This window comes from Camellia sinensis, chromosome 8 (assembly GCF_055761805.1).
Source record: "Camellia sinensis isolate YWXY chromosome 8, ASM5576180v1, whole genome shotgun sequence".
NCBI lineage: Eukaryota > Viridiplantae > Streptophyta > Magnoliopsida > Ericales > Theaceae > Camellia > Camellia sinensis.
The window spans coordinates 139,514,568-139,586,656 of NC_138968.1; the positions used below are offsets into that span (position 1 = coordinate 139,514,568).

Below are 72,089 nucleotides of genomic sequence, written 5' to 3' on the forward strand. Positions count from 1 at the left end.
CTTATACCTCTTGAAGAGAGCAAGCTTTGGTTGTAATCCAAACTTGATCCTAGCACACTCTCAAGATTGAATTATGATTCTCAAGGTTCAACCAAGGCTTCAAGGTTCAGCTCTAAGGGTGTACATGATGTATAGATATGATCCAAGGATGATATAATATCTCAAAGATAGCTTGCAAAGGAAGAAGGAGCTCTCAAAGGTGTTTTGTCTCCTTTTAAATTTTTCTAATCCCCAACACTAAGGCATCAGTTCGTATTTATAGAATTTGAGCCAAATAGGTCATAAATATCTTAAAAAATAGACAGCTGGTTGATTGCCACCCAAAACAGTGTTTCTCACCCAAAAGGCATGGCCAGCCCTAAATGGCCACAGCTGGGTCCAAATGCGGTTCCCCTGTTCCTCTATTTTAGGCTCAATGTATGTTGGCATGGAGATAAAAAATGGATTTTTGTGGTATATAGGTATAGAAACAGCTTAGGTATGGAAGGTTGAGATTTTTTAGAGCTAAAAATTAGATTCCTTCGTTGAGAATTCGAACTATCGACAACGGAACTTCATCATCGAGTGCTCAGGACAAAGCGCCCAAGTCTTGTTTGCAATCAAAAATGGTGTGTCTACACATATCCGTCAAAAAATACTTATAATCAAATATAGCTTTATAAAGTTATTACTCACCAATAGCTCCAGAACCATATCAGACAGATTAGATAGACGATAGTGCGCGACCTACACAAACAAGTAATATGTACACATTGAAACACAATATCACTTGTTTGATAAAACTTGACTTCTTTTGTCTTTTCTGTTTAAGAAATCAGAAGTTCTACTATGCTTATTCTTGCTTTATTCAAATAAATCGGGTTCTCATTTCACATATTCTTTCATTACTAAATTCTTCTTTTCTAAATAGACTGATTTCTTCCCTGGCTTCTTAATCAATTACTACTAAGTCAATGACTTATTCTTTAACCAACTAAATTTATGTTAATTGCTAGCTTATTAATCTTCATTGAGTCATAAATCATGTCTAGAATGCTTTGAAAGAAATGAGAATAAAAATATGACGAAGATGTAATTTTTCAAAACATGTTGAAAATAGTCTGACCGTTCGAGCCACCACTTGGTCGCTCAAGCGGACTAGATCGTCTGCAAAAATACTGGATGAGTCAAAACTGCGCTCGAGCCAACACTTGGTCGCTCGAGTGATCAGTCAATTTTTTGGATTTTCAAAACTGAAGATTTAGTTTCCAAATTTCATTTTCAAAACTTGGGGTCTTGCATGGCATACTTAAAAATGTAAAAATATCTTGGAAAACACAAATACATGACCATTTAGAAATTATTTACTCAAAACCTCACCAATTATCCAAACTTAAATTAAAATCTGATGCATATAATATTTTTCAAATTATTTTTCTTACTTTTCAAAAACATGAGATTAAAGCTATGAAACTCTTAGAAAAATATTTGCATGTATGAAATTTAATTCAAAATCAAACCAATATTTGATTCTCAATTTCTAAATTTGCCCAAATTTAAATTTAATTCATTTTCTTCCTATCAAACCCAATTTTAAACCCATATATTCTAAAACATGAATTAAACTTTCAAAGCCCAATTTCATACCTCAAAACTCATGCAAAACTTCATCAAAACATGAAAATAAATATGAGTCATGATCAATCTTCAACTCAATTAAATCAAAACTTTTTTAAAATTTAAAGATGAAACTCTCAAATTTCATGGACTCATAATTTTTTAAAACTTTTCTTCAAATTCATTTATATACTCCACTGCATGGATCAAATCTTCAAACAATTTTTATTGCATGTAATTTATAGAGCTTAATTCAAGAATAATTCTCAAAATTGAGGCCAAACTTAACAAATTTAAAGAATCATAACTCATATTCTTCAACCTAACTTAATTTAACATCCAAAACCCAATTTCTATCAATTTATAAAATTAATCTTCAAATTACTTCATCCTTTCATTATTTCTTTCCAATTACATGAAATTGAGCCCAATTATTTCTTAATTTCAGCTTTGAGCTGAATTATTTATAAAATCTAAGCTTCAATTTCTTACCTTCAGTCTTCAATTGTTGAGTTTCTTGAGTCTCTTCTCTTCTCTTCATTTTTCCTAGCTTTTCCTTAGCTCTACTACTCCATTTCCAGCAAATAGGTGCTGACTCTCTCTCTCTCTCTCTCTCTCTCTCTCTCTCTCTCTCTCTCTCTCTCTCTCTCTCTCTCTCTATTTTCTTCTCTTTCTCTTTAGAGTTCTTGAACTCACTGATACACTACCCCTTCAATTCATCACATTATACATATTACTGTCATCCCATTTTTTACTTCATTACACGTGCACATGCACACACTCTTGTAGGACTTCCAGCACAACACTAAACATGCACACACCCATAGAATTGCTCAATACACCCACACCTACATACACCCTTAATTCTGGATTCCTTCATAATTCAATTTATGTTTAGGATTAATTTAATTAAGCAACACTTGATCTTAATAAATATTGATTAACACATAATTAAATTAATCATAACTAATCACAAATTCCACATAATTTAACTAGCCTACTTGACTTCTAATAAAAGCCCAATTAATTATATTTAAATTTATCAATCTAAATCAGATTTTTACTCAAACTCTCAAAAGGCTCCAAATATTAAAGTAAACTTATTACCATCATCAATTTTGGTTTCCCAAATCTTTAAGGCCTTCAATTTCATATCAAACTCAAAATCTCCATCAATAAATTACATATTCAACTAAACACCTTGAATGTAAATTTAATTCATAATAATTATAATTCTCAATCCTCATAATCACCTCATAACTTAATCCCAACTCGGACCCAATTAATCAAATATTAATTTTACTAAACTGAATCAAATATTTAATTAAACTCTCATATGGTCTAATACTCGAAATTGAACCAATTCAACTCATTAATTTCACCTTCTTAAGCCATTTAGGCTTTCAATTTCTAATTCCAACATAAATCTTTAATCAAATCGTATACGATTCAGACTAAATAATTCCCATAAATCTCAAATTGAACCAAAATAATGAACAATTAGAATTTAAATCTTCTTAATTAATTAAATGGTAATTATTATATGTGATGGGGTCGTCACATGAACCTACCCCGGAAAGATTGTTGGAGTTGGTGGAAACTCTTGATGGAAGTCGGTTCAAGTTTGTAATACCATCTAACAGTCAAATGGCCTAAACTGTTAGGAAAAATACGACACATAAGTGCTTCATTGTTTGCATTATGTGCCATGGCTTGTTTGTAATAACGAACATAGTCATTAGGGTCTGACTTGCCATCATAAAGAGTAAATGACGGAGCCTTAAACTTCTTGTATAATGATTATGGTTTAGACGCGACCTGTTTATGGTTTTGAATCTGGGTTTCCTTGTCCTTAATAACTGTCCATGTTTTTGTTCATCTTATTTCTTGTTGAAATGGGGTTGTGTGAGCATTGTGGTTGTGTTTCAAATAGGTTGGGACTTCGTTTTTCAAAGGATTCTTTGCCTAGATTTTTGGTCAGTTCGCTCAAGCGGTACTTTGGTCACTCAAGCAGTCTTTGGGGACTTCTAGTGTATTTGCAGGTCTACAAATGTACTAGGAGGGTAGTGTTTTTTGCTGGGGCGGTATTTCTTCCAGTAACCGTGGTACGGGAATTGTTTGGATTAATCATGTTAAGTAGGGTTGGGTTGTGGCTTTGGCATCAAGGTTGTGGTTTTTAATTAAATGAAAAGAATGAATTTTTAGAAAATGATTAGAGTAGTGTGGATTGGAAATTAAGGAAAATTGGTTTTTGGAAAGAAAATGAAATCATAACCCTTTGTAAATTAATAATGAACTTGAGGTCAGATTTTGAAACATTTACATGTTATTATTGTTATTGGACGTAAGGTTTTGTGAGAATTTGATTGTTGTCTTACATGTATTTAATACATATGCTTAGAGGTTTTGTCCTTGGTCATCGGTGGAGGATAGCATTGTTGTGTTGAATAATATCGTGTATGTGGTACACTTGTGTTATTATGCATTCTAGTATGTTGAGATGGTTGGAAATGTTAGAGGTTTTGTCCTTGGTCATCGGTGGAGGATGGCATTGTTGTGTTGAATAATATCGTGTACGTGGTACACTTGTGTTATTATGCATTCTAGTATGTTGAGATGATTGGAAATGTTCACGCACTGACAATGAGAGGTAACATTACCTTCCAGCTAGCGCTTGAAGAATTGGTCGTGCTGAGAATGAGAGGTACCAGTATCTTCCAGCTAGCGTCTGGAGAACTTGGCAAAGGTACCATTACCTTCCAGCCAGTGTCTGGTAAATTAGCAGAGGTACCAATACCTTCCAGCTTGTGTCTAGTAAATTGGCATTTCGATATGGAAAGGTGTATCCTTGGCTTACCGTGCTTAAGGTAGGTAAAGCATTGTTTCATTTCTCATTTTGCCTCGGTGTATCCTTGGCTTACCATGCTTAAGGCAGGTAGAGCGTTGTTTCGTTTCTCATTTTGGCTCGGTGTATCTTTGTATGTCATGAGTAGGTGATGGTTATGGTTGGGTGAGGCCATGCTTTCTTTTTTTTTTTTTTTGGTGAGATAGCGTAGTAATCATTGTACATGTATTGATTTTGTATTCGTGTTAGGACATATATGTATGTTCACAGGCATATTGGATGAGTTGTTGAAAGTGTTTCTTGACTATCGACTTAGGGTCACGGGAATGTGATGAATGTATCAGAAGTTGTTACCCAAAAGACAACCTAAGAGGGGGGTGAATTAGGTTTTTACAATTAAAAATTAATAATACCCTAATAAAAATTATGCCTAGCACAATAGATAAATATAATTAATGAAATAAAAATAATTAAAAACCAGTGTTCTAACAACTATGTTAGTTAATGATTTTAGCATAGTGAAAATGTGAAATATAGCTACAGCAATTTAAATAAAATAAAGAGATAAGAGAGAGAGAGGCAAACAAATTTATAGTGGTTCGACTTCAACGCGGCCTACGTCCACTCCTCAAGCTTCACTTTGAGATTTTCCACTATGCTCTAGCATCACAGGGGTGCTAGCAACCTCTTTACAAATGGAGCAATCCTCCACGGATTTTACACAGATTTTACACAGACTTTCTAAGTCAAGAACACTGAGTGTACTACACTCTTACAAGGTTGAAAAGAAGGTGCTTTTGCTTTCACAGAAAGCTACAACAATTATGTCACGCCCTCAAAAAAATAACATTAAACCCATCAATATAAACATACATTTATATACAAAAGATCCACATTCCCTCAATTAATCAGAGTACTTCATTACAAAAGTATTACACGTTAACAACAAAAGTAAATGCCCTACGGGCTTACAGCTTTCCAAGTTATCACTTGGTTACAAAAGAGAGTATTAACTCGGTTACACATTAAGCCCTTGGCTTGAATTTACATGTAATACATCATAAGGAAAAATAAGGCAACAAAAGTATGTCTTGCCCCTAGCCTCCCAAGCTATGTCCTTAGAGGCGGCATGCTACCTGTACCTAAAAATGATGTTCCCATATAGGGTGAGCCACAGCCCAGCAGAGATATACTAAACCAACTATGAACAATGATTAAAAGATTAGCAACTGATAGATGGTCGATACTTACACTTCCATTTACATCTTATTTCAATTCCATGACAACCAAACCTATGCTACAATTCACTTTTCATTTCTTATTCAACTTTGAGTTTGAAAATAGGGTTCAGTACTCTGGCCAAAACATTTTGATGAGATTATAGTTCATCATTAGAACATTTTCAAAATTCACGGTGGATACACATTTTGGTGTTGTATCAATAACACATAAACTACATCCATACTTTACAAACGATGATGATATACATTTTAGTGCTATATCAATCAAACAAACTTTTCAATAGATAAGCATATGAGCTATAACACTATTACAACAGATAAGCATATGAGCTATAACAACATTCCAATAGATAAGCACGTTACACATCAACAGATAAGCATATTAGTTGTATCCACACTTCACTAGACAAGCCTATGAGCTATATCTACACTTCACTAGACAAGCATATGAGCTGTATCTACACTTCACAAAGATAAGCATATGAGCTGTATCTTCACTTCTCTAGACAAGCGTATGAGCTGTATCTACGGAGTTCATCCCCCATCTCCTCCCAATCCTATCCGGTTTAGAGGTACATCCCCCATCTTCCCCTAAACCGCGGAGTACATCCCTCATCTCCTCCTCTATACACAATGCATATAAACACAAGGGTTCTATACACAATCAATCAATACATAAAATTAATGTATTCTACCAACCGTCTACACATAATGCATATAAACACATTGGTCATATACACAATCACTCAATACATAAAATTAATGTATTCTATCAACCGTCATACTCTATGACACATCCGATTGATTAGTTTTAGTTTGTCTAATCATCATGCATTGTCTACAACAATCATCACTACCCTCCACCGGTAGCCCAAAGCAATTATTTCTAAGCAGGAAATAAATGCACAAATGGATAACATATCAACATTACAACTAGATGAGCAATAAAAGATTCGTCTACACTCTTTAATCCCATACATCCCCAATTTCAACATTCTCAATTCAATTCCTCGCTTTCTTCAATTAATTATACGCATTAATTCATTAAACCAATTAGGGCAAATTACCATAATTCACAAAACAACCCTAAGGTTCCATTTCCATCAATGTCCCAACATTAATCTCATTTCTCTATGCCTAACATGCATATAGGTCTATATATTTAAAACTCCAACTCTTGTAAAATTACACAAAGGCCCAAACTTTCTCAAAGTTACCCAACAACCCCCAACATATCAAAATGCTAAAATTCAAAGACAAAGCTCATAAAGAGGAGTAGGATATCCCTACCTCGAATGATGGGGCTCAACGAAGGAGACGAAGAAACGAAAATGCTCCAAATCCCAAAATTTTCAGATTAGAGAATAGCCCTCGACGATCAACACAACTTTTGTGAAGGCCCAAGGTGAGAAAACAACTCCTACTAGATCAATCCTAAGAGAGAAGTTAGGGTTTTAGAGTGAGGTGCTCTCCAATGGAGGTTTTGAAAAAGTAAGAGAGAGAAAGGAAATCAAAAAGTGATCAAAAAGGTGATTTTACGGACTGATATAAAAACAGGCCCGCTCGAGCGTACAACACCCCGCTCGAGCGTCAGACACAAGTTCACGCTCGAGCGTCCCAAGATCCGCTCGAGCGCCGGATGCACTCTCCCAGAATTTTCTGCAGATGTCCAAAATGCTGAGAGAAGGAGATTCACGCTCGAGCGTCCAAACTGCCGCTCGAGCGGAGAGGCAACAACAAAATCCCGCTCGAGCGTCAAATCGCCGCTCGAGCGGAGAGACCAAAACCTGGGCAAAATTTCTAAGTTTTAAAACACGACCCACTTATTCCCAACTTGCCCAACACAACCCAAAACTCTAATTAAAAGAGTAAGGGATAGAAATGACGATAAGATAACAACGAATCTACGGAACCGAGTCCGGATTATAGTTAAACAACAACAGGAAATACCGGGACCGCTATAACCTCCCCCCCTAAAGAATTTCGTCCCCGAAATTAAGGGTACGCCAAAACACAAGGCTAACTGATAACAGAGCATTCAACAATCGAGCCCTAAGGAAAGAAATTACTTTCACAACAAACCTCCGACTTACTCTTAGCAAGGAAGATACTAACCAAGGAAACACATTCTAAACGACCACACCTTAGGTACGCAAGCCTCAACAAACCAAACCTCCCCCGAAACAATTCACCAACAACCGACTAGCATTCCAAGCTAAGTCACTACTCAACAACACGACCAAAGCAAATCTTTAGAGTAGATAATAAGAAAACATTTTCTTGTTCAAGAGGCATTTCCCAAAGATGTTTAAATTTTCAACGTTAACGTTCCGGAATAAATCTTGCATGTTCCATACGAAAACTCAAAAGCTTTGCAAACATTTTTCACAAATACGGTGTTACCCAAAACGCAGAGTCATCCACAGTTTATTTGCCAAAAGATTAATCTGGAATTCTTTAAAATTCTTGAATTAAATCAACTTTTCAACAACGCATTTATATGGTCCAAACACTGGAAAAATTTTGTTTTCCATTTCTTTCCAAAACAGCACTATCCACAACCATCACTCATACAATGATGCCACAACCGACATAGAACATAACATTTCTATAATGATAGTTAATAGAAATAACAACAGTACTAACAACACATAAGGCATAAGAAAATCATGGTTTTGCAATTTTATCCCGCCTCCCTTTACAAAAAAAAAAAAAAAAGTCATAAATACGGCTCAGGACCTGGCCAACAACCAAATGGGATCACATCTCATCCCCACAATACCCCCCCTTTAACACACAAATGATACACATCTTAGTGCTATATCAATATCAAACCAAACATCATACATACATAATGTATAAAAGCCAATCATTCACAATGATCAATCAATACATATATTAGATGTATTATTCCAACCGTCAGATTCTACGCCAAAACATGTTTGATTAGTTTCAGTTTTCCCTAATCAACATACAAAATTTACAACCAACGAGACTAAACTCAAGGTGACCAATGCCAACCCGAAACCCGTTACCGACAAGCTGACTAATCAACTCAATAAACTATACACTCAGTAACCCACACACTGATGTGCCACTAAAGCCACTAACCCCAACCACGAAGGACCACTTTGATCAACGCTATACTCATTACTTTAGCACAGGAACTGCTCTTCCTTCAAAGATTGCTGCCAGCATCCACTCACAATCCAAACCCAACGATTGATAACCAACCACAACACGAACGCTACCCCTTTACAACCAATGGGGTCACCACGGACTCGCTGACTAGCAAGACCCAAAACACGAACCAACATACAGGTACCATTCCTACAAAGTTTACACGAACCAACTCTTGAAACCATCACATCTAACACATTCAACTGTACTAGGCAAAACCTCCTTATTTTGCAAGCCCTCTCACTCCCACACTGAATCCCCCAATAACTCATAGGGTCCACTCGTTACTCTACATCTTACTCGTCACTCATCTCGAGAGTACCATCAAGACTCCCAGTCTCTGTGCCACACCACTAGCCAATGTTACCGCTGACAACCACCATGAACCAAACCCCGACACCACTACAAGTCGCCGACAAGGCTTTCAAGGATTCACTCTTCTAACTATCCAGTAGAGTAAAGGTTCTCACTCTTCTTGCCATTAACCCACATCTCTATCCGCAAACACCATACCACTGTGGCTCCATCCACGGATCACACCCCAACTACGGACTGTACACCCAATCAACCCTTACGATGGCATCTCCCGACCTAACCAGTGTTAAGGTACAAACCCATCACATTCGATCAAAATAAAGGAGCCCCAAAGCTTAGGAAATACCCATATACTACTGTCCGAGATATAGCACCAACTGCTTACAATACAACACTCCCCGACACAACAATCACGACCTTATATAGGGACTAACATCCCCTCACTTAAAACGGTCAATCAGTACACCTGTAATCTCGGCAACGCTACTTACCACGAAGGTACAAGTCCAACCTTAACAAAATTATACGCTATGCCCCCGTAGGACACCATATCAAATACATGCTACATCTAGTACTAATCGCACACTTCACATCCTCTCCAACATTGCCTTGGCTAGGACACGCACCCCTCGGTGGTTCTTTCAAATTTGAAAACATGGCTCCTCAGCCCTCATCTTTCCCAATCAAGTCACACGCCTAATACCAAAAAAAAAAAATTTTTTATGGTTTTACAGCAACTTTACACATTAATAAAACTTCAGAGCTACAACATGCTCCGATTCACCCATTCCAGGGAAATTAACAAACAAAGCACATATGTATACATATAGATAAACAAACAGTTTAGATGTTTCAACATTCCCAAAACACATTGGTTACACAACGGAACCCAATGATCACAAACGATAATTCACTGATTACAAAACGGATTAGCCAAAACGAAACCAACCCCTCGGTATTACCACCACTGTCGTCCCTCGCTGGACTGCCAAAATTGGTCATCTCCAAACACAAGACAACCTACGAGTTTACTAACCACGGACAAGAACTACCGATGTGCCCCCTCTGTCCACACCTGGAACAACTATGAACTTCCCCAACTGGGGCTTGGAAACTCGACTCTACTGAGGCCCTCGCAATATGGCCTGCTAGTCCCCCAAAACGATACTGTTCCTGCTCAGTCGAATGAAACTGAGCCTGGCTAGGTTGCAAAACCCCTAAAGAAGCCCCCGGCTGAGTACAGAAACGCCGAATATGACCCGGCTGATTACACATCCAACAAGTAGGCGGTGCCTGAGCACGAGACTGGTTCAGAATCTGGGCTGATGAAGACCCCAACAACTGCCTCCCCACTGAGCATTTGATCGGTCCAAAACCCGGCTGGTTAGATGATCCTGGTGGCACAACTACTGGTTGAATTGATAACCCTGCCCCCTTCCTCTGTAGGCAACCCGAAGCCTTGTGGCCCAGCTGGCCACACTTGAAACAAGTAACAACCTTTCATTCACCCTTTCCCAAATCTAGACTTGGCACTAGAAAAGTAGAGCCAGACTGAGCTCTCTGAGATTGTAGTGGGTTAAAACCCTTCTGCCTCTTACTGGGCTTAGAGTACCTATAAACCGTAGGAGTCCCCACAATGGCTTCCTTCCTAACCTGGCTAACACCCATCACCATGGGCTCTTCTCTATCTTGTCCCATAGCTAACACCGCTGCCTCAACATGAGCAGCCACCTCAACAAGCACACTATATCTTTTAAGCCAAGACCCCGCTATCCTTACACGAATGTCGTCACGCAGCTTACTCTCAAACTCGAAACAACGCGAGTCCTCCGTCTCCACCAATTCTGGAGCAAACCTCGACAGATTAGCAAACCACTTTTCGAACCGCACCAAAGGTGTAGTACCTTGGCGTAACTCCACAAACAGTTTCCGCAACTCTTCCCGAGCAGAAGGAGGGAAATCACAACTTCATCGCCTAGGCATCCTAGTAAAAGTAACAGAGACACGTTAGTACACTCATACATGTGCCGAAGCTAAACACTCACGTCCTAATACATTGGCAACTGTAATTCACTCCACGTAATCACATAAACACATAAGCACTTACGAATTTCATTTTCGGATAATGATAGTCCCGAGGCGTTACTAGAGTTCCGGTTAGAAACAGCATTGATCAAGTGCTTTTCCAACAAGATTCCCAGAAACCCAAGGATCCAATCAACATCCTAGAAATTAAATCCCATACCCACATAGTCACAAAAGCATGTTATCAATTAAGCACATAGCATATGACACTACATCTAAGTCTTTATCAAGCGAGACAAACCCATTGTGATCCTAATCACTTCCCACGTACCCAAAGTATTCGAACCCGGTACGCTCTGATACCAAGTTGTCACGCCCTCAAAAAAATAACATTAAACCCATCAATATAAACATACATTTATATACAAAAGATCCACATTCCCTCAATTAATCAGAGTACTTCATTACAAAAGTATTACACGTTAACAACAAAAGTAAATGCCCTACGGGCTTACAGCTTTCCAAGTTATCACTTGGTTACAAAAGAGAGTATTAACTCGGTTACACATTAAGCCCTTGGCTTGAATTTACATGTAATACATCATAAGGAAAAATAAGGCAACAAAAGTATGTCTTGCCCCTAGCCTCCCAAGCTATGTCCTTAGAGGCGGCATGCTACCTGTACCTGAAAATGATGTTCCCATATAGGGTGAGCCACAGCCCAGCAGAGATATACTAAACCAACTATGAACAATGATTAAAAGATTAGCAACTGATAGATGGTCGATACTTACACTTCCATTTACATCTTATTTCAATTCCATGACAACCAAACCTATGTTACAATTCACTTTTCATTTCTTATTCAACTTTGAGTTTGAAAACAGGGTTCAGTACTCTGGCCAAAACATTTTGATGAGATTATAGTTCATCATTAGAACATTTTCAAAATTCACGGTGGATACACATTTTGGTGTTGTATCAATAACACATAAACTACATCCATACTTTACAAACGATGATGACATACATTTTAGTGCTATATCAATCAAACAAACTTTTCAATAAATAAGCATATGAGCTATAACACTATTACAACAGATAAGCATATGAGCTATAACAACATTCCAATAGATAAGCACGTTACACATCAACAGATAAGCATATTACCTGTATCCACACTTCACTAGACAAGCCTATGAGCTATATCTACACTTCACTAGACAAGCATATGAGCTGTATCTACACTTCACAAAGATAAGCATATGAGCTGTATCTTCACTTCTCTAGACAAGCGTATGAGCTGTATCTACGGAGTTCATCCCCCATCTCCTCCCAATCCTATCCGGTTTAGAGGTACATCCCCCATCTTCTCCTAAACCGCGGAGTACATCCCCCATCTCCTCCTCTATACACAATGCATATAAACACAAGGGTTCTATACACAATCAATCAATACATAAAATTAATGTATTCTACCAACCGTCTACACATAATGCATATAAACACATTGGTCATATACACAATCACTCAATACATAAAATTAATGTATTCTATCAACCGTCATACTCTATGACACATCCGATTGATTAGTTTTAGTTTGTCTAATCATCATGCATTGTCTACAACAATCATCACTACCCTCCACCGGTAGCCCAAAGCAATTATTTCTAAGCAGGAAATAAATGCACAAATGGATAACATATCAACATTACAACTAGATGAGCAATAAAAGATTCGTCTACACTCTCTAATCCCATACATCCCCAATTTCAACATTCTCAATTCAATTCCTCGCTTTCTTCAATTAATTATACGCATTAATTCATTAAACCAATTAGGGCAAATTACCATAATTCACAAAACAACCCTAAGGTTCCATTTCCATCAATGTCCCAACATTAATCTCATTTCTCTATGCCTAACATGCATATAGGTCTATATATTTAAAACTCCAACTCTTGTAAAATTACACAAAGGCCCAAACTTTCTCAAAGTTACCCAACAACCCCCAACATATCAAAATGCTAAAATTCAAAGACAAAGCTCATAAAGTGGAGTAGGATATCCCTACCTCGAATGATGGGGCTCAACGAAGGAGACGAAGAAACGAAAATGCTCCAAATCCCGAAATTTTCAGATTAGAGAATAGCCCTCGACGATCAACACAACTTTTGTGAAGGCCCAAGGTGAGAAAACAACTCCTACTAGATCAATCCTAAGAGAGAAGTTAGGGTTTTAGAGTGAGGTGCTCTCCAATGGAGGTTTTGAAAAAGTAAGAGAGAGAAAGGAAATCAAAAAGTGATCAAAAAGGTGATTTTACGGACTGATATAAAAACAGGCCCGCTCGAGCGTACAACACCCCGCTCGAGCGTCAGACACAAGTTCACGCTCGAGCGTCCCAAGATCCGCTCGAGCGCCGGATGCACTCTCCCAGAATTTTCTGCAGATGTCCAAAATGCTGAGAGAAGGAGATTCACGCTCGAGCGTCCAAACTGCCGCTCGAGCGGAGAGGCAACAACAAAATCCCGCTCGAGCGTCAAATCGCCGCTCGAGCGGAGAGACCAAAACCTGGGCAAAATTTCTAAGTTTTAAAACTCGACCCACTTATTCCCAACTTGCCCAACACAACCCAAAACTCTAATTAAAAGAGTAAGGGATAGAAATGAGGATAAGATAACAACGAATCTACGGAACCGAGTCCAGATTATAGTTAAACAACAACAGGAAATACCGGGACCGCTATAAATTATCTCTCAAAGACAGATATAAAAATAAAGCTCTGATTTTTCTGTAAACCTCACACAGGAAAGATAGACTTAAAACTATACGTCTCAGTGTATAATTTTTGAAAGATGATGTAAACAAAAATTGAAGAACCCTTCTCAGAGAATTTTTCAGAGAATATATGTGAGTGATTATAGATCAAAGAATATTTTCTGGTTTTTTTTTTTTTTTGGTATTAGAGGCTTTAGTATATATAATGAAACTTATAGTCGTTTATAGCCCTTGTATTCCTTTGAATTTATAGTCGTTTATAGCCATTGTATTCATTTGAATATCTTCCACTCCATCATTACTAATTTGAATATCTTCCACTCCATCATTACTAATTTGAATATCTTTTACTCCATCATTACAAATTTGAATATTTTTCGTTTGAACCTTTTGAACTACCGTTATGCTGGGCTGTTTGAACCTCTATTTTTCGGCTGTTTGAACCTCTATTTTAATCAAATATTAAATACATTCTAACAACATTGAGGATAAAGGTTTAGGTGATAAATAATATGTCAAAATAAATTTTGATTCTATTTTTCTCTTTCAAATAAATTAAAACATAATTAAATAAATCATCAAAATAAATTTTGGATTAAAAACATAATTAAATAAATCATCAAAATAGATTTTGGATTCTATTTTTCTTTTTCAAATAAATTAAAATAGAATTAAATAAGTCATCAAAATAAATTTTGGATTCTATTTTTCTCTTTCAAATAAATTAAAATATAATTAAATAAATCATCAAAATAAATTTTGGATTCTATTTTTCTCTTTCAAGTAAATTAAAACATAATTAAATAAATCGTCAAAATAAATAAGCCTAACAGAAGTGAACCTATGTTTTCTATTGGGCGTAAATTGTGAAAAGCAATCGGGTTTTGTGAAAGTATTTTTTTTAAAACAACCAGTCGTGACGTGTTATTTATAAATGGGAAAATGAGAAAGAAAAATGAATTGTTTGTGTTGTTTGGTAAATTGAATGATTTTGAGGAAAGTACCTCTATCAGCATATTTTCAGTATAAACCGTCACATTATGTATATGATATGATATAAAGCATTCATGATCATAGCTATCTGTATGTTATTATTCTTTAGGATCATGTTGGGATCCCTACTGGACTTTATGTTCATCCCCATGTTGCTAATTCTTGTCAGGTGATGCTAAGAGGTGTTCAAGATCGAGGATCATCCTTAGTTTTTGGTGACAGGGCCTTTTTATTTGTGGGTGGAATGCCATTGATGTAAAAGAGTTAAACCCTTTCTTTTAATGTAAAAGATGTAAGCCTACGAGCAATTTATTTAATTATAACTCCAGTTGCATTCATATTATATTCAGATGAGAGAATCTTTATTCATGTGTTCTTGTTAATGTAAAGAGTTTCCGTATTTTATCTCTGAAATTGAATCTAAAATAACGGTTGGGTAATAGAATCCATGTAATAAAAAGGCAGGGTGTGACAACTTAGTATCAGAGCGAGCTGGGTTTGAATACCTTAGGCTCGTGGGAGTGGTTTTTACCACAACGGGTTTACTATGCTTGGCGAGGATGTTTGCATATAGTTAGGATAAGCTCTAAGACTTGTATGTTGGATTTATGTGAGCATGGGATTAAGTTTCCTGGATAATACTTGTAGCCGGTGAACTTGCTTTGAGGTCTTATCGGAAACATGCCTGATTAACGTGGTTTCTAATAGGAATTCCTTGAGAGTTTCGAGATGAGTGACTATCTTTGAGGACTTGATTCGATTATGTATTTAGGTGTTTAATTGTTTATACGCAATAGAAATTGTATGTTTTGGGGGCAAAGTGTGTCTGGTAGCTTAGCGGTGCTGAGTGTGTATCTCGAGATAGGTCGTTGTGTTGAGCACTAAGTTTGGTTTTGTTTTTGGATTTTACAGGATGTCTACATGAGGGAATAAAGGACGAATGGGGAGTAGGAGTGTCGATAGAGGCACAACTATTCCTTTAGCACTTGTCGTTGCAGCATCGACTGTTAGCGAGCAAGTTGCTCGCGAGATTGTGAAAGCGATGCAAGATGCTCTAGCGATGCAAGATGCTCTAGCTCGCAATAAGGGTGACAACAGGTGTACCCTCAAGCTTGCAAACTAGTTTCTTCACTCTAATCCACTGGAGTTTTGGGGGGAGGCTAAACTGTTCATGAATGGTTAGAACAGATTACCAAGACTCTTGATATGCTTAGAGTCGATGATGAGGGGTTGAGGATTTCTTTGGCAACTTTCCAATTGAAAGGGGACACTGGGTATTGGTGGAAGTATGCTAAGAACACAGTAGGTAACATGTGGGTAGCTTTTACAGAGGCCTTTGGGCCAAGTACTTCCCTCCTTCCGCTTGGGAAAGGTTAAGAGAACAGTTTGTTGAGTTCCGCCAGGATGCTACACCTTTGGCACAGTTTGAGATGCAGTTCACTAGTCTGTCGAGGTTTGCTCCAGAGTTAGTGGCAATGGAGGAGTGTCATTGTTATGAGTTTGAGAGGTGGTTGCATGATGATATTTGGGAGAAGGTAGCTGGATCTATGTGGAAGAATTACTATGCCCTAGTTGAGGCGGCGGCCTATGTGGTGGCCGTGATTGTGTATGTTGGTCGAGTTAGGGAGGAGACCATCTCGGTAACTCCTACGGTTGATAAGCACACTAGACTCAATAAGAGGTGGAGGCGAGTGCATGCTCACTCCCAGGCTCAGTCCTTGTCTTCGTCGGGGGTTTCGGACTCTTCCATTGGGAGGTCCAGGGAGGTTCAGGCTTTAGGCCAGTCTCAAAGTACGGAGTCTACTGTTTGTTTTGATTGTGGTCAGCAGGGCCATGTTAGACGTTTATGCCCTTTGCGTGTGAATTCTTCGAGTGTTTTAGAACCTAGTCAGACTCAGTCTCATCAGTCCAGTCAAGGGTGGTATCGGTACTAGAAACGGGCAGGCCAAGCTTCGAGAGCCTCGCGAGGGTCGACTTTTCAACTAACACAGTAGTATTAACCTGGAGAGGGGCTTTTGTACTGGAGACCGGTGATTTAGTATGTGAATCTTTTTGTTGTTGACCAGTGTACTATTGGATGTTGAGACACCCTGATTATGTGTTGCATATGTATATATATTTATGGTGTTTGGGAAGTTTAAGACTTGGGTTTTTTTTTTGTTTTTTTCACAAAAAGACAAACTTTTTGCAAAACCAAAAAAAAACACATCCAAACAAAATATCACATCCAACCCCATAAATCATTTCACTTTTTCTCTCACAAACATCACATCCAACTACAAAAAAGTCCAACTATCTTCCCAAACGCCAAAAAAAATTTCTGCAATAATATCCTACAACTAAAAAAACCTACATAAAAACTCACTTTCCAAACACCCACATTGTTGTTGTTTGGTTATCCTCCTATGCTAGGGGTACACAGTGAATCTCAATCTCTTATATATATATATATATATATGTAGTGAAAAGTTGTTAATAGGATAAACAATCCTAGTGTTGTGGTATACCTGATGTTAATTTGTGAGATGGTTATGTGATAGCCTGTGAGCCTTGTTCAGTTTGGAAGTTGTCTGCTGAGAACGGGAAATCCGTGGGTTATTATAATTGGTGGGATTGTGTTTTGAGAGCTGAGTTAAGGCTTAATTGTGTTGGGAGTAATGAAGTATGAGATTTTAGGGTTTTATAGCACTGCCAGGTTACACGGGAATGTTTCGCGAGAGTGTGAGATTTAGATTTCGGGGTAGTGAGGATGGTACTTGTGTGTGTGGTTTAGTGTTTGGTTTTGTTGACCAATGAGTTTATTGTGATCCTATCGATCATGTTAAGAGTAGTGTTTGTGTTGTGGTTGCTATGAGTTGGTACAGGTTTGTGGTATTATTAGATATAAGATGGAGTTCATGAATGTGAGGAGAATTTAGTGGTTAGATGTTAGAGGTATTCCTTGGAAGGAAATAAGGGTGTGTTCTCGGGTAACGAGTATGGCATCAATGAAAATTCTTTTGTGTCCAGAGTTAGGTGATTGCCATTAACCATATCGGTCTTATGTTTGAGAGATGAGGGAGTATTTACCATGTAGGCATATGAGTGGTGGTTTCCTTGGAAACGATAGTGGTATGGCCAAATCTTGAGGAATCCAATGAGATTCAAGGAATATGAGGACTTGTGTGTGGAACTCCATCTTGGAGCAAGTAGTGTTGGGTAGCATGTCAATGTTTGGTACCGAGTGTAAAGTTTTATCGAGTTTGTTAGTTAGTTGGTTGATATCGAGGTTTGGTTAACAAGTAGTCACCTTGGGAATAGATTGGGCTGGTGTGCGAGGTTGTAAGGTTGTGGATGCATTAGAGTGGTTTGGCGAGCATTAAGACTCGCGTAAGTGGTTGTGAAGCTTATGTGAAATTTGTCTTGAATTTGTGAAAAAAATCCTCTGGTTCGGGTAACGTATTGTGAACTCTTCGTTTTACTTGTACATTATGCCTCGTGTAGCTGATAATTTATGATGATGATTATGATGGAATAGAAATGCAAGATTGTGGATTTTTCTTGTGCCTTGTTATGTTGATAGCATAGTTGTAATTTCTATTAATCGTATTATAGAAATGTTACATTTATGTTGGTTGTGGCATCACTATAAGGGTGATGGGTGTTGTTGGGTGACAGTAGAGGTTCACCAATTATTTTATGTGGAGAAACAAACTTGGAAAATGAAATTTTTCCTTGTGTTGTAGCCTCGGATGGCAATATTAAACTGTAATGTTGTGGATTTAATCTAACTGGGAATAAAGGATTTCGATGTGTGGTTTATTTGATTTAATAAAAGCTGAATCTAACAAACCATGATAATGTGAATAATTAGGTGTTTTGAGTAACACTTTATTTTGTTGTCGGAGAATGATCGCAAAATTTTAAGGTTTTACGTAGAAATTGAGAACGTGTTTTGGTTGTGGGCGGTGCAAGTTTTTGTTTTTTTGTTTTTGTTTTTATTTATTTTTTTTTAAAAAAAAAAGAAATTTACATACAGGAGGGAGATTTTCAAAGAAAATGAGAAAATGTGGAATGTTTTCTTTTTAACATGGATGTGTTGCGAATAATGTCACCTTTTGTGGTTGGTTTGCCTTGGGTGCGATAAATTATTAATTTCAGGGATGAAATTTCCTAAGGTGGGGAGGTTGTAGGACTTGTGTCCTTTAAACTACTGGAGAGTGTATTTAATTCCTTTATTTTCATTTTGAGAGTCGTTGGAGTTGTTGTATCTTGGTTTTGGAGGAGTACAATTCGATTTGGACTTGTTGGGATTGTTCGTTCGCAATTGTTTTCGTTGAAAAGTTCTTCGAGAACTTGAAAACTTTGCTCTGGTGTCGACACTAGCTTTCTTGGGGGTCAACACCACCTTTCTACCTTGCTCTTAGTGTCATTGCTAGTTTAAAGGGTCGACACCACTGGTTCCAAGGGTCGACCCTTGTCTGCTGCTGTGTTCTGGGTGTTACTACTAAAATAAAAGGTCGACACCACTGGTTCCAAGGGTTGACCCTTGTCTGCTGCACACATTGGTGTCTTAGCAATTCTTCTTGAGGGTCGACACCACTGTCCTAAGGGTCGAACCCTATGAGTAAATTTCAGATTTTTGGATAGGGTTTGGGCCCTACTTTTTAGGGGTTTTGAGTTATTCTTTTCATTGACTTTGGGGCTATTATCCTACTACTATAAATAGGCTTCAAACACACTTTCCTCATTATTTCTTTTTTCTCTATTTCTCTTTTTTTCATCTCTACACCGTGAGTCTCCCTTCTCTCTCTCGCTAAACTCAACTTTTTCACTTAGATCTTTAGATCTACTCACCTAGAGCTATCTTTTTACCTTGGTCCTTTGAGAAAGATTGTAGATCTCATCAAGGGCTCCCTTTTGATCGAAGTAGTTCGTGGTTTCGTCGCCGGTAATTTTTTGGTTGTCTCCTCTTCACTTCAAGAGGTAGGAATTTCTTTGCTCCTTTTCAATGCCTCATCTACAAATAGACATGTGGTAGATTTTTATTGCATAAAAACCATATTCATTATGGATTTTCTTGGAAGCCATGAAAAGGGAACTAGGGTTTGATATTTATGATTGAAGTTGTTAAATTGGGTGTTATTTGGGTTAATTGGGGAGTAGTTTAACATGTTTATATTGAGATGGAGGAAAGCCCAAATTTAATATTATTGACTTAGTAGATATAAAAGGGAGGAAGTTGAATAATCTTTTGTATTTTGTTAATATGGATTGTGTAATTATGTTAATATCCAAAAGGGAGAAGTAACCATGGTATTGGAATTGTTTGGATTAATTATGTTGAGTGAGGTTGGGTTGTGGCTTTGGCATCATGGATGTGGTTTTTAATTAAACGAAGAGAATGAATTTTTAGAAAATGATTGGAGTAGTGTGGATTAGAAAATAAGAAATTTTGGTTTTTGGAAAGAAAATGAAATCATAACCGTTCGTAAATTAATAATGAACTTGAGGTCAAATTTTGAAACCTTTACATATTATTATTGTTATTGGACTTAAGGTTTTGTGAGAATTGGATTGTTGTCTTACGTGTATTTAATACATATGTTTAGAGGTTTTTTCCTTGGTCATCAGTGGACGATGGCATTGTTGTGTTGAATAATATCGTGTATGTGGTACACTTGTGTTATTATGCATTCTAGTATGTTGAGATAGTTGGAAATGTTCACGCGCTGAGAATGAGAGGTACCATTACCTTCCAGCTAACGCCTGGAGAATTGGTCGCGCTTAGAATGAGAGAAACCAGTACCTTCCAACTAGCGACTGGAGAACTTGGGAGAGGTACCATTACCCTCCAGTCGGTGTCTGGTAAATTGGCAGAAGTACCATTACATTCCAGCTTGTGTCTAGTAAATTGGCAGAAGTACCATTACATTCCAGCTTGTGTCTAGTAAATTGGCATTTCGTTATGGAAAGGTGTATCATTGGCTTACCGTGCTTAAGGCAGGTAGAGCATTGTTTTTTTTCTCATTTTGTCTCGGTGTATCCTTGGCTTACCGTGCTTAAGGTAGGTAGAGCATTGTTTCGTTTCTCATTTTGTCTCAGTTTATCTTTGTATGTCATTAGTAGGTGATGGTTATGGTTGGGTGAGGCTAAGCTTTTTTTTTTTTTTTTTTTTTTTGTGATAGCATAGTAATCATTGTACATGTATTGATTTCGTATTCGTGTTAGGACATATATGTATGTTCATAGGCATATTAGACGAGTTGTTGAAAGTGTTTCTTAACCATGGACTTAGGGCTACGGGAATGTGATGAATGTATCAGAAGTGAACGTATGTTTTGTATTGGGCGTAAATAGTGAGAACTAATTGGATTTTGTGAAAGTATTTTTTTAAAAAAAAAAACAACCAGTTGTGATGCATTATTTATAAATGGGAAAATGAGAAAGAAAAGTGAATTGTTTGTGTTGTTGGGTAAATTGAATGATTTTGAGAAAAGTACGTGTATAAATATATTTTCAGTATAAACTGTCACATTATGTATATGATATGATATAAAGCATTCATGATCATAGCTATCTTTATGTTGTTATTGTTTAGGATCATATTGGGATCCCTACTGGACTTTATGTTCATCCCACGTTGCTAATTTTTTTTAGGTGATGCTAAGAAGTGTTCAAGATCGAGGATCATCCTTAGTTGTTGGCCACAGGCCTTTTATTTGTAGGTGGAATGCCATTGATGTAAAACGGTTAAACACTTTCTTTTAATGTAAAAGATGTAAGCCTACGGGCAATTCATTTAATTATAACTCATGTTGCATTCATATTGTATTCAGATGAGAGAATCTTTATTCATGTGTTCTTGTTAATGTAAAGCGTTTCCATATGTTATCTCTGAAATTGAATCTAAAATAATGGTTGGATAATAGAATCCGAGTAATAAAAAGGCAGGGCATGACAAAGGTCTGTTAGATCTTTCTAATAGTATGGCAAATAGGGAAAAATATCGAAAGTTGATAATTCTTCCTTGATTTCCCAACAAAGTTAAAATGATTACCCGATTGACTTCATAATAGAAAAATCCACTAAACCTAACCCAATTGCATTTCGATAAAGACATAAAGTGCACATATAAGTGATTGTTACAAAAAGGAAGAGAAAAAATACTTCTTATGTAAACTGATTTATTTGGAACTAGAATTAGCAATCCATCTAATACAACTCTCAAACACAAAATTCATTGAAATTTGTGTGGCCAGGCATTTATTTTCTTTTATTTAACAATCATTGATCCAACATATAGCTCGGACTAACCAAAAAACACAAAACATATAGCAAACTTTATCACACTAGCAAGAGTAAGGAGTTGGAACAACAATTAGAGGGGTTTTTTTGTGGATAATTAAACCAACAGCTTCAGTCATGTCCAAATCTTCCCCACTCGAGCCATCTGGTAATGACAAGTCAAACTTGTGAACTACACTTGCAAGTGCAAGCTCATTAACATTCATGGCGAATAGAGTACCGGGGCAACCCCTCCGACCAGCACCGAATGGAATAAACTCAAAGTCGTGTCCTTTGAAATCTATTGAACTATTCAAGAACCTCTCTGGCCGAAACTCCTCAGGATCTTCCCATGACAATGGGTCTCTTCCAATTGCCCAAGCATTAACAAACACTTGCATGCCAGCTACAATGTCATAGCCCATTACCTTGGTTTCTTGGATTGATTCTCGAGGAACCAAAAATACTGGAGGATGTATCCTTAGAGATTCTTTGATCACTGCTTTCAAATAGTGCATGTTTACTAAATCATCCTCCGTTATATTCAGTTTCCCTTTTGCTATTTCTCTTACCTCATTTTGTAGTCTTTTCATGATTCGTGGGTGTTTTAAGAGCTCTGCCATTGTCCACTCCATCGTTGTGAATATGGTATCAGTTCCAGCAACAAACATGTCCTGAATTATTATTGTAGAAAGATCATAAGAAGTTTCAGCTTTACATATTATTTGATCGCTAGGAATTGTAACTCTCTAACAATTCTAACTATTCTTTCAAAATATTTACAAAAATAAGATGGATTGCTAATTATTTATTATCTTGTGTGTAATGTTCTAAAATCAAAACTATTGGCCAAATCGAAAAAAAAGACTGGGTTAATGGGTCGCTGATTCAACCATTAGATCAATTGGAATCGAATATTTATATCATAAATATAATAAATATTATTCTTAAATAAAAAAATACTAGTCAAGATAGAGTCATTTGAACTACATGCAGGTGGGAGTTGGAGAAACAATTTACAAACATATGGGGGTGCAAGTGTGTATATAGCGATCCCGGTCTTTTCCCATTTGATTATTGTATCCGGACTTAGGTTCCGTAGATTCCGTCATTGTATAATTGTTGTTGTCATTCATTATTTTCTTATTTTGAGTCTTGGGTTGTGTGGGGAAGATTTGGAGCAGGTTGGTTGAGCTTAGGAACCAAGTCTAGTTGCCCAGATTTTGGCTTGTCCGCTCAAGCGGGGGTTTGGACGCTCGAGCGGGGAATACACCCATCCAGTATGTCCTGTGTAGTGTTGGCCGCTCGAGCGGGGGATTGGGTGCTCGAGCGGGGACCTGTCTGCAAAAACTTCTGGGAGTGTGCATTCGCCGCTCGAGCGGGAGTTTGGCCGCTCGAGCGGAAGTCTGTGAGTGGCGCTCGAGCGGGGCGACTGGTATAAAAATCCGAGATCCGACTTTCTGGATCATTTTTCATCTCCTTTTCGATTTTGAAACCCTAGGACCGTCTTCTCCCTCTTCCTACACACCTTCTCTCTTAGGTTTGATCTATTTAGAGTGTGTTTCTACCCTAAGTCCTTTGTTAAAAAGATAGAGTGGGTCGAGGGCTTCCGTTTAATCTGAACAATCTTGGGTTTGGAGCACTTTGGGTTTTGTCATCTTCTCCATTCGAATTCTTCGCTTCAAGGTAGGGATTTCCTACTCCATTTTATAAGCTTTGTTCTAAGTTTTGGTATGTTGATATGTTGGGGTTACTTTGATAATTTTGGAAAAAACCCTAGTTGTATTAATTAATTAATTTGTATGATTAATTTAAGGGAATTGGGATATTTGGCTAAATTCATGAAATTGGGGATTTTATTGATTAAATGGTGTAGTTGGATAATTTAAATCACTCGCCTATTGAATTGTTGATATATTTATTTCCAAGTCTAGAAATAACTGTTTTGGGCTATCGGTGGAGGATAGTCGTGATTGTTGTAGACAATGCATGTGGATTAGGTATAACTGAAACTAATCACATTGGTTGAGTCATGAATTTTGACTGTTGAATTAATACAGACATTATGTGTATTGATTGTGTGGTGAATATGTTATGGGTTTACATACTTTGTTTTGTGTGGGAGGAGATAGGGGATGTACTCCACGGTTTAGGGGAAGATAGGGGATGGACCTCTAAACCGGATTTTGTTTGGGAGGAGATAGGGGATGGACTCCATTAGCATCACTTTATGTGTGCTTATTATATTGAAGTGTTTTACATGTTATTGATACAGCACTAAAATGTGTATCAAACGGGAAGTATGAAGTGTTTTGATATGAGCCTGAGTCTCATTTGTTTGTTGATATTGGAAGAATGTGAATTTGATATATATATAGTACTTTGTTGTAAGATTGGCCAGGTTCTGAGCCATATTGAATTAATGTATTGGAAAGTAAAACATGTCTTAGGCATTGATGTTATGAAACAGTATTAAGATATAATTGATTATCGTGGTTAACCATCTATTGAATGCTATGGCTTTATTCAATGCTTATATTTGGTTTAGTATATTTCTACTGGGCTGTGGCTCACCCTTTATGGGAACATCATTTTCAGGTTCAGGTGATAGGCTACCTCCCAGGACTTAGCTTGGAAGGATTTGGATTTTGAAGACTTGTCTTTAGTTATTTGTTTTTATTTGAGATTACATGTAAACATTCAAGCCAAGGGCTTAACTTGTAAATGGGTTAGTACTCATTCTTTTGTGTCCAAGTGTTAGCTTGGAAAGATGTAAGCCCTTAGGGCATTTATTTTGATGTTACATGTGATGTCTTTCAATAAAAGTACTCTGATGAATAATTCAAAAGATTCGTTTTCTTTTAATAATGCATGCTAATGTTATGTATATTATGGGTTCAATTTGAGGGCGTTACAACTTGGTATCAGAGCGTACCGGGTTTGAATACTTTGGGTACGTGGGATGTGATTAGCATCACATTGGGTTCGTCTCGTTTGATAGAGACTTAGTGTAATGTTATGTGCTTATGTGATAACATGTTTATGTGATTATGTGGGTATGGAATGTAATTTCTTGGATGTTGATTGGACCCTTGAGTTTCTAATAGTCTTGTTGGAAAGGCACTTGATCACTGCTGCTTCCAACCGGAACTATAGTAACGCATTGGGACTATCATTATCCGAGAATGAAATTCGTAGGTGCTTATGTGATTATGTGCTTACGTGGAATGTATTATTGTTGTCCATTGCATTAGGACGCGAGTGTTTAGCTTCGGCACATTTATTAATGTGCTAATGTCTCTGTTTCCTTTATTAGGATGTCAGGACGAGGGCGAGGACGCGGTAGGCGTGGTAGGCCGGGTAGGCAGGAGGTGCCTGTGCCAGAGGGGATTCCGGCAGTTCAGGAGGGAATTGGCCAGGCCAATGTGGCCGAGCCAGTAGGCCAGCAGGCTATAGGCGCTCTAGCCCGAGAGATAGCAGGGGCATTCAGGGAGTCAGTAGGCATTCTCAGAGCTGAGAATCAAGCTCAGGTTGTTGTTGCGGATGCAGGACCTTCCTTTCTGAAGAGGGAGTTCTTCCGGTCTAATCTGGATGAATTTGTGGGTGATCCTAAAGAGCCGCTTAAGGCAGATGAATGGCTCGAACAGACAACGAAGACGTTTGAGATGCTTGGCATCGAAGACGAAGGGTTGAAAGTGACCTTAGCATCTTTCCAGTTGAAGGGGGATGCGGGTCAGTGGTGGAAGTTTACTAAGGGTCGTATAGGAGGTACATGGGAGGCTTTTGTGAATGCTTTCCAGGAGAAGTTCTTATCTCCAGCAGTCAGGGAGAAGCTGAGAGACCAGTTCTGCCAGCTTAAGCAGGCGAGTTCTTCAGTGGCCGAATTTGAGGCTGCATTCACTAGTTTGTCCAGGTTTGCACCTGAGTTGGTGGCGTTTGAGGAACGCCGTTGTATTGAGTTTGAGAAGAAGTTGAGGCGTGGCCTCAAGCTGAGAGTTGAGGGAACCATGATTCGGGATTATGGGCGTATGGTTGATGCTGCAGCCCATATGGAAATTATGATGCAGGAGGAGGAGGAAGGACAGAAGGGCTCTAAGAGGAGTCAGGATGGTCAGAGTGATGGTAGGAGACAGAAGGGTTTTAATCCTCAGCAGTCTCAGGGTAGCTTTTCTAGATCGACTTTTCCTGTGCCGAGTGCTAGTTCGGGGAAAGGCAGTCAGGGAGACATTACCTGTTTCAAGTGTGGCCAGCTGGGCCACAAGTCTCCAGTTTGTCCTCAGAGGAGAGGAGTGTAGAGAGCAGCATCATCTTCAGCTCGATCTCAGAGCCAGAGTCAGGGTAGAGGCCAGCCACTCTCGTGTTATCAGTGTGGTCAGCCAGGGCATATGAAGAGGTATTGCTCGCAGTTGGGTGGCACACCTGGTGCATCTGGTTTGAGGCAGATTCAGGGTCAGCAGCCAGCTCAGTCGGGTCAGGCCTCGAGGGCCAATCAGGGGGCTTCATCGTCCCAGTCAGTGCAGCAATCTTATGCTCCTAGGGGTGAGCAGGTTGATCAGAGGTCGTCTGGGCGCGTGTATGCTGTTACCGCGCAGGATCTTGTACCGGCTCCATCAGTTGTGAGAGGTACTTTCTTGTTTTGCAACTCGGTTGCTAATGTTTTGATTGATACGGGTGCATCTCATTCCTTTGTGTCTGCTGCATTTGCATCTGTTTTGAAGTTGGAGTTAGCACAGTTAGCATCTCCTATTTGTGTAGTGTCACCTCTTGGGGGTGAATTGATTTTGAAACAAGGTGTTAGGGGTTGTGATATAGAGGTTGATTATCATAGAATCCCATTTTCCTTTGTAGTTATGCCTATGAGGGGTTTCGATGTTATTTTGGGTATGGACTGGTTATCGTCATACCGGGCAGTTATTGATTGCTACCGCCAGAGGGTCACTTGTTGTACCGTGAGCGGAGAGTATTTTCATTTTCTAGGGGACCGGGTTGGTGATGTGTTGCCACCGGGGTATGTTTCACGAGGACAGAGTGAGCTTAGTGGTTTACTTGCTAACCTTTCGATTAGTGAGGATGAGGAAACACAGATTGTGTTGCCAAGGGTGGTTTGTGAGTACTCGGACGTCTTTCCTGAGGATCTTGTTGGTTTGCCACCGCATCGGGAGATTGAGTTCTCTATTGACCTAGTGCCCGGCACGGCACCGATTTCCTTGGCACCTTATCATTTTGCCCCAGCCGAATTAGTTGAGTTGAAGATCCAACTCCAGGAGTTGCTAGATAAGGGCTTTATACGTCCTAGTGTTTCGCCGTGGGGAGCACCAGCCCTCTTTGTTAAAAAGAAAGGAGGCGCTTTGAGACTTTGTATAGATTACTGGAAATTGAATCGGGCTACGGTTAAGAATAAGTACCCTATGCCTCGTATAGATGATCTGTTTGACCAGTTGAAGGGTTCCCGTTGTTTCTCTAAGATAGACTTGAGATCGGGTTACCACCAGTTGAGGGTCAGGGAAGAGGATATTTCGAAGACGGCATTCCATACGCGGTATGGCCACTATGAGTTTCTGGTGATGCCATTTGGGCTCACCAATGCACCGGCAGTTTTTCTGGATTTGATGAACCGGATCTTCCGGAAATTCTTGGATCGATTTGTAGTCGTTTTTGTGGATGATATCCTTATCTATTCGCCTTCTGAGGAGGAGCACGAGGAACACTTGAGAGTGGTGCTTGAGTTACTTAGAGCCCATAGGCTGTATGCCAAGTTTGGGAAGTGTGAGTTCTGGCTGAGAGAAGTCAAATTCTTAGGCCATGTGGTATCCGGTGAAGGAGTGTCTGTTGATACATCCAAGGTAGAGGCAGTGCAGGATTGGGCACAGCCTAAGAGTGTATTTGAGATCCGCAGTTTTCTGGGATTAGCTGGGTATTACCGTCGGTTTGTGAAAGATTTCTCCAAGTTAGCATCACCGTTGACTAGACTGACTCGGAAGGGAGTCAAATTTGTATGGAGTGAGACTTGTGAAAAGTCGTTTCAGGAGTTGAAAGTTAGACTGACTACCGCTCCAGTATTGATTATTCCAGAGAGAGGGTTGGGTTATGCAGTCTATTGTGACGCCTCACGAGAGGGTCTGGGTTGTGTGTTGATGCAGGAAGGGAAAGTGGTTGCCTATGGCTCACGTCAGTTGAAAATTCACGAGCAGAATTACCCTACGCATGATCTAGAGTTAGCAGCTGTGATATTTGCCTTGAAGATTTGGAGGCATTATCTTTATGGTGAGAGATTCGAGGTATTCTCGGATCATAAGAGTCTGAAATATTTGTTTACACAGAAAGACTTGAACTTGAGGCAGAGGAGGTGGATGGAATTCATAGAGGATTATGACTTTGAGTTGCATTATCATCCGGGAAAGGCCAATGTGGTGGCCGATGCCCTTAGCAGGAAACCTGTTGGTGACATAGCTAGTATAGCCATCCGAGAATGGGAGATGTTTGGTGCACTTGGGGAGTTTAATTTACTTCTGGGCGAATCTATTGAGGCTGCGGCCTTGTTTTCTGTTGTTGTACAGCCTACACTCGTGACTCGAGTGTTAGAGGCTCAGGGGGGTGACCTTGAGGTAGAATCCCTCCGTGAGAAGATTTCTAGTGGGAAGGTTGAGAAGGGTTTGACGGTGTATCCCGACCTCAGTGTGAGATACCGAGACCGTCTGTTTGTGCCAGAGTCTTGTCGAGAGGAGGTACTCCGAGAGTTCCATCATTCACGCCTTTGCGGTGCATCCGGGAGGCACTAAGATGTATCGGGATTTGGGTCGCCAGTTTTGGTGGCGGGGTATGAAGAGAGATGTGGCAGCTTTCGTATCTAAGTGCCTTACTTGTCAGCAAGTGAAGGCCGAGCATCAGAGGCCAGCGGGTTTGTTGTAACCCTTGCCTATTGCCGAGTGGAAGTGGGAGCATGTCACTATGGACTTCGTTGTAGGTCTTCCGAGGACTCAGCGGGGTAGTGATGCTATTTGGGTGGTTGTAGACCGGTTGACTAAGTCGGCGCACTTTATTCCTATGCGCGTGCGAGATTCGGTAGATCATCTTGCCGACTTATACATTCGGGACATAGTGAGGTTGCACGGGGTCCCAGTGACGATCGTCTCAGATAGAGATCCTCGTTTTACTGCCAGGTTGTGGCAGAGTTTGCAGAGTGCCTTGGGCACTAAGTTGACCTTTAGCACGGCTTATCATCCTCAGACTGACGGGCAGTCCGAGCGTACTATTCAGATCCTTGAGGATATGCTTCGGGGTTGTGTTCTAGACTTTAGTGGGTCGTGGGAGAGGCACTTGTCGTTGGTGGAGTTTGCCTACAACAACAGTTTCCAGTCTAGTATCGGTATGGCACCTTTTGAGGCCTTGTATGGCCGACCGTGTAGATCTCCTGTGTGTTGGGCCGAGGTGGGTGATGCACCTCTGTTGGGTCCAGAGTTGGTGAGGGAAACGACGGAGAAAGTTGAGCTTATCCGTAAGAGGCTTGTTACAGCACAGAGTCGTCAGAAATCGTATGCCGACCGTAGGAGGAGACCTTTGGTGTTTGAGGCGGGTGATCATGTCTTTCTGAAGATATCACCTAGACGGGGTTTGATGAGGTTTGGGAAGAGCGGGAAGTTGTCCCCTCGGTTCATTGGTCCGTTTGAGATCCTTAAGAGGATTGGCGAGGCTGCTTATCGTTTAGCTTTACCGCCGCAGCTGTCCGGGGTACATGACGTGTTTCATGTGAGTATACTTCGGAAGTATGAGCCGGATCCATCACATGTGTTGGATTGGACTGATTTAGTGGTTGATAAGGATGTCTCGTTTGAAGAGAGACCGGTTCGGGTCTTGGATAGGCGGGATCAAGTTTTGCGAGGCAAAACCATCCCTTTGGTCAAAGTTTTGTGGAAACATCACGGAGTGGAGGAAGCCACTTTGGAACGTGAGTTGGAAGTCCGCGAAAAATACCCGGACATGTTTGTCGATTTGTAATCTAGTATTTAGATTCTGTAATATTGTTAAACTTAAGAGCTTTACATATGTCTTAAGTTGTAAAACGTGAGTATGTTTTGATAAATGGGTGTATCTTGAAACTTGCTTCATTGTAGAAGTTTAGTGTAACATTGCATCTGTTGAGTACATCGTTGAATGTGTTGTTTATATCATGCGATTGAATATGATATGGGAATTGTTAACATTAAAAGGAATAATCCATAATAATGATTCCGGTTGAAATATATGTTGTTTTATATATATATTGTGAGATACCCCTTGATAAAGAGATGAAGTGACCAGTATTGGGTCAAGATGTTTATTGTTGTTATACAATATCTTGAGAATTGAGAAAAACTTGTTTTTATTTACAAACTTATGCTTAATTTCGGGGACGAAATTCTTTAAGGGGGGGAGATTATAGCGATCCCGGTCTTTTCCCATTTGATTATTGTATCCGGACTTAGGTTCCGTAGATTCCGTCATTGTATAATTGTTGTTGTCATTCATTATTTTCTTATTTTGAGTCTTGGGTTGTGTGGGGAAGATTTGGAGCAGGTTGGTTGAGCTTAGGAACCAAGTCTAGTTGCCCAGATTTTGGCTTGTCCGCTCGAGCGGGGGTTTGGACGCTCGAGCGGGGAATACACCCATCCAGTATGTCCTGTGTACTGTTGGCCGCTCGAGCGGGGGATTGGGCGCTCGAGCGGGGACCTGTCTGCAAAAACTTCTGGGAGTGTGCATTCGCCGCTCGAGCGGGAGTTTGGCCGCTCGAGCGGAAGTCTGTGAGTGGCGCTCGAGCGGGGCGACTGGTATAAAAATCCGAGATCCGACTTTCTGGATCATTTTTCATCTCCTTTTCGATTTTGAAACCCTAGGACCGTCTTCTCCCTCTTCCTACACACCTTCTCTCTTAGGTTTGATCTATTTAGAGTGTGTTTCTACCCTAAGTCCTTTGTTAAAAAGATAGAGTGGGTCGAGGGCTTCCGTTTAATCTGAACAATCTTGGGTTTGGAGCACTTTGGGTTTTGTCATCTTCTCCATTCGAATTCTTCGCTTCAAGGTAGGGATTTCCTACTCCATTTTATAAGCTTCGTTCTAAGTTTTGGTATGTTGATATGTTGGGGTTACTTTGATAATTTTGGAAAAAACCCTAGTTGTATTAATTAATTAATTTGTATGATTAATTTAAGGGAATTGGGATATTTGGCTAAATTCATGAAATTGGGGATTTTATTGATTAAATGGTGTAGTTGGATAATTTAAATCACTCGCCTATTGAATTGTTGATATATTTATTTCCAAGTCTAGAAATAACTGTTTTGGGCTATCGGTGGAGGATAGTCGTGATTGTTGTAGACAATGCATGTGGATTAGATATAACTGAAACTAATCACATTGGTTGAGTCATGAATTTTGACTGTTGAATTAATACAGACATTATGTGTATTGATTGTGTGGTGAATATGTTATGGGTTTACATACTTTGTTTTGTGTGGAAGGAGATAGGGAATGTACTCCACGGTTTAGGGGAAGATAGGGGATGGACCTCTAAACCGGATTTTGTTTGGGAGGAGATAGGGGATGGACTCCATTAGCATCACTTTATGTGTGCTTATTATATTGAAGTGTTTTACATGTTATTGATACAGCACTAAAATGTGTATCAAACGGGAAGTATGAAGTGTTTTGATATGAGCCTGAGTCTCATTTGTTTGTTGATATTGGAAGAATGTGAATTTGATATATATATAGTACTTTGTTGTAAGATTGGCCAGGTTCTGAGCCATATTGAATTAATGTATTGGAAAGTAAAACATGTCTTAGACATTGATGTTATGAAACAGTATTAAGATATAATTGATTATCGTGGTTAACCATCTATTGAATGCTATGGCTTTATTCAATGCTTATATTTGGTTTAGTATATTTCTACTGGGCTGTGGCTCACCCTTTATGGGAACATCATTTTCAGGTTCAGGTGATAGGCTACCTCCCAGGACTTAGCTTGGAAGGATTTGGATTTTGAAGACTTGTCTTTAGTTATTTGTTTTTATTTGAGATTACATGTAAACATTCAAGCCAAGGGCTTAACTTGTAAATGGGTTAGTACTCATTCTTTTGTGTCCAAGTGTTAGCTTGGAAAGATGTAAGCCCTTAGGGCATTTATTTTGATGTTACATGTGATGTCTTTCAATAAAAGTACTCTGATGAATAATTCAAAAGATTCGTTTTCTTTTAATAATGCATGCTAATGTTATGTATATTATGGGTTCAATTTGAGGGCGTTACAGTGTATGTGGTAGGGTGCAAATGAAAGGTTGTAGGGGTGCAAGTGTCACTTGTATCCCTCCAGCTGTTAGTAATTTTTTTTCCTTAACTCCTACCTGCATGTAGTTCCCCCAATTCACTTTACCTCCTATACTTCAACTATGGACAAAAAAATCATTTTATGATTTTCGACCGAAGTACGAAACAAACTCTATTAATAACAGTGCCAAAATTACTTAAATACCCTTATGTCATATAATTTTCTATCTCAACCACATATTTAACATATTAAATCATAAATTAAACTAAACATCCTAATTTGTTACCATGAAATTAACTTAATCTAATTTTAAAATTTTCACCCAATTTCTTATTTAATAACATTTTGAATTAAACATAAATATTATATATATATATATATATATATATAACAAATTAAATCATCAAATTACTTTAATCAAATTTTTAATTTAAATTTTTTAACACAAGTTTTTTATTTAATAACATTTTTAAATAAACATAAACATATACATATATATAACAAATTAAATCATAAATTGAACTAAATACCTTAATTTATTAACATAAACTTAAATCATAAAAGTACCTTAATCTAATTTTAAATTTTTAGCCAAATTTATTATTTAATAACATTTTAAACTAAACACGTACATACATATACATATACATATACATATACATATACATATATCTAACAAATTAAACCATAAATTAACTAAAATACTCTAATTTATTACTATAAAATTCAATCGTAAAATTGCTTTAATCAAATTTTTAATTTTAATTTTTTAACTCATTTTTATTTAGTAACATTTTAAAATAAACATAAAAAAACATATATATATATATATATATATATAACAAATTGAATCATAAATTAAAGTAAACACCCTAATTTATTACCAAAAAATTACCTTGTTTAATAAGATTTTAAAATAAACATATACGTACATATATGTATATATATATAACAAATTAAATCATATATTGATCTAAATACCTTAATTTATTATCATAAAATTAAATCATAAATGTACCTTATTCTAATTTTTAATTTTTAACCTAATTTATTATTTAATAACATTTTAAATTAAAGACGTACATATATATATATATATATATATCTAACAAATTAAATCACAAATTAACTTAAATACTCTAATTTATTACCATAAATTAAACCATCAAATTAATTTAATCAAATTTTTTATTTTAAAATTGTAACCCAATTTTTGGTTTAATTGTATTTTAAATTAAACACATACATATATATAAAACAAATTAAATCATAATTCAACCCAAATTATAACAATCCCCAAATTAAATTATCCTTTAATTTCGTATTAGTATTATTTAATTACTAATAAATAAATAGAATTTATTTTATAATTTTGTATATGATGGGGTTAAAGATAAACTAATCATGATTAAAAGAATTAAATTTAATTTTGTGATTTTGTGTGGTCAAATATTAATTAGTATAAAATGTAGGATTAGAATGTGAATACCCAAAAGGGTAATGCCACCCAAGTAGTACATGGAGGCATCTTGCTCCACCCTTCTTATGCCGAGAAGTTATTGGTTGGTTTTGAAGCATCGCAAGTGATATGCCAACGCTACTGTGATTGGTGGTATTGTGATTGGTGGAGGCAGTGGGGCTCACAAATTTGTATTGGGTGGTTGAAACATGAGGGGCATAGTAAATTGTGATTGGTGTGGGGTATGGCCACATGACATCCAAGACCAACTAATAATTTTTCTCGTCACCCCACAGCTGCCTCCTCTCCGAAGGAAAATTTTAAACATACATAAAATTTAAATAAAAGAGTTGATAAAATGTTGTGGTAATATATTATTGTAAATAAATCTATCTTCAATGGTATTTTGTTTTAAAATAAAAAATCTACAATGAATCATATCATTATGTATGAAAATTATATGTAATTTTTTTTTATTTCTATAACATTACTCTTGCTATAAATAGGAGCTTAATTAGAATCAAATGAAAAAAAGAATAACAAAAGAAAGAAAAGATCCAACAATAATTTTTGTAAGAGATTCAAATTTAGGGAATAGAAACCGATGCTAAGGTGAGTTTTATTATATATTGAATTATCTCTTACTGTTTTATGTTAAATCATGTTTTGTAAACTCAATTATCATATCAAAGGTATTTTTTGTTATTTGAATATATTTGTGCAAAAAAGAAAATTTATCGATATAAATGTTTATTAAAATATAAATTTGATAACGATTTGGTAAATGATCATCTGAGCAAATATTTTTATAAGTATTACCACAAATGTCTCATGTTTTGAGACTTAAATAGTCATTGCCCTCTGTCATTTTGGTAGTTGTATAAAGCAAAGTGTTGTACAAAGTTACATGTTACACTATTATCGAAGTCATTCCTAAAATCTGTATAAGTCACCACTTGAATCCATACTACCCGTGAATGTGGTAATGTGTTCTGTATGGTACCATATATATATTTTTTATTTGAAATGTTTATTATGGTGATTTTATAACGTTTATACTCTCGGTATAATATTTATCACTCTACAATATGCTTATAAATTGTTTATCAATTTTAAAGAAATAATTATTAGAGAGAGAGTGTATGGCTCATTTCGGGAATGAGGACATGTAGTAGATGCACAGTACACTTTTATAATATTTATAAAGATCGACCTATTTGATTAATGATCTTTTTGTTATAATTAAATAGAAACTCTGATATATATTTTGATATTTTATTTAATTAATTATTTCTACGTGCGTTTATTAATTAAAGTATTATGTAATAGGCCTTAGGTAACCATGATTACTAACCAATCGCAATGCCTAAGCCTCGAGCACAGGAGCGGGTTGTGACATAAATTCCTTAATTTATTATTATAAAATTAAATCATAAAAGAAGCTTAATCTAATATTTAATTTTTAACACAATTAATTATTTAATAATATTTTTAATTAAAACATGTACATATATACATACATATGTATATAAAATAAAAATTTTAATCATAAATTAACTTAAACACCCTAATTTATTACTATAAAATTAAATCATCAAATTACTTTAATCTAATTTTTTATTTAATAACATTTTAAAATAAACATAAACTTATGTACCTATGTACATACATACATATATATAACAGATTAAATTATAAATTAAACTAAATACCTTAGTTTATTATCATAAAATTAAATCATAAAAGTAACTTAATGTAATTTTTAATTTTTAACCCAATTTATTATTTAATAATATTTTAAATTAAACCGGTATATATATATATATATCTAACAAGTTAAACTATAAATTAACTTAGACACCCTAATTTATAACCATACAAATGCCTTAATCTAACTTTAAAATTTTAACCTAAATTCTTATTTAATAACATTTTAAATTAAATTGTTGATAGAAGAGGACATTATGGTTAGAGTTAGGGTTTGGATAGAAATTGGATTTAATTTGGAGAAGAAGATGAAGATGAAGATGAAGATGAAGATGAAGATGAAGGTATTTTTGACAATTGATTCAATTTTTGTCTTTGACTAGAGATTTTTGCATTGACCAATATCAATTTGGGAGCATGTAGCAAACATTTTGTTACTTTTAATGGAAAAAATTATTGTAATATTTTAATCCAAAATAATAAGAGGGTTCTCTGCACATATTTGAATCATAAAGAATAAAACGTTATGAGACAAAATCATCAAGGGTAAAATGAATTTGACCTTATAATAATTGTTTCTTAAAAAAAATATAATAATAATAATTGCACTTGTGTTTGGAAGAAAATTAATTGAATGTAATAAATAATATATATTTACAATTTAATAAGCGAAGTAATATGGTGTTGAAGTGGTAAAGTGCGGCTCTAACAAAAAAAGGGGTGTCATGCTTTTTTTAAATCGTATTTTGAAAATATAATTTTAAATTAAAATCACATTTTGAAAATATAATTTTAAATTAAAATCGTATTTTGAAAATGTAATCTTAAATTAAAATTACATTTTTAATATGTAATTTCATTTTAAAATCGCATGTTAAAAATCTAATTCTAAAAAGTGAAGTTCATGTTATCATAAATTGCATTTTTAACATGCGATTTCAAGATGAAATTGCTTGTTAAAAATGCAATTTTAATTTCAAAATCGTATTTTTAAAATGCAATTTCAAAAAGTAAGTTAATTTTCTAAATAGTTTGAAAAGTGAGTTAATTCTCTAAATTGTTTTTTGTTTTAGAATATTATTAAAAAAAAAAAAAAAAAAACTCTAAGTTTGTCTAGTTAAAAATAAATAAATAAAAAATGGCCAAGCAAGTCAATTCTCAACTTAAAACCACTTCATATAGACCGGAATCCTACAAATTATTTAAACACCGATGATTGAGATCACTTTTTTTTAGAGACTCCCACCATTCCCTTTGGATCTCCACCATTGATGGTGTGAGCCTCACACATACATGAGTGGGTCCCACACATACATCAATGGTAGAGATCCAAAAGGGGTTGTAGGGATCTTTAAAAATTGAGGGTCTCAAGCATTTTTCTTATTCAAATGAGGATTATCTCCAGTCGAAAATATGAATTTGAAGGAATTATTTAGGCTCGTAAGGTCCATTATTGATCTTATTTCAATGATCTGAATTATTTATTTTGTTAAACACATCGTATATTTCATTAGAAAAAATTAGGTTATTTCATTAAAATATAAAAAATAAATCCTACATTTTTTTTATAACAAAAACAATAAATTGAACAAATTACAGTTATCGTATCGACATAATTTGTTTATTTTTTTTTGTGAATACACAAAGTGCTTAACAAAGTAAACGATTCAAATCATTGAAACGAGACCTGTAATAGACACCATAAGCCCAAACAACCCCTCCAATCTAGATTTTAAACTAAAAGAAATACTCATCCAAATAATTTGATTCTCTAGTTTTATTTACAAAAACCCATAGGTAAGTCCGGAGTTATTTAAAATCAACTAATTCATTGACTCAGGCCTTGTTTGTCATGTACTAAAAAAGTCAAAAAGTCACTATCCTATTTAAGTCACATCACTTCTCTACCACATCACTTCAAACCCAACCCAAACTCAACCCATACTTCATAAAAAGTCAAAAAGTGCACTTATTTAGAACATCTCAAACCAACCCTTATTGAAATGATTAAGGTTTTCTCTATTTTCATTTTCCTTTTATATCACAAAAATAATAATTGAAATTAGGGATGATTATTTTAATCCGGTATATGGGAGTTTGCTCATATTTATCCGAATGTGGCAGATTTTACCCGATCTGACACTTATGTAGAGCGGGAATGAATTATATTTTGGTCACTCGCAACAAAAGTGGGACGAGAGCGGGAGCGGGTATCGCCTTCCTCTCCCATTTAAAACTCGACCCGATATAATAAATAATATATATAAAAAAAATATATGTATATATATAATATAATTAGATATAAGAAATGAATGCTGAAAGTCTAATTCTATTTAAATATAAATAAATAATAAATTTAAAAGTCTCACTGTTTATATATATAAAAAAAAATAAATTATTTAATATATTAAGAATTTAAATAATTCTCAAATTTTTTAACTATTTAAAATGTGATCAAATATCCGCTAACGTGATAGGTATGGAATTAAAAAACTTTACCCAAAACGGGATTAGAGCAGAAGCGAAGGTGAAGTTTGAAAACGAGCACGAAGGGGGATGACAAATTCGCCGTTTAGATACATGTCAGCACTTTCATGAGCATGGGAATAATTGGAAATTTTATAATCAACCATGGAGTTGAAATGTGGTTACAAGAATTTAAAATCAGGAGATTAAAGAAAGACAGTCCAAGAAATAAATAAAACAAAAGTAATAAAATTGAGACCTTTCTCCAAGAACACAAATCATCTACCCCACTGTATATGTTTTATCTTATATTTATGAAAAATATTATGAATCATAAAACTTTATTTTGAATTTTATTTTTAAAAAACGTGTAGATTTAAAGTTAAAAGCAATGTTATATGTACTAAATTTTTTATTAAAATCTTACTAAAAATATATATGTCTAAATATTATTGGATATTTAAATATTAATTTTTTTTTTTTTTTTTACAACCAATCATATTTGACCTATTGTATGTTATAGTAAATATTTTGGTAAGTATCTGTAGAATTATTCTGAAGTTAATAGGATGTAGGTCACACTCATAATGAATATAGACCATTGAGCATTTTTCGTGAATAATTTTCTAAGTATTTTTTCCGTGTTTTATAGTATTGTTGTATATCTATCACATATAATCATGTTACTATTACATCATGTTACCAAAACCACCAACTAGAAGGCCATGTTTGTTTGGGTGGACATGAGTTTGGGATTGGACTAATAGTCTAATAAATTATTAATCCGATGTTTGGTTAAACAATTAAAGTACGGACTAATTATTTTAAACTTGACAATTAGTTAAGGTAGGATACATAATCCAACGGATTCGTAATCCTAGGACTATTAGTCATGGGAATGCTAATCCAGTCCGCCCAAACAAACATGGCCGAAGAGTATAGGACAGACAATGGCCCTATTTGGTGCAGCTTAAAAACTGCTTATTTCAACTTTCAGCTTAATTTAAGCTATTTTGATGTGTTTGGTTTAGCTTATAGCTTATAGCTTATAGCTTTTTGGAAATTAGAAATCAGCTTATTCTTTGAATAGGGCTGGAGATGCTTAATTTATAAGTCAGAAATCAACTTATGTTCATAGTTATAAGCTATAAGCTGTTTAAGTATAAGCTATAAGCTATAAGCACTTTCCCACAGCTCTACCAAACAGGGCCAATGATATAGAGTAGTGCAGATTATTCCTATGCCCTTCTCAATGTCCAACAACTTGTTTAATTATCATCGTTAAATCCCTAAATTGTATTTTAAAAATTACAATAAATCTATACGCACCAATTAGTATATCAATTAGTGTACTAACGGATGATGTATAATTTTATGGGCTTTGAATTTTTGTAATTTATATAACAGGTAGGGTCCATAGTTACGAATTTGTAATATAACATGTGTTAGTGCACTAATTGTTAACACTACTGCAAAAATTAACTAATACAAAGAAAACAAGAATTAATTAGCATCTATACTATATATTAAGCAAAATGAAGTTTTTAACCCCAAGCCTTGTGAGAGTTCCAATCTTCCAATCTAAATTTCCTGATTTTTTTATTTAAAAAAAAAAAACAAATCTTAGCATTTATTAACTTCTCCCAACTCCCAAGTCTTACTCTCATAATAACACTTTAATCCATTAAGAACAAGTATAAAAAAAATTCTTTGAAATCCAACACATATGAATTCCTTGAAAAGTCTCAACACATATGATTATTATCCCTCATAATAACACTTTAATGCATTAAAAACAAGCATAAAAAAAATTTCTTGAAAAGTCCAACACATATGATTATTATCAAAATATTAAACTTTAATATAATATAATATAAAAAAAGATATTTAATTCCTTGAAAAAGAGCTCCAATCTCCCAATCTAAATTTCCTGATTTTTTTATTTAAAAAAAAAAATTCTTAGACATGTAAATTGAAAAAAGTTAATAAATGCTGATCAGGAGATTTTGACCAAATCAATAAATGCTAAGTTTTTTTTTAATAAAAATTTTAGAAAATAAAAAAAAAATCTTAGCATTTATTAACTTCTCTCAACTCCCAAGTCTTACCCTCATAATAACACTTTAATGCATTAAGAACAATCATAAAAAAAATTCTTTGAAATCCAACACATGAATTCATTGAAAAGTCCCAACACATATGATTAGTCTAACACATATGATTATTATCAAAATATTAAATTTTAATATAATATAATTAAAAAAAAAAGACATTTAATTTCTTGAAAAGGAGCTTCAATCTCCCAATCCAAATTTTCTAATTTTTTTATTTGAAAAAAAAAATCTTAGACATGTGAATTGAAAAAAATTAATAAATGCTGATCAGGAGATTTTGACCAAATCAATAAATACTGAGTTTTTTTTTTAATAAAAAATTTAGAAAATTCAGATTAGAATATTGAAGCTCCTACAGGCTTTGGGGGTTAAAAATCTCATTTTACTTAATATATAGTATAGATAGATTGTAAACACAATCCGTGCATAGTACAGATGATATGCTAGTTAAATAAGAAAACAAAAAATAATTTTACCAAGATGAGAGCTTTGATGGTATCTCTATCAACAAGAGAGCCAGATGTATTCTCCGGTTGGATTTGAAGTAGAAGATCCACAAAGTCATGTTTGTTTTCATTTCCAACATTCACACTATAACTATCGTCTCTTTTGCTTCTATCAACATGTTCTTCCACTACTCCCTCAAGAAATTCATCAATCTCTTTAGAAATATTCTCCACTTTGGCATCCAAACCATTGAGTCGATTCATCCAAACAAGCCATGGGATATAATCCCCTACATTGAAAGCACCCATCAATTCCCCAAGTGTCGCGAGGAGTTCCTTAAACCTCCTCCCTCCTTTCGTTCCACTGTATTTCTTTCCCAATGCAACCCTACACACTATATTATTTGTAACTGTCACAAACATGTCGGTCAAGTTTACCAATGAAGACGAAGATGAAGAAGAAGAGTTTTTGATATTTTCAATCATAAGGGCGGTTTCTTCTTTTCTAACGTTTTGAAAGGACTGTACCATCCTATTACTGAGAAGGTGGACGACACAAATGCTTCTTACCTGCCTCCAATACTTGCCATAGGGACTAAGAGCGACGTCCTTGCAGTCGTAAATAAGTTTGCTACCATTAATTGTTTTAGGTCTACTTGAAAAGGCGAGATCATGGGTTTTCATGATTCCCTGAGCTGCAACGGCCGAGGAGACGATAAGGACTGGAACACTGCCAAAGTGAAGTTGCATAAGGGGTCCATATTTTTGAGCCAGTGATCGGAGAGAGCGGTGAGGGAACAAGCCCAGTTGGTGGAGATTCCCAACAATTGGGAGCTTTGGAGGAGAAGGTGGTGGCAAGTTTTTGTGGTCCGTTGGAGTAGTAGTAATAAGGGAATAGCATAGGAAGAGGAAGAGTACCAGGAGGAACAACGGAAAAAAGTAGAAAGATAACAGATGTAAAAACAACATTATTTCTTGCTTAAACAATTATAATATATGTTTCTTTGAATGAAAAAAAAAAAAAAAGTATAGTTTCCAATTGAGGATTACATTGCCTACCTAAAGTTCTCCTTTTATAGAATTTTTTAGGATTGGAGTCCTGCTAATCCAGACCACACATTTTTTTATTTTTATTTTTTTTGGGGGGGGGGGGGATATTAACTTTTTAAAAGGACAAGGGGATATTAACTTTTTAAAAGGACAAACTGAAAATTTTATATTATTTTAATTTTTAATTTTTTTAAATAATTAATATTTTAAAATAATAAAAAAATAAAATAAGAAACTAATATATTTTAAGAACGAGATTATTACGGCCTATTTTGACAAGTTGATTAAAAGTTAATTTTTTAATTTTTTGACTTTTTGAATCATATAATCTCTTTACTTTTTTTATACCTTTACTTAAAGCAACCCAGGGCCGGCCCTAAGATTTAGGAGGCCCGAGCCAAATTTTGAAAATGGAGCCCTCTTACATTGAAAAAAAAAAATTCATAGATAAAACGATAAGTTACAACTTTTTTATTTGTTTGTAGCCACAAAAAAATTTACTTACACATATAATCATTAAAATTATAAATAAAAATTTACTTTCATATATTAAGATAGGAAGCAATCATTACAAATAGTTTTGTTGCTTTTTTTTTTAAGCCACATGTTCAATTGGGCCTGTAGTATTTAGGCCCTTTTTTTTATATCTAAAATACAAAATTATATTTGGGAGCTCTCATTTTCAATCCAAATTTAGGAGCCCAAGGCGCATGCCTCTCTTGCCTGCCCTCAGGGCCGGCCCTGAAGCAACCTCATGTATATTTAATGAAGTTTAAGGAAATGTTTTTATATATATATATATATATATATATATATATTGTCACTGTTCTATTCTATCTCTACCAATTATGTCATCGGGATAAATACACATAATGATGAGATGATAAGGATGATAAATGGTAAGACGATGAACAAGTGATGAGTAGATTCTGAAGTGTAAATTTGAGGCTGAATCATATCTCAACACATTTTTTTTTATTAAAAATTTAAAAAATTAAACAATTTGTTTTAACTTACTTTCCAAATCACTTCTAACTACAAATATAAACCAATTTTAAGAAGATAATTAAAAATTAATTTTTTTAATTTTTTTTTAAATAAAAAATATGATATAACTTAAAATAAATTGAAAGGTGATTTTTAATTTTTTAATTTTTTTTACTCTTCCAAAAGAGCCCATAATATAAGGCTTTTAGGATGCTGTCCAACCTCACCTCACGCCCCTTCGATCGATTCATCATTGTGCGTGCCATCATCACTTTATTTGTTGGTGGAAACGTTTCCCTTCTTGATTGGTCCAAAAATAAAGATTTTTTAGCAAACAAATTAAGCAAGTAAAAAGTTTTCTTAAAAATTCAAATCATATTAATAAATTTGTTTGCTTTAATTTTGTAAAAGTTATTTTTCTTTTGTCTTTAGTAAATTTTTTTTAATATTTCAGTCAATTTTTTTATATTTTAAATATACAAGCTATTTTTAAATAGTACAAAAAAAAAAAGACTAAAATATGAAGAAAAAATAGTTCAAAATAAAAAAAAAATCCGAACAAAATCTATGTTTTTAGATAAGCTTTTATTATTTATTTTTAATGATTTTTTTTTTATATTTAAATTAATTTTTTTTATGCTTCTTACAAACATCTAAATTAGGTGCATATATATATATATATATATATATATCTAGAAAAATTTGATCTAAGATCCCTCTCCAAATTTGGCTAGTAAGAGAAGTCTACAAAAAAAAATTTGCTAGTTAAGGTCTCTCACATCCTTTGCTTATGTTTTATTCAAAAAAAAATAAAAATAAATAACAACTTTACCCTTCAATGAAACAAATTTGGGTCTTTCATTTCTTTTCTTTCATATCTACTTTCTCTTTCTTCTCTGATCTCTATCCATTTCTCTCCACCCTTCTCTATCTATAAATTCGATCTCTCTCTTTCAGATCTACTTCTATTCTCCTCCCACTTCGTCATTGTCACAATCTTATCTTCCCAAACCCTAGGACCCAAATTCATCATCTCCGTATTCTTCAACACCGCCACAACCGCTTTCTTCTCATTCCCCTCCAATAGTCGCTTCATTGCTGTTGGCTCCCACTACAGTCTTGTCCATGTCTTCAACGTAAGTCCCAAACCCACCTCTGTCGCCTTCATGACCACGTATGTTCCGTCTATCTTGTACGCTACCATGAGGTTAGGTCCTTAATCTATCTGTTGAAGACTAAGGAATAATTGATTATGGACAACAATAAATTCATAGATCTAGAGGAATTTTGAGAACCTACACAGGAATTTGGAGGACCAACTAAAATTTCTTTGTGCTCATGGGTTCTATTGTTGTTCAAGAAGTTCATTACTCTTGGGATCTAGGTTTTGAATGGTGCATCAAATGGTAAAGAAAGAAAGTGGGCTTATTGACTTTTTGAGCTTAGGGTTGTGCATTTCAGTACACATGCTTGTGAAATTTATGGAAATTTTGGATTGTATTTCATACTAGAGAAATTTGTCTGTGACTAATAATGTTTTGGAATTTTCTCTATGGATTTTTGAAATTTCTCTGAATTAGAAATTTGTCTCAAATTTCACTGATGCGTGTCTCATCTCTTTCTTTCTTTCTACCCTCTCTCCATTCCTCAGTATATCTTTCTTTCTCTCTTTACTCTCAGTGAAATTTAGGGTTTCTTTGACTAAATCAAGAAATTTTCACTAATGATAGTGAAATTTCACAGACTTAGTCAAAAAAATTTCATTGAAGTCAATACGTTTCACTGAAATTACTATAAATCAATGAAGTCAAAGAAATTTGATTGACTAAATATAGCCAACTCAGTAAAATTTTGTCAATTTTTTTTTCTTGAAATTTTATATTCATCATAGATCTTATTTGATAGATCTCGACGAAAGCATTTCAAAAATATATTTTATGTTTAAAATGGACATTTAAATCAAAAGTAATAGAATTTTTAAGTTTTCAAAAGTTTCAAAAAGTAAAAGACATTAATATTGATGTAAAATACAGGGGTATTTTTGTCTAATAATTTTGGATGTAAAAGGCGCATATATTTGAAGGATCTCAACTAGTATAAAAGTTTTGGATGTCTTTTGTCCCCTAAAATTATAAGATTAGGAATCTTAAGAAAAAATTATGCATATTGATCACTTAAAAGTTTTTGTTTGTTGACTTAGCCTAAAATTGATGATGATTTTCTGCCTATATATATATATATAAAGAATTAATCTAATGAAATTTATTTCAAGAATATTCAAAAGACAAAAACATATTTACATTATTACTTTTCTTTTTTGGTTTAAAAAATTTATTTCAACAATATTCAAAAGACAAAGACATATTTACATTATTACTTTTCTTTTTTGGCTTATGAAATTTATTTCAAGAATATTCATGTAAGGTCCCGGTGTCCCAAACAGTACTACTCAGACCCTTATATAGCATCGATGCCTTTTCCCGGGTGTTGAAATCCCTAGCAGTACTACCCAGTTAAGCGTGCTTGGGCTGGAGCAGTTCTGGGATTGGTTACCCACTAAGAAGAACAAATTCGTGCTGGCATGGCCCAAAGTAGACAATATCGATGACATGTAAAGAATTGAGGTGTTACAATTCAAAAGACAAAGACATTTGCATCATTACTTTTCTTTTTGATTTTTTCAAGACTCGTCTGATTGGCCAAAGTTTTCCATTGGAGTGAAATTTAAATTGATTTGATAGATCTTGAGAAGAGCATTTTAAAAATATAATTTTTTGTTAAAAATAAACATCTAAATTAAAAGTTATAAAAATTTTAAGTTTTTAAAAATTTCAAAAAGTAAAAGACGTTAATGCGGATGTCAAACACAAAGGTATTGTAGTCCAATAATTTTACTTATAAAAGGCGTGTGTATTTGAAGGACCTCAGCTAGTATAACAATTTTGAGTGTCCTTTATCTCTTAAAATTATAATATTAGGGACCTTAAAAAAAACCTTACATATATTTGATCACTTAAAAGTTTCTGTGTAACGCTCTCAAAATATTATATAACTAAACCATTCATAAGAATCATAAACATAATTGAAATGTTATATTTCATTCATCAGAGTTTATATCACAAAAGATATTACATGAAATTTCTAAATATTAACAACAGAATAAGTGCCCTATGGGCTTACATCTTTCCAAATTGTCACTTGGTTACAACAAAAAAAGAGTATTAACTCTTTTACATATAAAGCCCTCGGCTTGAATTTACATTTAAAAAATAATAATAACAAAATGGAGCCTTCAATCCTTAATCCTCCCAAGCTATGCCCTTGCAGGTGGCATGTCACCAGTATCTGAAAGTGGTGTCCCAAGTAAGGTAAGCCAAAGCCCAGTAGAGATATGCTACACAATATATGAGAAATAACTAAGACATAAGCATCAACTAAATGTGGGATATTTCTTAACCGACACATATTGTTTCCGTGACCAGTCAACATACATAACCATATCTCAATTCATTCCCAATCATCCATTTCGGGTAAATCTATTTACCAAGTTCATAGTTATCAAAACAACCAAAATGAGATTTCAACTCAATGGTTCACAATTCAATGCATTCATCAATCCAACACTTCCATTTCTTGCCATTTTACGGAATCACATCCGAGGGAACCGGCACCCATACATAAATAAGGTTTCGGGGACTTTTCCCTGGACACTCCGGCCAACTTAATTATCAATGGAGTCCATCCCCTATCTCCTCTCATTCAATGATACATATACAATGTATTTAAACACGTTGTCATATATAATGACTCATCAATTCACATATTTAATGGTTTACTCAGACTGTCATATTCAATGACATAATTCAACTGATTAGTTTCAATTTTCCTAATCCTCATGCATTTTTTTACAACAATCATAGCTATCCTCCACTGATAGCCCAAAATAGATATTTCTAAACAGATAAATAAATCTGTCAATAGATAATTTATAAAATTTTCCATAGGTGAGTGATTTATCAATCCAACTACACCATTTAATCACATTCTCCCGCAATTTCATAATTTCCAAACCAATTTCATATTTCCACATTGATTTCATCATTTATGCAAAATAGTTTATATAATTCAAACTAGGGCATTTTTCCCCATTTTCCAAATATTACACCCAAGTCTAAATTTCACCTATTATACACAAATAACCCCATTTTCAAGACCTCACATACACATATGGAGTCCAAAATAGAAAACCTCTCTTTCACAAATCAAAACCCAGCCCTAACTTCACCCAAGCTTCCCAACTCCACCATTTATACAAAAATGACAAATATCTAGGTCAAAACTCATATTAAAGAGTAGATTATCCCTACCTCAAGTGGAGAAGCTCAAAGAGAAAGAAGGAGAAACTTGAAGATACTCCAAACTTGAACTTTTTTGGATCAAAAGGAAGCTCACGCGATACTCTACCCTTTTTACAAAGGAAGTAGGGTAGAAGAACTCTAGATCAAGGAGTATTTGTAGAGAGAGAGTGTGTTTTAGAGAGAGAGGCAGCCGATCTAGGGTTTTGAGTGAAGGAAAGGCCAAAAAGTGATATAAAATCACGCTACTGCAAACAGATATATGCGAGGCTCGCTCGAGCGAAGGAGTTGTCGCTCGAGTGACTAGACACAACAAGTGGCCTCGCTCGAGCGCAAGAAACGTTGCTCGAGAATGTAACGCCCTCAAAATAAACTCATTAAATCATACATTCTTGACATGCTTAGACATAAGAGAATAAAGCATAATTACATTTCATCAGAGTATTCATTAGAAAATATATTACATGTTGGACAACAAAAGTAAATGCCCTACGGGCTTACAACTTTCCAAGCCAACACTTGGTTACAAAAAGGATGAGTACTAACTCAAAACAGATAATAAGCCCTTGGCTTGATATACATGTAATACAAAAATGTAATCACAAAAGATGTCCCAGCCACTAAGCCTCTCAAGCTACGTCCTTGGAGGTGGCATGCTACCTGTACTTGAAAATGATGTCCCATATAGGGTGAGCCAACGCCCAGTAAAGATATGCTAAACATAATATGAGTAATAACTAAAACATCAGCATTCGATAAATGTCTAACTCACATCAATCAATTCACCACCCATTTCAATTACATGACAAATGTGTCTATGTTTCATTCCATTTTCCATTTCTTATGACTATGGCTCAGAACCTGACCAAACAATTTAAATGAGATTACATCTCATTTTAATAATTCTTCCATTTTAACAATTCAAATGAGATAACAACTCATATCAAGACACTTCCATTATTCACAATAGATGCACATATTTGTTGTATCAATAACACATAAAAACGCTTCCATACTTCACAAATGATACACAGATTTGCTGTATCAATACTTCAATAGATACACATATTTGTTGTATCAATGGAGTCCATCCCCTATCTCATCCCAAATAACATCCAATTTAGGAGTCCATCCCCTATCTTTCCCTAAACCGTGGAGTACATCCCCTATCTCCTCCCACACCACACAATGTATATAAACGTTTATCATATACATGTTCAATTAATACACAGATTCGATGTATTATTCCAACCATCATATTCGATGACATATCCAATTGATTAGTTTTAGTTCGCCTAATCATTATGCATTGTCTACAACAATCAAGACTATCCTCCACCGATAGCCCAAAACAATTATTTCTAAACAGATAATAAATGCATCAACAGATAAATTATCAACATTTTCATAGGTGAGTGATTAATGAATCCAACTCCACCATTTCATCTCATAGTGAGCCAATTTCATTATTTCCAACTCAATTTCATAATTCCATAATAAATGTCATTAATTACACTAATGACCCAAATATACCCAAACATGGCATTTTTCCCCTTTTTCTCAATATTGACCCAAAGGCTCAAATATTATCAACAACATCAATAATATCTTTTTAAGACCCAAAACATACATTCATGAGTCAAAAGGACAAAACCCTTCTTTTCAATATAACACATCTTAAACCCTAACTTCCCAAATCAAACCATCTATACAAATAGCTCAATAACTATGTTAAAATACATAATAATGAGTAGTTATCCCTACCTCAAGAGATGAAACCCAAAGCAGATGATGAAGAAATCCCGAAATGCTCTAAATCAAGAAATTGTCGGATTGATAGGAAGTCCACACCAAGCTCTACACTTTTTGTAAAGGCTCAAGGGTAGGAGATCACTCTAACTAGATCAAACCCTAGAGAGAATGTATTTTCTAGAGAGAGGAGCTCTCAAAAGAGGGTTTAGAAAAGTAAGAGAGAGAAAGGAAATGTGAAAAGTGATTCAAAATCACCCAGCTACTATCTGATATATGGCTAGAGAATAGGATGCTCGAGCGTCAAGCACAAAAAACTGAATCCGCTCGAGCGCAAAGATGCCCGCTCGAGCGCCAAGACACAACTGCAAAACACACTCGCTCGAGCGCAAAAGAAAAGCCGCTCGAGCGTAGATTACACTCCTCTAGTATTTTTACAGACATCCAACACCCGCTCGAGCGCCAAGGTACCCGCTCGAGCGTAAATAATTTCGCTCGAGCGTGAAAAACAAACCTGCAGTAATTTTGCAGACGCACGAGATACTGAAAGTATGCAAACTCCACTCGAGCGGACAACCAAAAATCTGGGCAACAACACTTGAGACCAAAACTCAACCAACCTGACACAAACCTGCCCAACACATCCTAAAACTCAAATATAAGGAATTAAAGGATGACAACAAGACATATACAACAACCAAGTCCACGAATCCTAAGCCCGGAATACTGTTAAACAATGGAGGGAAAACCGAGATCACTATAACCTCCCCCCTTTAAGGAATTTCGTCCCCGAAATTAAGTACAAGTTTTTTAAAAAACATGATTTTCTAAATTCTCAACAGTATTACAACTCAATATTCAACAACCTGACCCATTACCGGTCATTCCATCTCTATTTAAGAGGCATTTCACAATATATACTCAATATGCATTATTAGCATTCTTTCTCTTGAAATTTACCAATTTCAACATATATTTCACAATTCCATAGCATATTCAATGCTCATGATATATTTCCATTTCTACAATACATTCAACATATGCAATGTTGCATTAAACTTCCATTTCGTGGCAAGTTTCAACATACTTCCATAAATCAAAACATATACAATGTTTTACAACTCAAGACATATTTAATGCTCTTCAAGTTTATCAATATTACAAAATCCCAACACATGGTTAAACATTTACAAACAAGTCCGGATATTTCTCACGGACATCCACCTTACATTCCCAAGTGGCTTCCTCCACTCCGTGATGTTTCCACAAAAATTTTACCAAGGGAATGGTCTTGCCTCGCAAGACTTGATCCCGCCTATCCAAGACCCGAACCGGTCTCTCCTCATACGAGATACCCTCGTCAACCTCTAAATCGGTCCAATCCAGCACATGGGATGGATTCGGCTCATACTTCTGAAGCATACTAACATGAAACACGTCATGCACTCCGAACAACTGCGGTGGCAAGGCCAAACGATAGGCAACCTCGCCAATCCTCTCAAGGATCTCAAAGGGACCAATAAACTGAGGGGACAACTTCCCACTCTTCCCAAACCTCATCAAACCCCGCCTAGGTGATATTTTCAAGAAGACACGATCACCCACCTCAAATACTAAAGGCCTCATCCTACGGTCGACATAACTCTTTCGGCGACTCTGGGCGGTAACAAGCCTCCTACGGATAAGCTCAACTTTCTCCGTCATTTCCCTCACCAACTCCGGGCCCAACAACGGTGCATCACCCACCTCGGCCCAACAAATTGGAGACCTTCAAGGTCGGCCATACAAGGCCTCAAACGGTGCCATACCGATACTCGACTGAAAACTATTGTTGTAGGCAAACTCCACCAAAGGCAAGTGCCTCTCCCACGACCCACTAAAGTCGAGAACACAACCTCGAAGCATATCCTCAAGGATCTGAATAGTACGCTCGGACTGCCCGTCAGTCTGAAGATGATAAGCCGTGCTAAAGGTCAACATAGTGCCCAAGGCACTCTGCAAACTTTGCCACAATCTAATAGTAAAATAAGGGTCTCTATCTGAGACGATCGACATTGGGACCCCGTGCAACCTCACTATGTCCCGAATATACAAGTTGGCAAGATGATCTACCGAATCTCTCAGGCGCATAGGGATAAAATGCGCCGACTTGGTCAACCGGTCTACAACCACCCAAATAGCATCACTACCCTGCTGAGTCCTTGGAAGACCTACAACGAAGTCCATAGTGACATGCTCCCACTTTCACTCGGCAATAGGCAAGGATTGCAACAAACCCGCTGGCCTCTGATGCTCGACCTTCACTTGCTGACAAGTAAGGCACTTCGATACGAAAACTGCCACATCTCTCTTCATACCCCGCCACCAAAACTGGCGACCCAAATCACGATACATCTTAGTGCCTCCCGGATACACCGCAAGGCGTGAATGGTGAAACTCTCAGAGTACCTCCTCTCGGCAAGACTCCGGCACAAACAAATGGTCTCGGTATCTCACACTCAGGTTGGGATACACCGTCAAATCCTTCTCAACCTTCCCACTGGAGATCTTCTCTCGGAGGGATTCTACCTCAAAGTCACCTCCCTGTGCCTCTAACACTCGAGTCACAAGTGTAGGCTGCGCAACAACAGAAAACAAGGCCGCAGCCTCAACAGATTCGCTCAGAAGCAAATCAAATTCGCCAAGTGCCCCCAACATCTCCCATTTTCGGATGGCTATACAGGCTACATCACTAATGGATTTCCTACTAAGGGCATCGGCCATAACATTGGCCTTTCCCAGGTGATAGTTCAACTCGAAATCGTAGTCCTCAATGAACACCATCCACCTCCTCTGCCTCAAATTCAAGTCTCTTTGTGTAAACAGATACTTCAAACTCTTATGATCCGAGAATACCTCGAATCTCTCACCATAAAGGTAGTGCCTCCAAATCTTTAAAGCAAAGATCACAGCTGGTAACTCTAGGTCGTGTGTAGGGTAATTCTTCTCGTGGATTTTCAACTGACGTGAGCCATAGGCTACCACTTTCCCCTCTTGCATCAACACACAACCCAAACCCTCTCGTGAGCCATCACAGTAAACCGCATAATCCAAACCTCTCTCCGGAATAATCAAAATCGGAGTGATGGTCAATCTAACTTTCAACTCTTGGTACGACTTTTCACAAGTCTCACTCCATACAAATTTGACCCCTTTCCGTGTCAATCTAGTCAACGGTGAAGCTAGCCTAGAGAAATCTTTCACAAACCGGCGGTAATGCACCACTAATCCCAGAAAACTGCGGATCTCAAAAACATTCTTAGGCTGTGCCCAATCCTGCACTGCCTCTATCTTGGATGTATCAACAGACACTCCTTCCCCAGAGACTACATGGCCTAAGAACTTAATCTCTCTTAGCCAGAACTCACACTTCCCAAACTTGGCATACAGCCTATGGGCTCTAAGCAACTCAAGCACCACTCTCAAGTGTTCATCGTGCTCCTCCTCAGAAGGTGAACAAATCAAAATGTCGTCCACGAAAACGACTACAAAATGATCTAAGAATTCTCAGAATATCCGGTTTATCAAATCCATAAACACTGTCGGTGCATTGGTGAGCCCAAAAGGCATCACCAGGAACTCATAATGGCTATACCGCGTACGGAATGCCGTCTTCGGAATATCCTCCTCCCTGACCCTCAACTGGTGGTAACCCGATCTCAAGTCTATCTTAGAGAAACAACGGGACCCCTTCAATTGGTCAAACAAATCATCTATATGGGGCATAGGGTACTTATTCTTGACCGTAGCCTGATTCAACTTCTGGTAATCAATACAAAGTCTCAAGGCACCATCTTTCTTTTTAGCAAAGAGAGGCGGTGCTCCCCACGACGAAACACTAGGATGAATAAAACCCTTATCCAGCAACTCCTGAAGCTGAATCTTCAACTCACTCAACTCGGCTGGGGCAAAACGATAAGGTGCCATAGAAATCGATGCCGTACCGGGCACTAAATCGATAGAGAACTCAATCTCTCGGTGAGGTGGCAAACTAACGAGATCCTTGGGAAAAACATCTAAATACTCACAAACCACTCTCGGCAATACAACTTGGGTCTCATCACACTCACTACTCAAAAGGCTAGCGAGAAGACTACTAAGCTCACTCCGCCCTCGCGGATCATACACCGGTGGCATCACACTACCAACCCGATCCCCTAAGAAATGGAAATAATCCCTGCTCAAGGTACATACTGTGACCCTCTGGCGGTAGCAATCAATAACAGTCCGGTATGACGATAGCTAGTCCATACCCAAAATAACATCAAAACCCGACATGGGCATAACTACAAAAGGAAACAGAAGTCGGCGGTCGGCGACCTCTATATCATAGCCCCGACATCCCTGTTTCAAAATCAACTCACCCCCAACAGGTGAAACAACACAAATAGGAGATGCTAACTGTGCCAACTCCAATCCCGAAACAGAAGCAAAAGCAGCAGATATAAAAGAATGGGATGCACCCGTATCAATCAACACATTAGCAACCGAGTTACAAAACAAAAAGGTACCTCTCACAACAGATGGAGCAGGTACTAGATCCTGCGCGGTAACAGCATACACGCGCCCTGAAGGCCCCTGATCTACCTGCTCACCTCTAGGAGCAAAAGACTGCTGCATAGACTGGGACGACGAAGCTCCCTGATTGGCCCTCGAGCCCTAAACTGACTGAGTTGGCTGAAAAGTCTACCTCTGCCCAGATGCACCAGAAGTGCCATTCAACTGCAGGCAAAACCTCTTCAGGTGCCCCGCCTGACCACACTGATAACAAGACAGCGACTGGCCTCTGCCCTGACTCTGGCTCTGAGGTCGAGCCGAAGATGAAGCTGCTCTCCGACATCTTCCCCTCTGCGGGCAAGCTGGAGACTTGTGGCCCAGCTGACCACACTTGTAACAAGTGATGTCTCCCTGACTGCCTCTTCCAGAACCTGCACTCGGCACTGGAAAGGTAGATCTAGAAAATGCACCCTGGGACTGCTGAGGGTTAGAACCCTTCTGCCTCCTACCGTCCCCCTGACCATCCTGACTCCTCTTGGAGCCTCTCTGCCTCTCCTCCTCCTCCTGCATCATACTCTCCATATGGGCCGCGGCATCTACAAGGCGCCCATAATCTCGGGTTATAGACCTCCCGATTCTCATCTAGAGCTCGTGCCTCAGCTTCTTCTCAAACTCGAGACAACGGCGTTCTTCAGACGCCACCAGCTTAGGTGCAAACCTGGACAAACTAGTGAATGCGGCCTCAAACTCGGCCACTGATAAACTCAGCTGCTTAAGCTGGTAGAACTAATCTCTCAACTTCTCCCTGACAGTGGAAGACAGAAACTTCTCCTGGAAGACAACAACGAAGGCCTCCCAAGTACCACCAACACGACCCCTCATGAATTTCCACCACTAACCTGCATCTCCCTTCAACTGGAAAGACGCCAAGGTCACATTCAAAGCCCCGTCCTTGATGCCAAGCATCTCAAACGTCATCGTCATCAGCTCCAACCACTCATCAGCCTTAAGTGGCTCTTTCGGATCCCCAACAAACTCATCTGGGTTAGACCGGAAGAACGCCCTCCTCAGGAAAGAAGGCCCTGCCTCTGCAACATGGGCCTAAACCTGATTCTCAACTCTGAGAATGCCCAAGGACTCCCTCAAAGCTCCTGTCATCTCGCGGGCTAAGGTGCCTATAGCCTGCTGACCTGCTGGCTCAGCCACATTGGCCTGACCAACCCCCTCCTGCTATATCAAAATCTCATCCGGTATAGGCATCTCCTGCCTCCTAGGCTTACCACGCCTACCACCACGTCCTCGTCCTGACATCCTAATAAAGGTAACGAAGACATTAGCACATTCACAAATGTGCCAAAGCTATAACACTCGCGTCCTAATACATTGGACAACAGTAATTCATTCCACGTAAGCACATAATCACATAAACACCTACGAATTTCATTCCCGGATAATGATAGTTCCGAGGCGTTGCTAGAGTTCCAGTTAGAAACAACATTGATCAAGTGCTTTTCTAACAAGACTCACAGAAACCCAAGGATCCAATCAACATCCTAGAAACTAAATCCCATACCCAAGTAATCACATAAACATGTTATCACATAACCACATAACATTACATCTAAGTCTCTAACAAGCGAGACAAACCCATTGTGATACTAATCACTTCCCACGTACCCAAAGTATTCAAACCCAGTACGCTCTGCTACCAAGTTGTAACGCCCTCAAAATGAACCCATTAAGTCATACATTCTTGACATGCTTAGACATAAGAGAATAAAGTATAATTACATTTCATCAGAGTATTCATTACAAATTGTATTACATGTTGGACAACAAAAGTAAATGCCCTACGGGCTTACAACTTTCCAAGCTAACACTTGGTTACAAAAAGGATGAGTACTAACTCAAAACATATAATAAGCCCTTGGCTTGATATACATGTAATACAAAAATGTAATCACAAAAGATGTCCCAGCCACTAAGCCTCTCAAGCTACGTCCTTGGAGGTGGCATGCTACCTGTACTTGAAAATGATGTCCCATATAGGGTGAGCCAACGCCCAGTAAAGATATGCTAAACATAATATGAGCAATAACTAAAACATCAGCATTCAATAAATGTCTAACTCACATAAATCAATTCACTACCCATTTCAATTACATGACAAATGTGTCTATGTTTTATTCCATTTTCCATTTCTTATCCAATTTCTCAATTCATGACTATGACTCAGAACCTGGCCAAACAATTTAAATGAGATTACATCTCATATTAATAATTCTTCCATTTCAACAATTCAAATGAGATAACAACTCATATCAAGACACTTCCATTATTCACAATAGATACACATATTTGATGTATCAATAACACATAAAAACACTTCCATACTTCACAAATGATACACAGATTTCCTGTATCAACACTTCAATAGATACACATATTTGCTGTATCAATGGAGTCCATCCCCTATCTCCTCCCAAATAACATCCGGTTTAGAAGTCCATCCCCTATCTTTCCCTAAACCGTGGAGTACATCCCCTATCTCCTCCCACAGCTCACAATGTATATAAACGTCTATCATATACATGTTCAATTAATACACAGATTCGATGTATTATTCCAACAATCATATTCGATGACATATCCAATTGATTAGTTTTAGTTAGCCTAATCATCATGCATTGTCTACAACAATCAAGACTATCCTCCACTGATAGCGCAAAACAATTATTTCTAAACAGATAATAAATGCATCAATAGATAAATTATCAACATTTTCAAAGGTGAGTGATTAATGAATCCAACTCCACCATTTCATCTCATAATGAGTCAATTTCATTATTTCCAACTTAATTTCATAATTCCATGATAAATGTCATTAATTACACTAATGACCCAAATATACACAAACATGGCATTTTTCTCATTTTTCTCAATATTGACCCAAAGGCTCAAATATTATCAACAACATCAATAATCTCTTTTTAAGACCCAAAGCATACATTCATGAGTCAAAAGGACAAAACCCCTCTTTTCAATATAACACATCTCAAACCCCAACTTTCCAAATCAAACCATCTATACAAATAGCTTAATATCTATGTTAAAACACATAAGAATAAGTAGTTATCCCTACCTCAAGAGATGAAACCCAAAGGAGATGATGAAGAAATCCCGAAATGCTCCAAATCAAGAAATTCTCGGATTGATAGGAAGCCCACACCAAGCTCTATACTTTTTGTAAAGGCTCAAGGGTAGGAGATCACTCTAACTAGATCAAACCCTACAAAAAAGGTATTTTCTAGATTGAGGAGCTCTCAAAAGAGGGTTTAGAAAAGTAAGAGAGAGAAAGGAAATGTGAAAAGTGATTCAAAATCACCCAACTACCATCTGATATACGACTAGTCCGCTCGAGCGGAGAATAGGACGCTCGAGCGTCAAGCACAAAAAACTGAACCCGCTCGAGCGCCAAGACACAACTGCAAAACACACCCGCTCGAGCGTAAAAGAAAAGCCGCTCGAGCGTAGATTACACTTCTCCAGTATTTTTACAGACATCCAACACCCGCTCGAGCGCCAAGGTACCCACTCGAGCGTGAAAAACAAACCTGCAGTAATTTTGCAGACGCACGAGATATTGAAAGTATACAAACTCCGCTTGAGCGCAAAGAGACCCGCACGAGCGGACAACCAAAAATCAGGGCAACAACACTTGAGACCAAAACTCAACCAACCTGATACAAACCTGCCCAACACATCCTAAAACTCAAATATAAGGAATTAAAGGATGGCAACACGACATATACAACAACCAACTCCACGGATCCTAAGCCCGGAATACTGTTAAACAATGGAGGAAAAACCGGGATCGCTATAGAGAACACAATGCAAAGCTTCAGGTCTGCCACCAACGCAGGCGCACGCTCGAGCGCAAGAGTTCTCGCTCAAGCAAAGGAACAAATAACACACGTCTCGCTCGAGCGCAAAAGTTCTCGCTCGAGCGAAACTTGCGTCTAAGAAAGAAATCTGAGGACTCTCAATCCTCGCTCGAGCGCAAGGACCCTCGCTTGAGTGAAGAAGCAAATACCCAAGGCTCGCTCGAGTGCAAAAAGCCTCACTCGAGCGAAGAAGGCAAAACTTGGGCAGCAACCATTTGCACCAATAGACAACCAACCTGTTCCAAACTCGCCCAACAAGTCCCAAAACTCAAATTTAAAGAATTAAAAGGAGGAAACAAGACAAAGACAACAACAAACAATTACGGAACCCGTGTTCGGAATACAATAAAGGTCGGGGTAAAACCTGGATCGCTATATTCTGTTTATTGACTTAGCCTAAAATTGATGATGATTTTCTTCCTATAAAAAAAAAAAAAATAATCTAATAAAATTTATTTCAAAAATATTCAAAAGACAAAAATATATTTACATTATTACTTTTCTTTTTGGTTTAAAAAATTTATTTCAAGAATATTCGAAAGAGAAAGACATATTTACATTATTACTTTCTTTTTTGATTTAAAAAATTTATTTCAAAAATATTCAAAAGACAAAGACATATTTACATTATTACATTTCTTTTTTGATTTATGAAATTTATTTCAAGAATATTCAAAAGACAAACACATATTTACATCATTACTTTTCCTTTTCATTTTTTCAAGACACGTCTGATTGGTCAAAGGTTTCCCCTTGAGTGAAACTCAAATTGATTTGATAGATCTCGAGAAGTGTATTTTAAAAATATAATTTTTGTTAAAAATAAACATTTAAATTAAAAGTTAAATTTTTTTTAAGTTTTTAAAAATTTCAAAAAGTAAAAGACTTTAATGCTGATGTAAAACACAAATGTATTTTGGTCCAATAATTTTAGATGTAGAAGGCGCATATATTTGAAGGACTTCCGCTAGTATAAAAGTTTTGAATATCCTTTATCACTTAAAATTATAAAATTAGGAACCCAAGAAGAAAAAAAAAAAAACACTATACATATATCTGATCACTTAAAACTTTTTGTGTGTTGACTTAGCCTAAAATTGATGATGATTTTCTGGCTTAAAAAAAAAAAAAAAAACCAAAAAAGGTAATGAAATTTATTTCAAGAATATTCAAAAGACAAAAACATATTTACATTATTGCTTTTCTTTTTTGGTTTAAAATATTGATTTCAAGAATATTCAAAAGACAGACATATTCATATTATTACTTTTCGTTTTTGGTTTATGAAATTTATTTCAAGAATATTCAAAAGACAAAGACATATTTACATCATTACTTTTCTTTTTGGTTTTTTCTTGACACGCCTGATTGGTCAAAGGTTTCCACTTGAGTGAAACTCAAATTGATTTGATAAATCTCGAGATGAGCATTTTAAAAATATAATTTTTGTTAAAAATAAACATCTAAATTAAAATTTATAAAAATTTTAAGTTTTCAAAATTTTTAAAAAGTAAAAGACATTAATGCTAATGTAAAATAGAAAGGTATTTTGGTCCAATAATTTTAGATGTAAAAGGCACGTATTTGAAGGACCTCAACTAGTATAAAAGTTTTGAGTATGTTTTATCTCTTAAAATTATAATATTAGGGAACTCAAAAACTATACATATTTTTGATCACTTAAAAGTTTTTGTTTGTTGACTTAGCCTAAAATTTATGATGATTTTCTGCCTGTAAGAAAAAAATTAATCTAATGAAATTTATTTCAAGAATATTCAAAAGATAAAAATATATTTACATTGTTACTTTACTTTTTTTGGTTAAAAAAAATTATTTTCAAGAATATTCAAAAGGCAAAGACATATTTACATTATTACTTTTCTTTTTTGGTTTAAAAAATTTATTTCAAGAATATTCTAAAGAGAAAGACATATTTACATTATTACTTTTCTTTTTTTAGTTTATGAAATTTATTTCAAGAATATTCAAAAGACAAAAACATATTTACATCATTACTTTTCTTTTTGCTTTTTTCTAGACACGTCTGATTGGTCAAATGTTTCCACTTGAGTGAAACTCAAATGTTTCCACTTGAGTGAAACTCAAATTGATTTGATAGATCTCGTGAGCATTTTAAAAATATAATTTTTGTTAAAAATAAATATCTAAATTAAAAGTTATAAAAATTTTCAATTTTCAAAAAATTTAAAAAGTAAAAAACGTTAATGCTGATGTAAAATAGAAATGTATTTTGGTCTAATAATTTTAGATGTAAAAGGCGCGCGTATTTAAAGGACCTCAGCTAATATACAAGTTTTAAATGTCCTTTATATCTTAAAATTATTATATTTGGGACCACAAAAAAAACCATACATATATTTGATCACTTAAATGTTTATGTTGGTTGACTTAGCCTAACATTGATGGTGATTTTCTGCCTATAAAAAAATAAAAAATAAAAAATTAATCTAATGAAATTTATTTCAAGAGTATACAAATGACAAAGGCATACTTGCATTATTACTTCTTTTTTTTTTTATGAAATTTATTTCAAGAATATTCATAAGACAAAGACATATTTACATCATTACTTTTCTTTTTTGATTTTTTCTAATAAAAAAAATGCTTTTAATTTGTTTAGTTTTGAATTTTCAAAAGTATTTTTTTAATTTTTAATTTTTAATTTTTCATTTTTAGTAATTTTTGTTTTTATAAATATGTTAGCTGTTTGTTTTAATTTTTTAAATATATCTAATTTAAATATATACCTAAGAAAATAAAATATTTATAAATCTTTTTGGATAAGTTACAAATACAATCCATGAGGTTTCCTTAAAATACGAATTACCCCTTAAGATTTTCATCAAGTCAATTAATAGTTTTTAATGTGAAAAATTAGTGAGACATCACTCTCTAACTTTGTGTAGTATGATAGGTACAATATGTTTGTTTTTTAATTAGTTAAGGTCCCTCGATGAAATTTCTTTGTGATCATATCAGAGAAATTTTGAAATTTCTCTGTAAAAATTAAAATTTTTCTGTGTCGGGCCGAAATTTTTTTGTGTTGGGCAAAATTTTTTTGAATCGAATTTTCTCTGTGAAAATGTTGAGGGATCCCAACTGCTATGAAAATATTGTATGTCATTTATCTCATAAAATCTTAATTTCAAGGACCATAAAAAAAAATTTTCCTTTTAATGATAATATATTTCAATTAACAATTCATATAATTTTATTGTTGTATAAGAGAGTAATTAGAAATTTTATTTTTTCTGTTAATTCTGTTATATAAAAAATTTGAACAATGGGGTAATTTCTAGAGCCACAATGGGCAATTCGTAATTTAAATAAACCTCAAGAGATGTATTTATAATTTACCATTTTTTTATTAATAAAAACAATAATTACATAAAAATACAAAAATGTACTTGACATTTTCTACCATGAATTAAGTTACTTTTTGCATTTATCTCAGGACGTGTGAAACGTGACCTTGAGCAGTTTTTCTCTTCTTCTCATGATTTCAATGTGATTAGAGTATCTTAGGACGCGTGAAATGCGACTCTGAGTAGTTTTTATCTCAGGACACGTGAAACGCGACCCTGAGTAGTTTTTCTTCTCTTCTTATGATTTTAGCGTGATTAGAGTATCTCATGATGCGTGAAACGTGACCCTGAGCAGTTTTTCTCTGCTTTTCATGATTTTAGTGTGATTAGAGTATCTCAAGATGCATGAAAACGTGACCCTAAGCGGTTTTTATCTCAAGACGCGTGAAATGAGAACCTGAGCAGTTTTTCTCCTCTTTTTACGATTTCAGCATGATTATAGTATCTCAAGACATGTGAAGGCAGCCCTTAGTATTTTTTCTCTTCTTCGCATGATTTCAGCGTGATTAGAGTATCTCAAGACACATGAAACGTGACCCTGAGTGGTTTTTATCTCAGGACGCGTGAAACGCAACTCTGAGCAATTTTTCTCTTCTTCTCACGATTTCAGCATAATTAGAGTATCTCAAGACGCGTGAAACACGACCCTGAGTGGTTTTTATCTGAGGACGCATGAAACGCGACCTTCAGCGATTTTTATCTCAGGACGCGTAAAACGTGACCCTGAGCGATTTTTCTTTTCTTCTCATGATTTCAGCATGATTAGAGTATCTCAGGACGCGTGAAACACGACTCTGAGCGATTTTTTTTCTCTCTCCTCTTTTCACGGCTTCGGCGTGGTTAGAGTGTGTGTTTTTAGTTTTTTCCGTGTGAAACCTATATTTCAATTTAAGCTTGAAGCTCACTCATATGTTATTATCTTACTATTGCTTATTGCATCTATTATTGCTTAGTGCAGCATGATCATGAGTTTTCAAAATAACCGGCTTTGCGGGACGTGTGAGTCCAGCTTTCAAAGTATATTTTTTGTGCATATCATTTGCATCCTCTCCCAGAACTATGCTGGTTTGATTCCCTGCACAGGGATACGTAGGCAGCTTGCGAGCTAAATCAATTTTATTTATGTCTTGATTGTTTGCCCAAGTCTTACGGCCTTGTTAAAGTGGGTCGTCTTCGGACTTTGACATTCACTCACATCATGTCATGACTTCGAGCTCTATCAAAGAGGGGCAACTGTAGACACCCCATTTTTGATGGCCCTTAAGACTTGCGCGTCACTGATTGATCACTCAATGATGAATGTGTACGCTTGTCAAATGCTTGACTTCCTCAACAGGAAACCACAGTTGTGAACCTACAAACCTTGTACCTTGTTTTGGACCAAAATAGTGGTGTTTCAAGCCTGAGCATCCAGGGACCTACAGACCCACTAGTGTGGTATCCTCCCACTAATATGGCCTGCCACCCACTATTAGTGGCTTGCCGGCCACTAGTGCAAAAAATCAGATATTTTCTGCCAGCTGTCTCCACAAATACATGCATCATTCCAGCTGTGTTTGTAGGGATATTTTTTAGGGTCTCTCATATATTTCTATATATAGGTGACCCTCTCTTTTGTTAGAGAGGTTAGAAAAAATTTTGAATTTAAAAAATTTTGGAGAGCAGAAGTTTGGAAAATTTCTCTCTCTCTCTTACTACTTAAATAACCTTTGCCTAATGTAACAAGCCCGCGGGGGACCTCGCCACAGCTCGGACTCGACTTGTAGTCACGGTTCTAAGTCTGAACCAAAGAGTCCAAATCCGGCAAATCGTTTTGAGAAAACAAATTTTGAAAGAAGTGCCAAACATGGACTGCTTTGCCAGATATAGAGTCGCCACCTAAATATTTTATTTTGGGAAATTTAGGAAACCCTGACTCGGTGCCAAAGGCCACGTGTCCGTCATCACCAAAGTTGCCTCGGTTCGGCAACTTGGGTACGATTGCGGAAGGTCACTTCGTGAGCACCCCCGCTCGCCCGATCAAAGATCGGCCTCTACTAACCATGATATCTATTTTTGAAAACTTTGTGTGTCCTTATTCCGGTTATTAGCCTAGGTTACTATGTGATGCACACAACATATAAGTATAGACTGGGTCGCCCGAATTAGAACAAAACATTTCATGCTTGTTTATTTGAAAGATGGTTTGCTACTCGCAAGTAGGTTTAAAATGCAGATTTTGCCACCCTCGGGTGGGCTTAGAAAAGATGGTTTTGCCACTATCTAGTGGGCTTGAAACAAACAGTTGATGATTTATTCCAATCTAAGTAACCCAACCTTCACCCACAGGCATTCAGGCAGTTATATCACATAAGCATATTGCCTCATGGTAAGCATGCTATCATGGCATTCACTCACACGCATGCAAGGATGCTAAAGCATAAAACTTACCGAGTACTCCAAGCCAAAATAGAAACTACATTAGAAATCATGCATGATCCTAAGTATACAAAAATGCCTAATGCGACACATGCAAAATGCAACTATAGCAGGCTCGGCTATTCTAAACATGGTATATGAAATGCTACAACTAACATGTATTCAATTTGGAATTGAAAGTACGATGCAGTTAGTATGATGCGCCGAGCCCGGTGCATGCAATACAGATGAATGATGCAAACATGCTGTCATACTGTATGCTAATTTAAACATGCCCTAATCTAACCATCATAAGCAGGTAAATAAAAGGGAGAAAGACGTGGGGTTGGAAGGCATACAACACACACACGCACACTTATTACAGTTATGCCCTCGCGCAGAGGGTCCGAATAAATAATACAGTCCCGAATAAAAGAATATTACAGTTTGAATATTACAGTCCGAATAATATACAAATTCCTAATTAATTAACAAATTAACTAAGAAAATAAATAAAACTGGCATGCAATCCAGGGACTGCCTTGCTTCTGATGGATGATGTATGTTTGGGCTGCCTTGTGCGGAAATCCACTAGGATGCCCCAATTAGCCTCTGTTTACACTTGTTCTTGAAATGCGTGCCAAGCTCCAGAAAGTTGCTGATTCTTTATTTTGCTGCAACAGAGAGCAGGAAAGAGGCATAGCAATGTATTTTCACAGATATATGCATGTCTCGATCCTCGTGCCACCAATCACGTATACCGAGGCATGATGGCCGAGGAGTCGAAATGCACAATTTAATATAGGATGAATGCACATGAAAACACAGCAAGAACCTAACTCCATCATGGGTAATCCGGAGTGTCGGTGACTGGGAATTGAGATACATTCCGTCACTCGGAGTACGGAATGCACCTCGTTTCCCATGCCCGGGTTAACTCCTATTCCGAACATGATGCAATATGCATGACATGCATGAAATGCAACTAAGATACAATTCTAACATACACAATGTTATGAAATGAGATGCCTCGAAATGCGTGCATGCGGGCACGCAAACCGAGAAAATGCATGAACGCGATCTAAGATGCAACCTAGTATGCACTATGCTGTAAAAAAAAGAGATGCCTTGAAATGTGTGCACACGTGCACGCAAACCGAGAAAATGACATACGCAATGCAAATGACATGAAAATATGATATGGGCTTACACTAACATGAGAGAGCCTCAGCCACACTCACATAAGAGGCCGATGGATGAAAATGAAGTGCCTCGGAATGCGTGCACACGGGCACGCAAACCGAGGCAATGGTATATGCAATGCAATGGCATGGAAATGGCATATAGAATGCAACATGGACTTATGCTAACATGAGAGAGCCTCAGCCACACTCACATAAGAGGCCGATGGATGAAAATGAAGTGCCTCGAAATGCGTGCACACGGGCACGCAAACCGAGGCAATGGTATATGCAATGCAATGGCATGGAAATGGCATATAGAATGCAACATGGACTTATACTAACATGAGAGAGCCTCAGCCACACTCATATAAGAGGTCGATGGATGAAAATGAAGTGCCTCGAAATGCGTGCACGCGAGCACGCAAACCGAGGCAATGGCATACGCAATGCAATGGCATGGAAAATGATATGCAAGCATGCTAATGGATTTTCAGCAATGGAACATGGGGGAAAACAGCCCCGAAATGAGGCGAAAACACACCCGATGCGCGGAATAGTCCCGAAACACGAATTTTGGCACCCGAAATGGCCTATAGCTATACCAAACGTGTAAAATTGGTACATGGAATGTAAAGGCAGAAGCAAGGAAGCCCCAAAATATGCATTTTACTAGTACAAAACATGGCCAAACAGCAAGCAAAGATAGGGCAAAATTAGCATGCGAAAATGGCCTTAACATGAAATTATGAAGCAACTCACAACTGCTAACTCCAAATGAGTTAGGACCCTTCAACAACATTGAAGAGGGGCCCAAAATATGATGTTTTCCAGAACTGTAAAAACCCAAAAAACAAACACAGGTATGGCTGCACTCCTATGCAAGAAAAAGGGCCAAAAGGTGGCCAAAGAGGCAAGTGGTATATGCAATACCCAAACTGAAAAATTCCCTTCTACAATATTGAAGAGGGACCAAAAATAAGCATATTTCCAGAACTGTAAAAACCCAAAAACAGTATACAAAAATGCTAGAAATGCAATGCAAAATGTGGCTCAAAAGAGGCTATAACACAAAGTATACAAAATATTCCACAAACAGCCAAAGACCCTTAATGAAAAATTAAGAATGGGCCAAAATAAGACTATTTTCAGAACTGTAAAATGGCCAAAAACAAAAGCATGATAGGCTAACAAAACATGCAAGAATGAGGGGGAAAGAGGGCTATAATGGTAGGTGGCATATGGAAACATCAAATGGTGATGGGCCCTTCAACAATGTTTAAGGAGGGCCCAAAATAAGCACATTTACAGTTTATAGAATGCTCAAAAACAGATCACACATGGGCTAGAAATATCATGCAAAAAGGATGGCATACAAGAGGGTTGTGAAGCAAGTGCCAAAAATAAAACTCAAACAGAGAAATATCCTTAATGAAAGATAAAAAAGAGCTCAAAATAACACTAATTTCAGTTATGGACGGAACTCAAATGTGCAAGAAAGAGAGGCTAAGAAATGTTGCAAGAAATGAGCTAAAAAGAGAGAAATGGCAACTCACCCTTGTAGACCAAACTCTAGCAACTTCTTGGACCAAATTTGTTGCCTCTAAGCTGCTGGAATTCCTCTCCTTGCTGCTGAGATGGAGTGGTGGTGGTAGAGCTTGGTGGTGATGAAGAAAACAAGGTGTAGGACTTGGAGTTTTCAAGCAAAATGAGAGGGATGAAAGGGGAATTATGTATCTAGCCTTGAAGAGCAAATTTTCTAACCCCTAAATGTGATGCCACCAGCTGGTTATATGGACAAGAAGAGAGGAGTAAAGGAGGGGCAAAAGGTGGGGGAAAATAGGCAAGTTTTCCCTCACAAAATATCCCCCGGATTGGGATATTTTCTGGGGGAAACAGCTACACAGCTGTAAAGTTGATATTGCAAGGAACATGGCCGGCCCCTTATTTTTGTTGCAGGTGGCCGGTCGGCCACCTCCCCTAGCCGGCCGGCTAGGGGTCAAAAGGGTCAAGTTGAAATAGTGGCCGGCCACCACAAAAAAGTGGCCTCCCAGGTCTCCTCTTCACAACCCTGTGGTTCGAATTTGGAAACTCTAAAACAGGAGAGAGAACAAGCCATTTTGAGGAGGGGTTCAAAAGGTTCAAATGGAATTAATGGCAGGCCATAAACTTTTAGGGTCCTCCCATGTGTGTACAACACAAATATGTGGTTTGGGTTTGAAGAAAATGGCTCCAAGGTGTTCAACATTGGCTCGGAAGGAGGGGTTCAAAAGGGTCAAGAAGCATTAGTGGCCGGCCATGAACTTTTAGGGTCCTCCCATGTGTGTACATCACAAATATGTGGTTTGGGTTTGAAGAAAATGGCTCCAAGGTGTTCAACATTGGCCCGGAAGTGCGAAAAACGGGTGTCGGAGGGCGCCGGAGGAGTAAAAAACTGGTTGTTGAAACAATTGCTGGCCTCCCACCCTTCCATGACCTTCCTAGTGATGAAACAGAGGTACCTGCCAAAAATGAATGAAAACCGATGCAAAACGAATGTTCGGGGGCCAAAACACGCAGTTCGGGGCCCGGGAAATTGCCCGTTAAACACCGAAAGTGGCGTTCGGCCACGAAGTGGGTTTCTCAGACCCCAGTGTCCCTCAAAAGGGAGAAAATAAGATGTATGCCAAAAATCAGAGCAAATGGAGATGGTTAAGCGGTCCCGAACCGGGGCACATGGCCAACGATCCCGAAAAAACGAAAACCGGACTCTGAAATGGGCAAAATGGCTTGCGGCCACAAAATGTAGCCCACGGCCACTGAGAGATGGTCTACGGGACCTCTCCTTCCCCTCAGGAAAAGAAACAGAGAAAACCGAGTCTGGTTCGCAAACCGAGGCAAGGCACAGAAGAGGGTTCGGAAGTCCGGAGGCAGGGCTCGCAGCCGCGATTCTGAGACTTCTGAACAAGCACAACATGCAATATCACCAAGTGCTCAACTGGTGACGTCTGAGTCTCAAGGTCGGTCAAAAATGGGGTGTCTACACCTAAACACTCTAAACCAAACTTAGAGAGTTCCTTGCTGAGGTGATTTGAGCTTGCATTTTAGCTCTTGAGGCTCTTGAGAGTGAAATAGTGGTTTGGGAATTCAAGGGATCATTCCTCTTCAAGAGGTATACATTCTAGTTCTTCTGTACCATATTTTTCTCATTTTCTCTTGCTGTTTTTGAGCTGTTTATTACCTGTATTTTTGGGCTGAAACTTGTGGTTTAAGGCCATTAAAGGTAGAGGGGTTGACAACCCTTCTTTGAACCTTGTTTCTTAAGCCTTTACGCTCGTGTTTCCCATCTTCTCATCAACTTTTTTTGACCTTTCTACCACTGATTTTCAGAGGTTTTTCAGAGGCTAAAATCATATTTTTGAAGTCCCAAAAGTGGAGGGGTTAGCCTCCCCTCCTTGTGCTTGTGTGCTAGTTTTAATCCCTCAATATTTTAGCTTTTTGTTGTAGCTGTTTTTGTATTCATTTCAGCACTTCTTTTGAGTATTTTAGGACTATTTTAGGATTGTTTTTATGAGTTAGCTTCATTCATGCTTTCTATAGTATGTTTATAGTGCAATAGTTCTCATAGGCTGGGTGGTTTAGGTCTTAGCCACCAACCTATTTGAGTTGATAGCATTTATTTCTTGCTTTCCATACTTGTGTTCACCTCTAAGCATCTCTGCAACTTCTCCCCTTTCTTGCTTTTTCTCTGTGTTTTGAGAGTCACTCCAAAAGGAGTGTTGTTTAAGCTTAAAGGGGTGGTATTGTGCTTAATGGTTTAATCCCATTGGGGGTTCATTACCAACGACATGATCTCCCTCTCATGCCTAAAACAACATTTGGTTTCGTACTTCTCTCCATTAGTGGACCTTAATCTTCATTATTGGACTTAATTGACTAAGGAATGGAAGGTAATTAAAATGGAGTAATAAATTGGGGTTAAAATGAAGCAAGATAATAAAATGATTTGGTGTTCTATCGGACGTTAATTGAACACAAGGAGACTTGGGTCATTTCGTACTTGTTAGTGATGAAATGGTTCAAGTTTCCAAGGTCAACCACTTCTCTTTGATCAATCCATGATAGAGAGGAGGTTTTGAGAGTCTTTTATTGTGCATTTATCAAAATTGTATCCCTTGGTTCATAAGTCATCTTGCAATGAAATTGCGCCGATTGATGGCTTGCGAATCAAGCCTACCCCTCATTTGAGCTATTTGATGAGAAGGAGAGCATGGTGGACAAACATCCCTTGAGAATGCTCTGTTTGTTCTTTGTTGTTGTAGGAAAGAACCAACATTAGTGGCTGGCCGGCCGGCCACTACTTTTGGGTTGCCAGCCACTTTTTCCAGCCAAGCAGTGTCCTTTTCCAGTAGAGCAGAGTAGAGGCTGAGGTGAAAAAACAGTGCAATTTTCTAACTATGCAATAGAGGCATTCTGGTAGCAAAACAGGGGACTTTTTTGGGTGAAAATCCGCGTGCATGCATGGGTCAACCCTCATTCCCTAGGGCTCATAATACTTAATTAATTAGCTAATTAATTTTGCATTGTAATTAGTTAGTTTTTGTATTAAACTAAGTAGAATAGCTAGTTTATTTTGTGTTGTACTTATTTAATTAGCTAAAGTAGTTAGTTAATTCGTGGTGTTGTAATAATTAGCTAGTATAGTTAAATTATTTCATTTGGTTTGTAATAATTAGTTAAGTAGCTTAGCTAATTTATTTATTCAGACCTCCATGTGCGAGGGCCAAATATGTAATAATGTGTATGTCTTCCAACGCTACTTCTTTCTCCCTTTTATTTATCCGCTTATGATGGATAGAATAGAACATCATGTTTCATTTAATATATTCCATGTTTGCATCCACTTGTCTTGCATGCATCAAGACTCAGTTCATCATTCTTACAAGCATTGCCGTTATCATTTCGTTGAATATGTGTTTAAATAACATGATTTCAAATTCATTCACATATCATAATTAGTAGTCGAGCCTATTAATTGCATCATTGCATGTGTTGCATTAGTTATGTTGCATTAGTTAAGTGCATGCATGCTTTCTAACTCTTTTCTTTTGGCTCACCTTGGAGTACTAGGTGAGCACTTTATTGCTTTAGCATATTGCATAAGTGTGATTGTTGCCATATCAAGCATGTTTTTCATGAGGCTAAGGGCTTAATTGATATACCTATTTCAATGCCTGTAGATGGAGGCTAATTGCTTAAATTAGGATAATTTGATTGATGTGCATATGAGCCCACTTTTTCAAGTGATACATATTCAAACACTTTTTAAACAAACATGAAATTAAAGTGTTCCAATTTTTGCAAATTAGTCTATACTTGTGTGCAGCACATAGTAATGTTAGCCTAATAATCAGAACAAGAACGTATAATGTAAATAAGAATCACATCATGATTAGTAGAGGCCGATCTTTGATCGAGCGAGTGGGGGTGCTCAATTCATGACCTTCCCTTCTCATACCTAAGTTCCCAAGCTGAGACACTTTCGTGATGACGGATAAGTGGCCTTTGGCACGAGTCTCGGGTTTCCTAAATTTTTCAAAAATATTTAGGTGGCGACTCTGTAATCTGGCAAAGGAGTCCATTTTTGGCATTTTGATTCAAAATCAATTTTCCAAAAGATTTGCCGGACTTGGACTCTTTTGTGTTTATCTATTTCACATTGCATTTGTGAGATCAGATTCAAAACCATAAGAGTCCGAACTGTAGGTCTATCGTATTCGAAAGGAGCACAAAAAGTCGAGCTATAGTGACGCCTTCAACACAGAGTAAGATTAAGCTTCCACCCACTTGGTAAAATAGTTGATCACCACTAAGATGAACTCATCTCCATTTGAGCCCATTGGTGAGACTGCCCCGATGACATCGATTCCCCAAACTGAGAAATGGCGAAGTCATGTTGTAAAGCTTTGATGACGGGATGTTCATGTAATTGGCATGAATTTGATATTTGTGGCATCGCTGAACAAAACTAATGCAATCCTCCTCCATAGTTGACCAATAATAGTCTTGCCTAAGGATTTTTCGAGCCAGCATCACACCGTTCATGTGTGCTCCACATTCTCCTCTATGGATGGCTTCCATGAGACGCTTCGACTCTTCTTCTCCGATGCAGAGCTTATGCATTCTCAAATGACTTCTCTTATACAACTTATTCCCACAGATGATAAATTGGTTGGCCAGAAGTTATATTCCCTATTTATCCTTAGCATTTGCCCCTGTTGGATACGTATCCTTTTCCAAAAAATTTCAAATGTCGTAATACCAGGGGTTTTTTTCCTGAACCTCATCTATTGTGATGATGGTTTCATAGGCAGGTTTGTACTTCTGTTTAATGATGATTGGACGCATCTTTACTCCCAGCGGGATGTCTACCATGGAAAATAGAGTTGCCAATGCATCAGTGAACCGGTTGTTCTCTCTTAGCAGATGTGTAAATGTCAGTTTTTCAAACCTCGGAATTAGAATGTCCAGGGTCTTATGATAAATCTTCATGTTCTCTTCTTTGACCTTCCAATCCCTGTTGGCTTGAGAAACAACTAGGTTCGAATCCCCAATGACGTCCAACCTTATTGACCCTAGTTCTAGGGCAGCTTCCAAACCAATGATACATGCCTCGTATTCTGCTTCATTAACTGGAGTTTGAAAGCTAAGGGTATATGGGAATCATCGGGTGCTATTAGTAACACACCTATCCCATAGCCATATTGATTAGCGGCTCCGTCAAAGTACATTGTCCATGTTTCCTCTTCTACCTGTAGAATGTCTTCATCTGGGAATAGATACTCTACTGCTTCATCTCCTTCCACTGGGTGGTCTACAAAAAATTCTGCTACTGCTCTCCCTTTGACTGATTTATGCGTGACATACTTGAGATCAAACACAGAGAGAAGAAGCAACCAACGAGCTAGCCTACTCGTAAGTGCTGGTTTCTCAAAGAGATGTTCGATGGGATCTAATCTCGAAACCAGAATTACAGAGTGAGCTAACAAGTAGTGCTTTAACTTCCTCACTACCCAAACCAAAGCTAAACAAGCTTTCTTGAGGGAAGTGTAGCGGATCTCGTACTCCAACATCTTCTTGCTCAGGTAGTAGATGGCCTTCTCTGCCTTAGCTTCTGATTCTTGCGCTAGCATGCACCCCATGGTCGAATCTGTTACCGAAAGTAGGGGTGTGCGCGGTGCGGGTCGGTGCAGTTTGAGAGAAAAATAGAAATCGTATGGCGGGTAGCGGATTGATAAAAGTGTCACTAGAATTACCATTTTCCTTATCAAAAACCGGCGGTTCGGTTGGCAAATAATGGCGGATTTGCCTTGGCGGTTCGGGCGGATTGGCGGTTTATAAAAAATATAATTCAAATTACAAAACTTAAATCAAAGAGTAAAAAAAAGACGAGAGATATCGTGATGTTAAGCATCTTGCGAAGCTTTCTTCTGATGCAGCAAGTGTAGCAACAACATGATAATATCAACGACTATGCCATCAGTTCATTACAAGCATCTGTGGAAGCTACAATGATCAAATACAATACATAAAATTCCCCTTGAGCAGTAATGTAATACTATATTCTAAGGTATAGAACAACAAGCAAACTTAAGTAAAAAAGAATTTTTAGAATCCTATAAAACATGATTTAATAGCGGTGCGGGTCGGTGCGGTTTGGAAGAAAAATAGAAACCGGCGGATTGATAAAAGTGTCACTAGAATTTGCCATTTTTCTTACCAAAAACCGGC

General features: G+C 36.9%; 1 protein-coding gene across 1 annotated transcript; it reads right to left on the reverse strand.

Annotated features, from left to right (window-relative positions):
* Positions 1 to 22,215: 22,215 nt before the first annotated feature.
* Positions 22,216 to 41,758, reverse strand: LOC114260084 (cytochrome P450 736A117). The gene is made up of 2 exons (XM_028200140.2): positions 40,765 to 41,758; positions 22,216 to 22,913 (listed from the first exon to the last, which is right to left on the reverse strand). Exons 1-2 carry the CDS (start codon positions 41,701 to 41,703, stop codon positions 22,305 to 22,307), a joined length of 1,548 nt encoding a protein of 515 aa, XP_028055941.2. The 5' UTR covers positions 41,704 to 41,758; the 3' UTR covers positions 22,216 to 22,304.
* Positions 41,759 to 72,089: the final 30,331 nt, after the last annotated feature.

Excerpts from the sequence above, each read along its gene's own strand:
- LOC114260084 (XM_028200140.2), bottom strand. The coding sequence starts at position 41,703 with ATGTTGTTTTTACATCTGTTATCTTTCTACTTTTTTCCGTTGTTCCTC. Across the intron at positions 22,914-40,764 it reads CCATCAAAGCTCTCATCTTG|GACATGTTTGTTGCTGGAAC; the intron begins GTAAAATTATTT and ends ATAATAATTCAG.